The sequence below is a fragment of the Ipomoea nil genome, unplaced genomic scaffold, assembly GCF_001879475.1.
Source record: "Ipomoea nil cultivar Tokyo-kokei standard unplaced genomic scaffold, Asagao_1.1 scaffold2054, whole genome shotgun sequence".
NCBI lineage: Eukaryota > Viridiplantae > Streptophyta > Magnoliopsida > Solanales > Convolvulaceae > Ipomoea > Ipomoea nil.
Genome location: NW_017618482.1, coordinates 12,970 through 85,058, shown reverse-complemented (window position 1 = coordinate 85,058; position 72,089 = coordinate 12,970). Strand labels below are relative to the sequence as shown.

Genomic DNA, 72,089 nt, shown 5'->3' with positions numbered 1-72,089 from the left:
TTGCCTTTGCTTCAGTTTTATTATTATTATTTTTAGTTTATTATTATCTTTTATTATTATTATTATTTTCAGTTTATTATTATCTTTTATTATTATTATCTTTTTTCATTTTTCCTTTTCCTCATCCTTAAATGCTATATGGGATCATTGTATTTAATAAAATAAGAAAATTAGAAAAATGAAGAACTAGAGGAATAGGGAATATAAATTGAAAAATTGGAGAAATGAAAAACTGGAAGAATGGAGAAGGAAAACTAGAGAAATGGAGAAATGGAGAAATGGAAAATTGGGAATGGAAAAACAGAGAAACGAAGTAAACGACCCCATGATCTCTTGTTTTGGTGGCAATTTTAAAATTAGTTTCAAATTATTATTTTTGTAATTTAATAATTATTTATTTTTGAATATTTTTAGTTTTTCTCATGAATTTTCTTATTTTTAATAAAGTATTTTTGTCTTTTCATTTTTTTTTTTTTTGAAAAAAGGTACAAATAGGTCATTGAACTATTCGGAGGATAGCAATTAAGACACCGAACTCAACTAAGCTTCAAATTCATTCATGAACCCGAGAAAAAAAAACAATTAGCATTTTTAGCAGGTTAACAACCGGTGTGCGCTGAATGATATGCAATGTGAATATTTTATTTTATATTTATTATTATTATTATCCTACTAAGCATTTGACCATCTTCCTAGATGTTATGTTTTCCTGATTTTATTTCCTGACGTGGTTATTGTATTTAAATTTTAAAAATTATTTTTAAATATAATAAATCGATCAAATGCTTAGTAGGATAAAATAATAATAAAATACAAAATAAAATATACACGTGGCATCTCAATCCGCGCAAACTTGTTGAACCTGCTAAAAATGCTAATTACCCTATTTTTTTCCGGGTTCATGGATGAATTCGAAGGTTATTCGAGTTCGGTGGCTTAATTGTTATTCCCCAAATAGTTCAATGGCATATTTATACATTTCCCCCCCTTTTTCCCCGGTTTAATTGGTTTAGGATTTTATTAAAAATCGGTCAAAAAATATTGTTATTAAAAATCAAATGTTACCTAAAGTTCTAAACCAATTAAACCAGTTGAAACCGGAAAAATGACAAAAGAAATTATGAAAAAACAAAAATGTTCTTACTAAAAATAAGAAAAAGTCATGAGAATGACTATAACTATTAAAAAAAATATTCTAGGATTTAAATGACAAAAATTAATAGTTTAGAACTAAATTTGAAATTACTATCAAAGACAATGAACCTCTTGTGGAATTAACTCTATTTATATTTTAGTAATTGCAAATGACCAAAATTATGAAAAATTCTTAAATATTTTTTAATATTTTAAATGTAGTACTCACAAATGATTTAGAGATTGATCCTGATCACACAGAACATGTATAAATCTAAAATCACTAAATCATCTTTATATTTCAACAAGTTTCAATAATTTTTTTCTCCATGTCTTCAAGATAAAGAGAAAATTCAAAAAAAAAAACAAATAATGCTTTAAATGATGATTAGAACTAGAAAAATTAATAAATTGAAACAAAGTAGATAAATTATCCAAGGGCAATAATAGTTTGGGAGTAGAACAACTTGAGATGGAAAAGTGAAGGCAAACAATTAAGGAAGCATAGATAAAATAAAACTAGTAAGTAATAAAACTGTTGGTAGTATATATTGTAAGCACATAATCCACCCATGATTTAGGCAAGGGTAAATTATATTTTTAATGCTTTAATGTGCTTTAAAATCTTTAAAGGCATGGGTTGAAAAGTAATGGAAGAATGTAATAATATGCGTAATTTATCAAGATACTGGCTAAATTCACCAAAAGACACTATATCATGCATAATAGGCATTCAATTTACAACCTAAAAGGCTATAAATTCATCCTTAAATAATAGTCAAATAATTATTGCAATAAACATATAAAGCATGCTCATGCATAGTGTAACTCATACTCCACAATTAAATTGTAACACTTAATACAATTTAAACTGAAGATTTAATATTAAATTAAAATTCAAACAAATTTAAAACTTAATAATTTGTTCAAAAAATTGAATAATAATTTAATATTGACATTAGACAAAAATCAATTAGATAATTTATTAGAAGAAATTCAAATATAATAAAGAAAACAAAACTGAAGGAAACACAAACCAAACAGACTTTTTTTTTTTAAATAAAAACCCAGGTCGGGCTGAATTGGGCTAGACCCGACCCAGAATTTAAATCTTCATCATCTCTTCAATTCAACTAAACCTAGCAGCCAGCAATCATGGAGGACGAATAACAAAATGGTCGTCGACATCGAAGGAGAGGAAGGCAGCAATGACGTAACCGGGAAAACTTAGTTCCACCTCCGTCGCCCGCCCTCGACGCAATGCCGCCACCGATGTAACACCCCGAAATTTTGAAACTTTTTAAACTTATATAATAAAGGTAATTTTAGGGATGACAATTCAACCCGCCCCCGACGGGGAAAATCGATCCCCGCCCCGACGGGGGGCGGGTTCGGGAATTTATTTCGGGGAACGGGGGCGAGGATGGGGAAAATTTCCCAATCCCCGCCGGGGACGGGGAGGGCATTCCCCGCCCCGTCCCCGTCCCCGAATCCCCGTTTAATTATATAATATATAATATGTATAATATTAATAATAAAATTTTAAAAGTAAAATACTATTATATTTAGCATGCTGTTACTAGTATTCTACATCATATTTGGTTATTTTTCCCACTGTTTAAACTGTCCTATTTTTTTACTGTTAAAACTATCCAACTTAAACAGTGAACTACCCCATTTTTTTTCCGTTGCAATATGTCTAACTGTTATTATATTTTGCATGCTGTTAATATCATATTGTAACATAATAATATGTTGATAAAATTATATAATGTGGTTTGTTGATTAATTTTATATTTGATTAAGTAAACTATTTTGGATTTGGACTTTGTTTAAGGATTCGCTTAAAAATATGAATTTTTGATAAAATATTAGTCTACCTTTTTCATAGGTATAAATCAAAAAAACGGGACGGGGATTCCCCGTCCCCAAAAAATCCCTGCGGGGACGGGGATGGGGAATAATTCTCCATCCCCGCCGGGGAACGGGAACGGGGACGGGGACCCCATTCCCCGCCCCCGCCCTGCCCTGTTGCCATCCCTAGGTAATTTCTCATAAAATCCCAAACAGAGCATTACTAAACATAAGTGTGCGGGGTGCTATGCCACATCTGAGTTGGAGAACTCAGATGCACAGGCTAAACTAACTAAATATCCTCAATACAATGTCATGGCACGCAGGCCGAAAGGAGAAACTATCTATCTAATCCAAGTTCTTCTAGCGCGCTCCGGAAGCTAATCATCTGTGCCTGAAAGCCAAATATATCTGTTCAGCGAGAGATGCTGGTAACCCACTCCAACGTGTTGAAATACAATATAGGTATATATATATATATATATATATATATATATATATATATATATATATATATATATATATATATATATATATATATAGGGAAAACCATTTTGAAGCAGGAAGATATATACTTAAGGAACTCTAGTTTTAAAACCGGGAATAGACTCGACAAGTAGGGATAAGCACATTGATCAATGTTAATCAGTTACACGAAACAATATGAATCAGTCACAACACCCTACCTCATACCGCAGCATGAAGGGGTTGATCACAACCAACCGTACAGACCGCCGATAGTTCGGCGGCGGATCACAGCCCTACACACCGCTGACGCGCTCAGTCGGTGGACTGCGATCCTCTTTTGGGAACTACGACCCTACACATCGTTGACGAGCACAGTTGGTGGATCGTAGCGAATCAAGCCCTACACACCGCTGAGGATCTCAGTCGGTGGGCGATGATCCTCGGAGACTACGACCCTACACACCGCTGGCCCTTCACTCGGTGGATCGTAGCCGACCATAGCCCTACACACCGCCTGATCACTCATTCCGTGGGCTATGGCCTTCCTCAGGCTGGTGGCCCTACACACCGCTGGCGCGTCCAGTCGGTGGACCATCTGCACACGAGGCCCATGTGGGCTGTAGCCCAAGAAGTGAGTCACTGACGCAGCCAGGAAAATGAACCGCAGCTCATTAGTAACCAATTTGACCGCAGCCAACTTCTGAACCGCAGCTCAGGAACAACCAATTTGACCGCAGCCAACTTCTGAACCGCAGCTCAGGAACAACCAATTTGATCGCAACCAAATTGGGGAATCATGCCTCACATAACACATTGTAGCACATAATAGCACCTTGGGATGGGGGAGACACATAAATAAGCTTACGTGTGAATATTCACATACTAAGAATAGTCCTAAGGGGTTCATACAACTTCCACCTAGGTCAACGGGTTACCGATTCAACTAGCATGCAATTCCTAAGACTCTTCTACCCTACGAATGGTACCCGAAACATCAACCTAGACTCAAGCACGACAAACGGGGTCCGTTGGGACACACGGGGAATGGGGAACATCAAACGGGGAAGCCGAGGACCCGGGGTGGGTAACAGACCAGTGGGTAGCCAGTGGGTGGGGGTCACCCGCCGGCGATGATCTTCCGGGCAGCGGGTGGCCGGCGGGCAGGCGTCTGCCCGGCAGCTGCCCGCTGCCTGGCGGTGATTCTCGAGCAGCGGGTAGGTGGCGGGTTCCCCTACCCCCCACTGACTCTTTCATCAATAACGCGTCCCGGGATCCCTTGTGAAACCCAAAACCATGCTCAGACACTTTTAAACGCAAATAACGACACCACGTAGGCAATTAATGGATCAAAAGCAAGAATCCCGTAGAACTCATCCTATTATGACTTCTAAACATAATCAACACCCGAATATGCGAATTTCCACCCAAATATATATCAAGAACATCACAATACAAATTCCCAATCCAACCTAGGGCTCTAATCCCATTCAAATCATTAAAATCATATTTTATCTCTAATATCAAGAAAACATCAAGATTTATCAAGACTCATCACATCAATATCAAGAACCTCTTTTCAACATCAAGATCATCAAGATCATACATAAAATCATCTCATCAATCATCAAGATTATAACACAATTATCATAAAGGAATTCATCAAGACACAAACATATAGAAGGAGCCAAAGAAGGAGATTATAGCGAGGAAAATAGATTTTGTTGAGACATGGGTTACCTCTTAGCCTTAATTAATCCTCCCTTGGCTATTAAGGTTCTTCCCTAAGATTTCCATCCGTTTGATCTCCCTAGGCTTGGTGGTGGGGAGTCCCTTGGGAATTCTTGTGTGGTGATATCTATTGTGGTGTGACTTCTAGGTGCCTCCTATGTCCTTATATATATATATATATATATATATATATATATATATATATATATATATATATATATATATATATATATATATATATATATATATCTAGGAGTCCTAATTAGGGTCTGAATGATATGGGTTTACTAATTCTATTCCTTATAGGACTAAGGGCTTGGTTTAGGGATAAGGGTCCATGGTCCATGGTGGATCATATTAATTAATTAAAGGAAATCCTAACCAAATTAAATCCTTTTTAATTATTATTAACGGGATTAATTAAATAATTAATTCGGGATTAAAGGCCGTAACACGGGGTGTTACAACCGACATTTCCCTTCCTCAGCCCATCGCGAACTAGCCGACATCAATGGCCGCCGTCGCGAACCAATCGTCCTATCGTCTTCCGCCGTCAACTATGGTGGTCGGCGAACTGAACGGAAATCAGAGTCCAAATGGCGAACAGGTTGTAGGAAAAAATAGGTATTTGTCCAATTGAAAAAAAATTCATGCTTAATGCGAGAGGGGAAAAAAAATCAACAACCCACGCAAATACAATTGCAAAAAAAAAAAAAATTATTATTTATGCAATTAAAAGAAACCAAACAAAGATGAAACAAGCTCTGATACCAAATGTAAGCACATAGTCCACGTAATCACTTTAATACGTGGTAATGAATATAAAATCTACTAACCTATAGCTATAGCTACCGTTGTTGATGTTGAGTCCTTGTCTAGTGAACAAAAGTTCATCGGGGCTGTTGTGGAATCACCGTGAATAAATAAAAGAATTTTCACTCAGTACTCTGTATTAGGACTCTATTATCCATATTAGACTATGACTATATTATCCGTGTTAGACTAGGATTCTATCTAGCATCTCTATATATTCGCTCCATGTACTCTCAGACATTATCATGAATATATAAAATATATTCTCATCTGGTATCAGCTATGTTTTTCCATGGAAAATATCGGTGTTAATGACGGCTCTGTTCTTGGTTCCTCTGAACGGACTGTTACCGAGATTCCTACGATGCCTGCGAGTGGTAGCCTCTCATCGGCTCATCACTTTGTTTCGTTAAAGTTGACCTCCCGGAATTATCTATTCTGGCGGACTCATATATTTTCTGTATTCAATGATCAACCTGCCGTGCCCGTAGTCAGGTCTGACCAGCACGGTGGTCGCGGCGGTAGTCCGCAAAACCGAGGAGGTGGCAGCCGCGGAAAAGGGCGCGGTGGCCGTGGTCTGGGGCATTCCAACTCGGGCCCTCGGTGTCAACTTTGCAACAAGCAATGGCATATAGCTACGACATGTTGGCATCGTTTCACTCCAGATCCGGATCCTCAGGCGAATGTCGTCGTTTCTGGTGTTAAACGTTCTATGGATGACTCTCATCAGTGGTTTCCCGACACTAGGGCCACAAATCATGCCACTCCTGATCCCACCTTATTGACGTCCTCTACTATGTATGATGGTTCGGTTGAGCGTTACAAGGCTCGATTAGTTGCCAAGGGATTCAATCAGGTTGCCGGTGAGGATTTCTTTGAGCCTTTTAGTCCCGTGGTTAAACCGACTACGGTACGATTTCTTTTATCCTTAGCTATTTCTCGTGGATGGACTATTCGATAGTTAGACATTCACAATGCTTTCCTAAATGGCAATCTTGCTAAGACGGTTTATATGCGCCAGTCCCCTGACTATGAAGACAAAACGATGCCCGGGCACGTTTGTCTCCCTCACGTTCTTTGTATGGGCTTAAGCAAGCTCCCCGCGCCTGGTTCACGGGTTTGCGCCACCTTCTGCGCCCAAACTCTGGTGTGATAATCTGGGAGCTACTTATTATTATTATTTTTAGTTTATTATTATCTTTATTATTATTATTATTTTCAGTTTATTATTATCTTTTATTATTATTATCTTTTTTCATTTTTCCTTTTCCTCATCCTTAAATGCTATATGGGATCATTGTATTTAATAAAATAAGAAAATTAGAAAAATGAAGAACTAGAGGAATAGGGAATATAAATTGAAAAATTGGAGAAATGAAAAACTGGAAGAATGGAGAAGGAAAACTAGAGAAATGGAGAAATGGAGAAATGGAAAATTGGAATGGAAAAACAGAGAAACGAAGTAAACGACCCCATGATCTCTTGTTTTGGTGGCAATTTTAAAATTAGTTTCAAATTATTATTTTTGTAATTTAATAATTATTTATTTTTGAATATTTTTAGTTTTTCTCATGAATTTTCTTATTTTTAATAAAGTATTTTTGTCTTTTCATTTTTTTTTTTTTTGAAAAAAGGTACAAATAGGTCATTGAACTATTCGGAGGATAGCAATTAAGACACCGAACTCAACTAAGCTTCAAATTCATTCATGAACCCGAGAAAAAAAAACAATTAGCATTTTTAGCAGGTTAACAACCGGTGTGCGCTGAATGATATGCAATGTGAATATTTTATTTTATATTTATTATTATTATTATCCTACTAAGCATTTGACCATCTTCCTAGATGTTATGTTTTCCTGATTTTATTTCCTGACGTGGTTATTGTATTTAAATTTTAAAAATTATTTTTAAATATAATAAATCGATCAAATGCTTAGTAGGATAAAATAATAATAAAATACAAAATAAAATATACACGTGGCATCTCAATCCGCGCAAACTTGTTGAACCTGCTAAAAATGCTAATTACCCTATTTTTTTCCGGGTTCATGGATGAATTCGAAGGTTATTCGAGTTCGGTGGCTTAATTGTTATTCCCCAAATAGTTCAATGGCATATTTATACATTTCCCCCCCTTTTTCCCCGTTTAATTGGTTTAGGATTTTATTAAAAATCGGTCAAAAAATATTGTTATTAAAAATCAAATGTTACCTAAAGTTCTAAACCAATTAAACCAGTTGAAACCGGAAAAATGACAAAAAAATTATGAAAAAACAAAAATGTTCTTACTAAAAATAAGAAAAAGTCATGAGAATGACTATAACTATTAAAAAAAATATTCTAGGATTTAAATGACAAAAATTAATAGTTTAGAACTAAATTTGAAATTACTATCAAAGACAATGAACCTCTTGTGGAATTAACTCTATTTATATTTAGTAATTGCAAATGACCAAAATTATGAAAAATTCTTAAATATTTTTTAATATTTTAAATGTAGTACTCACAAATGATTTAGAGATTGATCCTGATCACACAGAACATGTATAAATCTAAAATCACTAAATCATCTTTATATTTCAACAAGTTTCAATAATTTTTTCTCCATGTCTTCAAGATAAAGAGAAAATTCAAAAAAAAAAACAAATAATGCTTTAAATTGATGATTAGAACTAGAAAAATTAATAAATTGAAACAAAGTAGATAAATTATCCAAGGGCAATAATAGTTTGGGAGTAGAACAACTTGAGATGGAAAAGTGAAGGCAAACAATTAAGGAAGCATAGATAAAATAAAACTAGTAAGTAATAAAACTGTTGGTAGTATATATTGTAAGCACATAAATCCACACCATGATTTAGGCAAGGGTAAATTATATTTTTAATGCTTTAATGTGCTTTAAAAATCTTTAAAGGCATGGGTTGAAAAGTAATGGAAGAATGTAATAATATGCGTAATTTATCAAGATACTGGCTAAATTCACCAAAAGACACTATATCATGCATAATAGGCATTCAATTTACAACCTAAAAGGCTATAAATTCATCCTTAAATAATAGTCAAATAATTATTGCAATAAACATATAAAGCATGCTCATGCATAGTGTAACTCATACTCCACAATTAAATTGTAACACTTAATACAATTTAAACTGAAGATTTAATATTAAATTAAAATTCAAACAAATTTAAAACTTAATAATTTGTTCAAAAAATTGAATAATAATTTAATATTGACATTAGACAAAAATCAATTAGATAATTTATTAGAAGAAATTCAAATATAATAAAGAAAACAAAACTGAAGGAAACACAAACCAAACAGACTTTTTTTTTTAAATAAAAACCCAGGTCGGGCTGAATTGGGCTAGACCCGACCCAGAATTTAAATCTTCATCATCTCTTCAATTCAACTAAACCTAGCAGCCAGCAATCATGGAGGACGAATAACAAAATGGTCGTCGACATCGAAGGAGAGGAAGGCAGCAATGACGTAACCGGGAAAACTTAGTTCCACCTCCGTCGCCCGCCCTCGACGCAATGCCGCCACCGATGTAAACACCCCGAAATTTTGAAACTTTTTAAACTTATATAATAAAGGTAATTTTAGGGATGACAATTCAACCCGCCCCCGACGGGGAAAATCGATCCCCGCCCCGACGGGGGCGGTTCGGGAATTTATTTCGGGGAACGGGGGCGAGGATGGGGAAAATTTCCCAATCCCCGCCGGGGACGGGAGGGCATTCCCCGCCCCGTCCCCGTCCCCGAATCCCCGTTTAATTATATAATATATAATATGTATAATATTAATAATAAAATTTTAAAAGTAAAATACTATTATATTTAGCATGCTGTTACTAGTATTCTACATCATATTTGGTTATTTTTCCCACTGTTTAAACTGTCCTATTTTTTTACTGTTAAAACTATCCAACTTAAACAGTGAACTACCCCATTTTTTTTCCGTTGCAATATGTCTAACTGTTATTATATTTTGCATGCTGTTAATATCATATTGTAACATAATAATATGTTGATAAAATTATATAATGTGGTTTGTTGATTAATTTTATATTTGATTAAGTAAACTATTTTGGATTTGGACTTTGTTTAAGGATTCGCTTAAAAATATGAATTTTTGATAAAATATTAGTCTACCTTTTTCATAGGTATAAATCAAAAAAACGGGACGGGGATTCCCCGTCCCCAAAAAAATCCCTGCGGGGACGGGGATGGGGAATAATTCTCCATCCCCGCCGGGGAACGGGAACGGGGACGGGGACCCCATTCCCCGCCCCCGCCCTGCCCTGTGCCATCCCTAGGTAATTTCTCATAAAATCCCAAACAGAGCATTACTAAACATAAGTGTGCGGGGTGCTATGCCACATCTGAGTTGGAGAACTCAGATGCACAGGCTAAACTAACTAAATATCCTCAATACAATGTCATGGCACGCAGGCCGAAAGGAGAAACTATCTATCTAATCCAAGTTCTTCTAGCGCGCTCCGGAAGCTAATCATCTGTGCCTGAAAGCCAAATATATCTGTTCAGCGAGAGATGCTGGTAACCACTCCAACGTGTTGAAATACAATATAGGTATATATATATATATATATATATATATATATATATATATATATATATATATATATATATATATATATATATATATAGGGAAAACCATTTTGAAGCAGGAAGATATATACTTAAGGAACTCTAGTTTTAAAACCGGGAATAGACTCGACAAGTAGGGATAAGCACATTGATCAATGTTAATCAGTTACACGAAACAATATGAATCAGTCACAACACCCTACCTCATACCGCAGCATGAAGGGGTTGATCACAACCAACCGTACAGACCGCCGATAGTTCGGCGGCGGATCACAGCCCTACACACCGCTGACGCGCTCAGTCGGTGGACTGCGATCCTCTTTTGGGAACTACGACCCTACACATCGTTGACGAGCACAGTTGGTGGATCGTAGCGAATCAAGCCCTACACACCGCTGAGGATCTCAGTCGGTGGGCGATGATCCTCGGAGACTACGACCCTACACACCGCTGGCCCTTCACTCGGTGGATCGTAGCCGACCATAGCCCTACACACCGCCTGATCACTCATTCCGTGGGCTATGGCCTTCCTCAGGCTGGTGGCCCTACACACCGCTGGCGCGTCCAGTCGGTGGACCATCTGCACACGAGGCCCATGTGGGCTGTAGCCCAAGAAGTGAGTCACTGACGCAGCCAGGAAAATGAACCGCAGCTCATTAGTAACCAATTTGACCGCAGCCAACTTCTGAACCGCAGCTCAGGAACAACCAATTTGACCGCAGCCAACTTCTGAACCGCAGCTCAGGAACAACCAATTTGATCGCAACCAAATTGGGGAATCATGCCTCACATAACACATTGTAGCACATAATAGCACCTTGGGATGGGGGAGACACATAAATAAGCTTACGTGTGAATATTCACATACTAAGAATAGTCCTAAGGGGTTCATACAACTTCCACCTAGGTCAACGGGTTACCGATTCAACTAGCATGCAATTCCTAAGACTCTTCTACCCTACGAATGGTACCCGAAACATCAACCTAGACTCAAGCACGACAAACGGGGTCCGTTGGGACACACGGGGAATGGGGAACATCAAACGGGGAAGCCGAGGACCCGGGGTGGGTAACAGACCAGTGGGTAGCCAGTGGGTGGGGGTCACCCGCCGGCGATGATCTTCCGGGCAGCGGGTGGCCGGCGGGCAGGCGTCTGCCGGCAGCTGCCCGCTGCCTGGCGGTGATTCTCGAGCAGCGGGTAGGTGGCGGGTTCCCCTACCCCCCACTGACTCTTTCATCAATAACGCGTCCCGGGATCCCTTGTGAAACCCAAAACCATGCTCAGACACTTTTAAACGCAAATAACGACACCACGTAGGCAATTAATGGATCAAAAGCAAGAATCCCGTAGAACTCATCCTATTATGACTTCTAAACATAATCAACACCCGAATATGCGAATTTCCACCCAAATATATATCAAGAACATCACAATACAAATTCCCAATCCAACCTAGGGCTCTAATCCCATTCAAATCATTAAAATCATATTTTATCTCTAATATCAAGAAAACATCAAGATTTATCAAGACTCATCACATCAATATCAAGAACCTCTTTTCAACATCAAGATCATCAAGATCATACATAAAATCATCTCATCAATCATCAAGATTATAACACAATTATCATAAAGGAATTCATCAAGACACAAACATATAGAAGGAGCCAAAGAAGGAGATTATAGCGAGGAAAATAGATTTTGTTGAGACATGGGTTACCTCTTAGCCTTAATTAATCCTCCCTTGGCTATTAAGGTTCTTCCCTAAGATTTCCATCCGTTTGATCTCCCTAGGCTTGGTGGTGGGGAGTCCCTTGGGAATTCTTGTGTGGTGATATCTATTGTGGTGTGACTTCTAGGTGCCTCCTATGTCCTTATATATATATATATATATATATATATATATATATATATATATATATATATATATATATATATATATATATATATATATATATATCTAGGAGTCCTAATTAGGGTCTGAATGATATGGGTTTACTAATTCTATTCCTTATAGGACTAAGGGCTTGGTTTAGGGATAAGGGTCCATGGTCCATGGTGGATCATATTAATTAATTAAAGGAAATCCTAACCAAATTAAATCCTTTTTAATTATTATTAACGGGATTAATTAAATAATTAATTCGGGATTAAAGGCCGTAACACGGGGTGTTACAACCGACATTTCCCTTCCTCAGCCCATCGCGAACTAGCCGACATCAATGGCCGCCGTCGCGAACCAATCGTCCTATCGTCTTCCGCCGTCAACTATGGTGGTCGGCGAACTGAACGGAAATCAGAGTCCAAATGGCGAACAGGTTGTAGGAAAAAATAGGTATTTGTCCAATTGAAAAAAAATTCATGCTTAATGCGAGAGGGGAAAAAAAATCAACAACCCACGCAAATACAATTGCAAAAAAAAAAAAAATTATTATTTATGCAATTAAAAGAAACCAAACAAAGATGAAACAAGCTCTGATACCAAATGTAAGCACATAGTCCACGTAATCACTTTAATACGTGGTAATGAATATAAAATCTACTAACCTATAGCTATAGCTACCGTTGTTGATGTTGAGTCCTTGTCTAGTGAACAAAAGTTCATCGGGGCTGTTGTGGAATCACCGTGAATAAATAAAAGAATTTTCACTCAGTACTCTGTATTAGGACTCTATTATCCATATTAGACTATGACTATATTATCCGTGTTAGACTAGGATTCTATCTAGCATCTCTATATATTCGCTCCATGTACTCTCAGACATTATCATGAATATATAAAATATATTCTCATCTGGTATCAGCTATGTTTTTCCATGGAAAATATCGGTGTTAATGACGGCTCTGTTCTTGGTTCCTCTGAACGGACTGTTACCGAGATTCCTACGATGCCTGCGAGTGGTAGCCTCTCATCGGCTCATCACTTTGTTTCGTTAAAGTTGACCTCCCGGAATTATCTATTCTGGCGGACTCATATATTTTCTGTATTCAATGATCAACCTGCCGTGCCCGTAGTCAGGTCTGACCAGCACGGTGGTCGCGGCGGTAGTCCGCAAAACCGAGGAGGTGGCAGCCGCGGAAAAGGGCGCGGTGGCCGTGGTCTGGGGCATTCCAACTCGGGCCCTCGGTGTCAACTTTGCAACAAGCAATGGCATATAGCTACGACATGTTGGCATCGTTTCACTCCAGATCCGGATCCTCAGGCGAATGTCGTCGTTTCTGGTGTTAAACGTTCTATGGATGACTCTCATCAGTGGTTTCCCGACACTAGGGCCACAAATCATGCCACTCCTGATCCCACCTTATTGACGTCCTCTACTATGTATGATGGTTCGGTTGAGCGTTACAAGGCTCGATTAGTTGCCAAGGGATTCAATCAGGTTGCCGGTGAGGATTTCTTTGAGCCTTTTAGTCCCGTGGTTAAACCGACTACGGTACGATTTCTTTTATCCTTAGCTATTTCTCGTGGATGGACTATTCGATAGTTAGACATTCACAATGCTTTCCTAAATGGCAATCTTGCTAAGACGGTTTATATGCGCCAGTCCCCTGACTATGAAGACAAAACGATGCCCGGGCACGTTTGTCTCCCTCACGTTCTTTGTATGGGCTTAAGCAAGCTCCCCGCGCCTGGTTCACGGGTTTGCGCCACCTTCTGCGCCCAAACTCTGGTGTGATAATCTGGGAGCTACTTATCTATGTGCTAATTCGGTGTTTCATGCTCGCACCAAGCACATCGAGATCGACTACCACTTTGTTCGTGATAAAGTAGCAAAGAAGGAATTACAAGTCAATTTCTACTAAAGATCATATAGCGGATATTTTTACTAAGTCTCTTTCGTCTGTACGTTTTAATTTACTCCGTTCCAAGCTCAATGTTTCGGCGGACCAAACTTGTGCTTGAGGGGGAGTATTAGGACTCTATTATCCATATTAGACTATGACTATATTATCCGTGTTAGACTAGGATTCTATTTAGCATCTCTATATATTTGCTCCCTGTACTCTCAGACATTATCATTGAATACAGAAAATATATTCTCATCTGGATGGTGTATTAGTTGAGTAACCAAGTAGTGAGAGGACTTAGGAACCTTTATACCCACATCTCATCAATGTAGGTAACTAATTACTTAATGCTGACAAAATACTCATGGGCTGTTTGATTCACGGAATAGGCTTGGAATGACATAACATTCCTAGTAATGGGCCTATTCCCCTGTTTGGTAACCACTTGTATTCCCAGGAACATTGTTCCTGGGAATGATCTATTCCCCTTGACAGGGGAATAGAGATTCCTGGCTCTCCATAAGTATTAGGCTATTCCTGAGTTCTCAGGAATAGCCTAAAATTATTTTTTCCAATTTTACCCCTCAATTGTTATTTCCTGTATATATATTTTGAAAGGAAAAGCTGGAATTCATTATAAAAGAAATTCAATACATGGCGGAATAGAAATTAACCAACAAAGAGGACTAGTTTGCGAATGAGTGGCTCGAACTAATACATGAGCGAACTTATCACCCAACAAGCCTCACTTGTTTCATGAAAAACTGCAACATCAACAAAGACTCGTACCACATCGTCACTAATCGTCGGCAAATTAGAAGCACCAGGTGCATGCAATCTGATGTCTGTATCATTCGTGAGTGCTCCCTGTCATTCCAAAAAGAGATTAGTGGCCTCTATTTTAATAGTAGTAGCCTGCCAACCTTCATTATTCAACACAACATTATTTCTACCCTTCCAATTAAATACACAAACAGTTTGCAATGCATTGTAACTTTACTTCAGTACTCACATGGGATAACCAAGTCGACATCCAGGATGCAGAATCATCATCATCATTCGATCTTCTTATAAAAAAAAATTGAAAAAATAAATAAATAATAAAAAAGAACAAAGGATTAGCACAGCGTGGAGGTAGTGAGGCAGTATATACAGTATATACTTTGGAAAACAGAGTCTACATTCTTGAATCAACCACTTAAACACGTAAATTATACTTTGGCGTTAGCTTTTAGATGCTTGCAACCTAAGTAATAAGTAGGCATACTTATTCAATAAACACTTATCACATTCTCATCTCATGAACAAACTAAACTTCTTATTTACTCAAATAAACCCATGCTTTCTCATATAACTCAAATAAACATTCATGAGCTATCATATACTTATCATGCATTCTCTTGCAAGACATATAACTCACAACAAGCTCATACTATCAATCACGCAATCTAGTGCAAGACGTATAACTTCTAAGCAACTCATGCTGTCAAATAACTCATAAGCAATCTTATGCTACTAATCATGCAATCTCGTGCAAGATATATAATAAACAAACTCATGTTACTAATCATGCAATCTCGTGCAAGGTATATAATAAGCAAACTCATGCTACTAATCATGCAATCTCGTGCAAGATATATAAGTATATGTACATATACATATACACTCTTTTGTAAAAAGAATACTTTTTCTATAGAGGTTTCTTAGAGCCAAAAATGACTCGCTTTGTTTCTTCCTTTCTTAAAGTCTCCAAGACTCGCTTTCTGAGAGTCGTGTTGACTCGCTTTCTTAGAGTCTCAATGACTCGCTTTCTCTTTACTCGTGGGCGAGCCGGGTTTCACCATAGTGTGAATGGACCCATTGGTCACGGCGTATAGCAGGCCAATCTCTCATCCCGCCCACAGAACCAATCTCGTGGTTCCAAAACTCAAACTCTGTGGAATCAGGTATCGAACTATCAGTGTGCACACCCCCTGACCAGGATTCCAAGCCTGGCGGGCAGTTTCCAACATTGTAACGTGGGAATACGCCGCGTTACATGAAATCGGACCGCAATGTCCATTGCTTTTTACTCCGAAAGGACATAGCCCAAACGGGTTCTCTAAAAAACAAGGTTTTCCTCACAATAGATATATATAAATATATCACTCATGCATCTCAAATACGCAGCACTTATCTTATGCAAAGAAATGAACATACTTCTCAACTCATTCTCAATAGACAAGATCAAGGTTTTCTACATGGAAATGAGATTTTTGAAAATAATACTTAGGCTCACATTGGCCACTTATGCACTTTTAAAACATGAAATGCTCAAATGCACTTTACTGTATCATATGCTTCTACTTTCTATTCACTGTGAAACTCAACAAATTTCATAAATCATGCTTGTAACTCATAACTTAGCAAAACTTCTCAATAAACACTTAGCAAGTAGTTGACATGCTATTGGAACTCAAAGACACTTTTAAAACAACACGCTCAATATTTAGAAACTTGGCAATGAACTTCAGCAATTTATAACAACCACTTTAGGCATGTTTTGCTAGCTAAAATCAACCATTTAGGCTCATGCTTCTCTATTCAACAATCATACTATGACATACTCAGCAAATAAAATAATCCAAGTCTGATAGTTCACAAACTTAAAAACAGAGATAATTTCCAAATACTTCTACAACATTTTCTTGTACAAAAATATTTATAAATAGCTCAAAACTTAACCAAACTTAACGAAATCAAAGCCAAAACGTGTGTCAATACGGCCCCGAGGTACCGAGCCACAAGGGCCCATGACACCCCGTCTGAAACGACACGTAGCTGAGCTACAAGGTCCCGGCCACTGCACTGGAGGCACTCAACGGGCCTTGGGGCGGGGCTCAACTAGGCCCGCCCCTCAGACCGCCTAGCCACTGGCTCTAGGCAACGACCCTCTCCTAGGGTCGTTCCCTAAGCCCGGTTGGCAACGGCCTTAGCCAACGGTCCCCTTGTTGGGCCGTTGGCTGGGACTGGTCAACCTACTGGTGCACACAGTCTGTGCACCAGATGGTTTCTTCTCATTTGCAAAAATAGCTCAGGCATTTCTAACTCATCCAAAACATCAACAACACATCATAGATAAGTAATAGATTATTTAATAGCTCAAATACAACATATATCAAGCATCTCTACTCATTTCTACTCATCAAAGATTTCACATAGTCTTGTAAAAAGTTTGGGAGTCCATGGGTTATACCTCTTGTTGCCTCTTCTTCTTGTTCTTCTTCCTTGTGTGAATCTCAGCCTCCATTCTACTCAAACACCACTTCCTTCACCTCTTAAACACCTCAAACCAACACAAACAACATATACACTGCCTAAGAAAAGATCTCAGAGATTGAAGGCTAGGATGGAAATCTTAAGGATAAAGAGATGAAGGGATGATATGAAATCTTACTGCCTTTGCTTTATTTCTTCTACAGAGCTCAGGAAATGGAGAGGCAAATGAAGTGGATCAGGAGAAACAAGATGAAATGGTTCTGTTTATATGTGTGCAAAACCTTAGGTAGATCACCAATGATTGGTGGAGGGCAAAAGAGTAACTTTAGCTTGGTTTCTAAAAGATAAGACAGAGCTTGGTGGTTCACCTTGTATCATGAACCAAGGTCTAAAATGATAGTTTAAATAGCTTGGGGGTCTAAATGCATTTTCCAAAAAAAATACTTTCTAGATAACCACTTAGTTTAGGCTTCTCAGATTTCTCCCAGTTCCACTCAGATTGACTTTTGGATCAAAAACTTGGTACGCAATATACCTGAGAATTTAGGATGTTGGATTTAAAGTCTTGATATTGAATTTATTTAAAAGTGGCTCAAAATCATTTATTTAACACCGATTTCATCGCAAAAATTTTTATGGAGTGAAAATTGGCTATTTTGGATTTTTTTAAAACCGGATTTATAAAATTAAATTTTGGGTTGTCACAGCCGGAGCTGAAGAAATTTCTGTCGACGTTGACTATTTGGTATGGCGGCACATCAAATTCCCACATTCGTGCTGTGAACCAAGAGGAAGAAATATAGGTAAAAAGACAGGTTTGCCCTCAGATTTAACTCCCATTTAACAGTAAAGTTAACGGAGGACTACGGGTGATTGTTTTTAAAAACTTGGAGGATGTCTCGTGGTCGTTTAAAAGTCGGATGACCACAGCTGGTATATGGCTAATACTCAGAGGACCATTGGAGGTATTAACTCTAATGAATAATAGAAAACGTTACATATATAACATGGATCGATGCTATATACTATTTTTTATTTAATATTGAGATCAATCAATTTATGAGCACTTAATAAATCAAAAAGTCACATTTAGAAATCGATATAGGGACATTAAAACCATTCCATAAAACTTTTACCCACTCACACTCTAAAAATATTGTATTAAGAGATGGATTTTGAACTTTTTTTTAGGAGATTCCTCTTAATAAAACTAAAGAACAACTATATATTTGTCTGTGGGTGGAGGGTATTAGGACACACTACAATCTCACTCTCATTAGGAGTATTATCATTTACCATTCATATCCTGAAAAGACTCTTTGTATTCTTATAAATACATATCTTCATTATGTACTTTCGATCATCGTGGATTGATCAATAATAATATCATTCCTAGAACTATTGTTTTATCCTCATCTAGTATCAGCAAACGTAAAAAATTCATGGCTGCCAACACTACCGCCACTGCCGATCGGTGACTTAGTGTTCTCTTCTCATACTCTCTCAAATATATCTTCCACCCTTCTACCATCCATAAATATCATACAGACAATCTAACAGTGTATCACGTTGTATGCATAAAACTTACATCCTTTAATTATTTATTCTGGAAGACCCAACTCATTCCGTTTCTTCAAGGGCAAAATCTCAGTAGTTGCATAGATGACACATTCCCGTGTCCAGTTTTTTTTTTTTTTTTTTTTTTTTTTTTTTTTTTTTTTTTTTTTGTTAAGGTTCTGCCGTTCTGGATGAGTACGTCAGGATGCATCTATTTTGCCTATGCTCATCTTGTCTCTATTCAATGAGATTATGTACGTTGTTGTTTTCATACCACATCCCGAGACCTGTCACCATTGATCAACTCAATGATTACCTCACTGCACATCAGTTTATCTATGTTGACGATGTCTCTTTAGTTGTTAATCCAGTCCAACCATTAGTATTTGTTGCACAACAAGGACCAACCATTGCCTCTCCACAGTAGCATAATTGTACTCATCATCATGCCCATAGGTGTGGCAATAAAGGAGGCTGTGGGCATGGACGTGGCCATGGTTATTGTTAGAACACTGGGAGAGAGAAGAATACATCTGGAGAGTCCTCCCTGTTTCTATACATCTTTAGGGTTAGTCAACCACCCCTTAAATACAAGCTGGATCTAAACTGATATGGTATGCTAATATTTTAGTTTCCTAAAATATAGGATACTCAATCACACAGAATATTCTATAACACCCCCCCTCAAGTTGGAGCAAAGATATTGATCATGCCCAACTTGTTACACAAATAACTGACTCGGGTTCCAGTAATGGCCTTCGTGAATAAGTCCCCGAGTTGTTCTCATGTCTTCACAAATCCTGTGGAGGTTAACCCTTGTTGTATCTTCTCACGTACAAAATGACAGTTAATCTCTATGTGCTTAGTTCATTCATGGAACACCGGGTTTTATGTAATATGAAGAGCAGCTTGGTTATCACACCATAGCTTTGCAGGAATTGGAGCTTTGAAACCAGACTCATACAAAAGGTTGTGTATCCACATTACTACACTCGTTGATTGTGCCATCGCTCTATATTAGACTCTGCACTCGAACGAGAGACTACATTATGCTTCTTACTCTTCCAGGAAACCAGATTACCTCCAAAGAAAACACAATATCCAGTTGTTTATCTACGATCCTCTTTGGAACCTGCCCAATCCGCATCATTAAAATACTCAATCCGAGTGTGACCGTGATTCTTATACAAGATTCTGTGTCCCGGGGCTCCCTTTAAGTAACTCAAGATGTGCTCTACAGCTGCCCAGTGATCAATAGTTGGAGATGACATGTACTGACTCAAAACGCTAACTGGGTATGCAATATCTGGACGGGTTACGGTCAAGTAGTTTAGCTTCCCAACCAATCTCCTATACCTCTCAGGATCTTCAAACAATTCCCCTTCCTTTGACAATTGCAAGTTCGGTATCATGGGAATATTGCATGGTTTAGTACCTAGTTTTCCCGTTTCAGAGAGTAAGTCAATAACATATTTTCGTTGGGAGAGTAATATACCTGTTTTGTTCCTCATAACTTCGATACCCAGGAAATACTTCAGTGGTCCCAAATCTTTTGTTTGGAATTGACTGTGAAGAAATGACTTGAGAGACAAAATCCCTTCGGTGTCGCTCCTTGTAATGACAATGTCATCTACGTAAACCACAAACCAGATGATACCTGTTTTGGCCCACTTTTAGAATATGGAATGATCCGATTTACCTTTCACCATCCCAAAATTTTCAACAACTTGACTAAATTTTCCAAACCATGCACGTGGACTTTGTTTTAGCCCATACAACGATCGTCGAAGACGACATACTTTCCCAGACTCCCCCTGAGCAACAAACCCAGGAGGTTGCTCCATGTACACCACTTCATGAAGATCCCCATGCAAAAAGGCGTTCTTGATATCAAGCTGATGCAAAGGCCAATCATGAATGGCAGCCATTGAGATGAGTAACGTGACAGAAGTAAGCTTAGCCACAGGAGAAAAAGTGTCAGAATAATCAACTCCATAAGTTTGGGCATATCCCTTAGCCACAAGACGAGCCACAGACCCATCAGAATTAACTTTGACAGTAAACATCCATTTACAACCAATAGATCTTTTACCCGCAGACATAGTGACCAACTCCCAAGTACCATTGTGATCCAAAGCGTTCATCTCCTCAATCATGGCATTTTGCCACCCAGGATGGGACAAGGCATCCCTAACAGTCTTAGGAATGGAAATAGAATCAAGGGAAGCAGTAAAAGAACACGAGGCAGGTGACAGCCTATCATACGATGCAACAGAAGATATAGGATAAATACAGGTACATTTACCTTTCTGGGTGGCAATCGGACGTTCATCAATTAAGACTGGATCTGATGACACAGAGGTGGTGTCAGGGCACGGAGTCGGTACCGAGTCTGGAATGGAAGGCGGTGCCGGTACGAGTGCGTCAGGTCGAGGTCGACGAGAATACACTTGTAAGACAGGAGGGGTAGGAACAGGGGAAGGAACAGACGACGTTACCGTATACATCAATATATCATCCTCCTCCACCTTACGGACAACATCTGGGGATGAAGGAAACAAAGGGACGTCCTCATGAAAGGCAACATCAATGGATACAAGGTACCTACCAAGCTCAGGAGAGTAACACCTATACCCTTTTTGCATACAGGAATATCCAAGAAACACACACTTCAAAGACTTGGGATCTAACTTGGTGACATGGGGACGAACATCCCGAACAAAGCACACGCAGCCAAATATACGTGGGTCAACATGGAACATAGGCTTTGAAGGATACAGAGTATGGAAAGGTGTTTTCCCACCCAAGACCGCAGAGGGCATCCGATTGATCAAGAAATAGGTTGTGGAAACGGCATCACCCCAAAACTGCTTGGGAACCCCCATTTGAAACATCAAGGCCCTTGCAGTTTCAAGCAGGTGCCGATTTTTGCGTTCAGCGACCCCATTCTGGGAAGGTGTATCAACACAAGAGGACTGATATAACATACCCTTCTTACGCATATAAGATGCAAAGGGGAACGAAAAATATTCTTTTGCATTGTCACTACGTAAAACTTTGACAGGAACACCAAATTGAGTCTCAATTTCAACACAGAATCCACAAAACACCTCAAAAAGTTCAGAATGAGACTTCATTAGATATAACCATGTTATTCGGGAAAAATCATCAACAAACGTAACAAAATACTTAAAACCAAGTTTAGAGGTCACAGAACATGGACCGCAAATATCATAATGCACTAACTCAAAAGGAGCAGACGCTCGTTTGTAAACTCTAAGACTCAAAGGCACACGATGGTGCTTGGACAACTGACATGACTCACAATGTAAAGAAAACAAACTTGAAAACTGCGGACACAATTTCTTCAACAAGGGAAGGGAAGGATGCCCCAAACGACAATGAGCTTCTACTGGAGTGGCAGCACCTGAACAAGCAATAAGTTGTGGTGTCAAGAACGTAGAGGCCCCCAGACTCGCGCCCCTTACCAATAACCCTCTTCGTCAAAAGATCCTGAAACAGACAATAATCATGGAAAAACGTAACAGAACAGTTTAAAGTACGGGTAAGCTGGCTGACTGAAATTAAGTTGAGTGAAAAGTTAGGTAGATGCAAGACAGAAGACAAGGGGAGCGAGGGGATGGGCATAATGGTATCGGACCCAAGAACATAGGAGGTAGAACCATCTGCTAAGGTGACGGGGGAACTATGTGGGTGAAAAGAAAGCGTGGAAAACAAACTAGAGTTACTTGTCAAATGATCAGTGGCACCCGAGTCTATAACCCACTTGGAGGAGGATGAGAGAAGGCACGTAGTTGCATTACCTGAGTCAGCAATAGCAGTGACTGAAGAGGAGGATGAACGCTTTAAAGATTCTCGATACTGTGAGAACTCGGAAAACTCATCAGCAGATACAATGACCATCTTGGAAGACGCCTCAGTTGTGGATGCAACATTAGCAGTCGGATTTCCTCGTTCCCCCAACCATCTCCGACAGTCCCTTTTTATGTGTCCAGGCTTACGGCAATAATGACACACAATACCACAAGAAGTGTATCCCCCTGAGAATTTTTTCCATTCCCACTGCGAGGATGACGGCCAACAAGAGCATTGTTTGATGGGATGGTAGCCTTAGGCATATTTGGTTGCGATTGCACCGATCGACTTAGACGTGGGAAAACATCAGCAAGAGAAGGGATTGCAGAGCTACTAAAAATTGCAGACCTCGTCGTGTCATACTCAGAAGGAAGACCTGCCAAAAAACTCAGAACAGCCAAATATTCATGTTGGTTTTGCTGCTCTTTAATGTTAGCGGTGAATGGCATAAACTGATTAAGTGCCTCATAAGTCTTCTTAAATTCCATAAAGTATGCAGGAAGTGACAAATCACGTTTTTCAGCACGGAAAAAAGACTTGCAAACATCATAAACACGACTGGCATTCCCCTTCCCAGCGTACAAGTATTCCAAATACTCCATCAACTCCTTAATAGAGGCACAATGACTAATGAACCCAACAATACCCTCATCAATGGAATTACGGATTTGTAAGAACAAACGGGCATCATCTCGTACCCAAGTAGCTTCTTGGTTAGCCAAAGGTTTGGACAGGTGGTCACTCTTATCCAAACTAGTAAGATAAAGTTTAATGACATGAATCCATTCCAAGTAATTAGAGTCATTAAGCTTACAATCCGTGATTTTAGAACTAACAGGAACTATATCAGTGACAACCACAGACTTATTCTCAGCCATACCCACAAATATTTGACCCCAAACAGATCACAAATCACGCAAAAAACTGAACCGAAGGGTTACGAAACAACCTGACCTTAGAACCGAAAATACCAACGCGAAACTGGTCCAAACTGAGCCCGGAACCGAGACCCCCGAACTCAGGCGACCCTGGGAAGACCGACCGGAAAGATTTCCGGTCGCCGGAGACGGCGCACGCGCCGGCACGTGAAGGCGGAAGCAGCGAACGGTGGTGGCGCGTGAGGCTCACGCGCAGGTTAGATCGCCGGAAAACTTTCTAGGCGAGGTCGCCGGACGACGTTGGTGTAACACCCCAGATTTTCAAGATATTTAAAACTTATAAAATAAAGGTGAAATCTCATTAAATCCCAAACAGAGTACGAGAGTACGGGGTGTTATGCCACACCTGAGCTAGAGAACTCGGGTGCACAGGCTAACTAACTAATGTCTTAATAGTGTAAATGCATAAACATCCACTAACCCGAGAATTTTGTCAAGGGTTCGGATCCATTCCTCCAGAATTACGGGATCCTCCTCTCCTGAGAACGTGGGTGGTCGGTGGTTAGAGACTTGTCGGGCGAAGTCAAGGAATCGTTTGTGGTATTCCATAACGGTAGTTGTCCCTTGTTTCAGATGGAGAAACTCCTCGTAAATGGATGCTCTCACGTGTGTTGGATAGAACCTCTCTCGTAGTCGCGTTTTGAGTTGTTCCCAGTTGAACCCCGGTTCTTGTTGGTAAGTGGGACCCTCGTGGATCCACCAGAGATCGACCTCGTGTCCGAAGTAGAACGAGGCTATCTCCACGCGGCGTTCTTCTGGGCATTCCACTAACCCGAGAATTTTGTCAAGGGTTCGGATCCATTCCTCCAGAATTACGGGATCCTCCTCTCCTGAGAACGTGGGTGGTCGGTGGTTAGAGACTTGTCGGGCGAAGTCGGTGTTCGCGTTCGACGGAGGTGGTGGGGGCCTGTCGCTGCGGAGAGCTACGTTGCTTAGTGCTTGGGCGACTTGTGTTAGTTGTTGTAGCGTTTGGGTTAGGGGGTCGTGTGCGGCGAGTTCTGGAGTCCTTGATTGTCTTCTGTTGGGTGCCATGATGTCGTCTTCCTGGGTCAATGTTTATAAGAACGTTAAATTGGGGCTTGGTGTCCTTCTTTGCGATAATGGGGGAAAGTTTTCTCCAGGTAAGGGAGGTTATGTGTAGGTTTCACAATCTCACCGCGTGTCCTAAGATTCCTGAATCCTATGTTCCTAAATACTTAGAGTTCGAGCCTATTGTCCTAAAGTCCGGTCTTAAGAGTCTTATCCTAGGGTCAAACTTAGGCTCTGATACCAACTGTAACACCCCAGATTTTCAAGATATTTAAAACTTATAAAATAAAGGTGAAATCTCATTAAATCCCAAACAGAGTATGAGAGTACGGGGTGTTATGCCACACCTGAGCTAGAGAACTCGGGTGCACAGGCTAACTAACTAATGTCTTAATAGTGTAAATGCATAAACATGGCACGCAGGCCGAAAGGGAAACTAACTACTTCTACGTTCCAAGCTCTAGCGCGCTCCAGTGACTTATTCTTCTGTGCCTGAAAGCCAAATATATCTGTTCAGCGAGAGATGCTGGTAACCCACTCCAACGCGTTGAAATACAATACATATATATACATATATACATAGTTATATGAAAAGTCATTTCGCAGCATGAAGATATATCTTACGAAACTCTAGCTTTCAAATCAGGGAACCGACTCGACAGATAGGGGTACACGCAATCAATAGTCATAATCAAGCATAAACAATTCTCACATAGGGAACAGTTATAGATAAGCACCACCAACGATCACAATTAAGCATTACTAGTAAGAGTCCTATGGTCACGTTTCCACAACAGTCACACCATCAATTCTTCTCATCTCATCACATAGCACACTTTGTTGGCGCCACAGGACCAATCGCATGCCCATACATGAGGGTCAGCGCATATAGCTCTGACACGGCCCCGCAGCACCCTGCCCCGTCTCACATTACGGAGGAGCCGATCGCAACCGACTAATGAACCGCAGTTCTATATAATATTTATATACCTGACCGGTCTTTACCAGCCTGATTAACAGTTGGGATGGTTCTCAGCCCATTCAACTGCCCGTATAGTGGACCTTTGTCCTATATAATACTTATATACCTGACCGGTCTTTACCAGCCTGGTTAACAGCCGGTATGGTTCTCAGCCCATCCGACTGCCCGTATAGTGGAACTTAGTCCTATATAATATTTATATACCTGACCGGTCTTTACCAGCCTGGTTAACAGCCGGTATGGTTCTCAGCCCATCCGACTGCCCGTATAGCCCGATTGATCTCAACCAATCGGGGTAACATGCACACATAACACATAGCAAGCACATGCAACCCATATTAACACATTGGGAAGGGGGAAAACGTATAACGAAACCTATGCGTGGTCATCCACAACTAGGAATACTCCTAAGGGGTTCATACTTCTTATACCTAGGTCAATGGGATACCAATTCAACTAGCATGCAATATATAAGACTCATACAACCTACGAACGGTACCCGAAATATCAAACTAGACACAGGCACGATAGACGGAGTCAGTTGGGACACCACGGGGGTCGGGGAAACATCAAACGGGGAAGCCGGAATCCCGAGGTAGGGTGTAAACCAGCGGGTAGCCGGTGGGTGAGGGTTCACCCGCCGGCGGCAACTGTTCCGGGTAGCGGGTGCCCGGCGGGCAGCTGCCCGCTGCCGGTGATGCCCAAATAGGCCGCGGGTATGTGGCGGGTCCCCTACCCCCACCTACCCCCCACTGACTCTTTTCATCACAAAACGCCCCGGGAACCTTCGTGGAACCCGGAACCATGCTTAGACACTTTCAAACGCAATTGATAACACACGTAGACAATTAACGGATCAACATCAAGAAACAAACGGCACATAACCTATCATGCTTTTCTAAACATAATAAACACCCAATCATGCGAAATCCCACCCGATATACCAAGAATAATACCATACAAATTCCATGATATAACCTAGGGTTCTAATTATTTTTAATCAACAAGAACACAATTCATCTTCCCGAATCAAGATTCGGTAGGAATATCACATAACTATCAAGAGCCTCATATAATCATTAAGAACATCAAGATCACCATGTAATTATCAAGAACGTCATTTTAATCATCAAGAACGCCATAAATATCAAGAACCCATCATCGTCAAGACCATCAAGAACATCAATGGAATCATAACACCAATTATCAATATAACGAATCATCAACATACAATAATATGGGGGATCCTAAGGGGGAATCATAACTATGAAAATAGGTTTTGTTGAGACATGGGTTACCTCTTAGCCTTAATTAATTCCTCGGCTATGAAGGGTCTTTCTTTAAGCTTTCTTGCTTTCTTGATTTCTTCTAGGGGGATTCTTGGAGCTCTTTGGGGTGGTGGGCGTTATTCTTGTGGTGGGGGGTTTCTAGGTGCCCCTTAAGTCCCCTATTTATATATTTAGGAGTCCTAGTTAGGAACTAATATTATGGGTTTGCTAATTCTATTTCTTTTGGGACTAAGGATTGGGTTTAGGGATAAGGGCCCGTGGACTATGGTGGGCCTTCCTAATTAATTATTGTGATTTAATTCTTTCTTTTGGGTAATTGATTAAATGATTTAATTGATCTTAGGGGTCGTAACACGGGGTGTTACAGTCGGGAAGCCCTAGACCGGCGGTGACGATAGGAGACGCCGGAAAAAAAATATCAACCTATTCTACTGGCTCGATACCATGTTAGAATACTGGGAGAGAGAAGAATACCTCTGGAGAGTCCTCCCTGTTTCTATACATCTTTAGGGTTAGTCAACCACCCCTTAAATACAAGCTGGATCTAAACTGATATGGTATGCTAATATTTTAGTTTCCTAAAATATAGGATACTCAATCACACAAAATATTCTATAATAGTTATGTTCCAAAGTGTTAGATCTGTAGCAATCTTGGCCATACTACTCGATAGTGTTACCAAAGATACTCAGGTGTTCCTATTCCTCAAGCAAATCTGATTTATGCAGATGTTCTAGCCACCATTCTTTTATCTCATAACTGAGTTCTTGACACCAAAGCTGCACATCATGCCACTCCAAACTCCTCTTCTCTGTAACAAGTGGAAAACTACACCGGCAACGACACTTTTCAAGTTGGTAATGATACAGATTTGAATATTTCTAGTATTGGAAACATTTCTATATCCTCTATCTCATGTTCCCTCTACTTATAAAATGTTTTATACTTTCCACAACTAACCAATTTTCTCATGTTTGTTAAGTGTTTTGCCATTAACAATAATGTCTTCTTTGAGTTTCGTACATCCTTTTTTTTTTTTTTTTTTGTGAATGACCTGTTATACTTAGAGGAGAGAGCTTAGGGGGACTATACAAACTTCCAGTACAAAAACCCATGGCTTCATCACATCCAAAGTGTCATCAGAAGTTTGGCACAACGCCTTGGCCACCCTCATTCTGGAGCCCTACTTCAAATTATACGCCATTGTTCAGTGTTAAAGTTGTCAAGTGTTACATGTGCCAAAAAAAAAAAAAAAAAAAAAAAAAAAACCCTCACTGTGGGATGGGCCGACCCGCATTGACACCTTGATAGTAATGACAATAACTCTGCAGGTTGTCCAAATACTGATGCCATAATGTCTCCAGTTTCATCAACAATTTCCACATCCATTTTGTACATGTTCATTTTCAAGTTCATATTTTTGAATTAGTATGAATGAGTGTAATACATGATTGTGTGTGTTTTAATTTTTTTTATTGAATTGATACTAACCTTAGAGTTAAATTGTTTATCACTTTGTGCATAAACCTTTTTAAACAGTGGCTACATCTTATATACCAAGTGTTTTTGTTGTCAAGGTTATTGTTGATTTTGCCTTTAATCTAAGCAAGTTGAGTCTAGTAGATGAAATGAATTATAAATTTATATTAGTTCTAATATAGTTAATGAATGCACAATGAGTATTTTACATACATGATCAATGAATGCAGCAACCGTGGTTATTTTAAAATTTCTTCATTTTCTAGATTTGTCAAATTGATTGCAGCATTGTTGATTATTTTTTATTTTTTCTATGGTATTAATAAAAAACTTGATAAATAAATATATAACATTATTTTGTATTGAAACTTTGATATTTAATTACAAGGTAGTGTAAAGAGAAGACAATGGACAATGTAGTAAATATAATCCATTAATGAATTTGAATGTAAAGAATCTTTGCATTAGAGAAAATAAAGACAATATAACTAATGAAATTATTTTTTCTTATTTAATTTATTGATAACGAATAATTTTTTTTGAATAAAGGGCAGTGTAGACTCCTAATTCTAAATTAATGAAATGTATATTTATTATTTTTGTTGTAGTTATTAATTTATTTAATTTAATAAGAGTAATAGAGTGGATATCTTACTTTTCATCAACAACAATAAAGTCATTGATTTTTTTTTTTAATTTCCATTCATTATTAAGACAAACTAGTATTTCACCCGTGCGATTACAATTAAAAAGAGTAAAGACTCAGATAATAGCAAATAAAATTAAAAATATTTTATAACATTGTACATAACTAAAGTTACATATTATTACAAATTTCTTTGTAAACAACATTTTTAGTAATGTTTAAAAAACCTCTACATTCATCACAAATTAAAACTTTAAGACCATCGGGATTACTAACTCTCAAAACTACTACGTACAATATAATTGTCCATGGTTAAATACAGGTTTTTTTAATAACAACCCGACATGAGATAATGTTTGTCGTCCTTGGCTTTTATTGATTGTCATGGCGTATTAATACATAATAGGAAATTGATTCTTTTGAAATTTAAAAGGAAGTCTTGGGTCTGAAGGAGTCAAACGTTGAATCAAAATATTTGTACCTACATGGTGTCCACAAAGAATTTGAGCTTCAATCACATGATTTTCTAATTTTGACACAATCAATCGTGTTCCATTACAAAGACTCAATGAGTAGTCTATATTCCAAATGAGTATAATGAGAAAAAAAATGAATTCATATTTTAAGAAATTAATTGTAAAAATGGTTGAACAAAATTACCATTGGTCAAATTAGCATAAGGTGTGCGCATTTCGTCTAAACCACATCAGACTTCATATTTTCCCCAATTCAACATTCTCTCTGTAACACCCCCGAATTCAACAACTTTTAAAAGCAAATTAAAGCTTAGGAAAGAGATGCAGTCTAAACATTAACATAAGTAAAGCGGAAGCTAACTACACAAATCTGGGAGATGTCATGCCACACCTATACATCTATAGGTGCATAGGCTAGTCTAAACACAAAACCAAGTCAATCTTATACAAAAATCATGGCTCACAGGCCAAAAGTCTAACAAAGACAATCATAAGGAGCTACATTATCTAACCAACTGCTAGCGCGCTCTCCAAAGTGCTACTCACAACCTGTAAGCAACAATAAGAAATGGGATGACGCCCGGTCAGCGAATAATGCTGGTAACCCATCAATACGCGTCAATAGCATATATAGATAATAGTATACAAAAATCATTTTCGAAACGGAATACAATATATATTAGTTTAAAATCGTAAAGAGAGAAGTCAACTGCAAGGACTCTATCACACTCTCAAAAGAACAAGGGAATCAACATCCCAAATCCATGTCAAGACAAGAACACAACAGAACAACTCAACACCGCTCAAGATGTAATCTACTGATCACAAAGCAGAAACATCACGGCAAATACCACAACAATACAAGTACAACTCGAGGTATATTCTACTGATCACAGAGTAGAATACCACTCGACATGCTCAATAGAAAAGGATAGACAATCACACATTGACAACCCGTGCCACCGTGACACTACATGTCACATATTTCAAGTACCATGTTCCACATTCCATCCTTATGCCCGGTTCCAACCTTATGGCTACCCCCAACCTTATAACTAGTTCCAACCTTTACCTCCAAGTATCACCCTGTACTTCCAAGTCCAACCTTATACCTCCGGGAACCGTCGTTCCCCCTCCGATATCCACCAAGTCAAAACCACCGATCTCACAGTACACGAGGGTACCGAACCTTTCAATCACATGAGCCTGAAGCCCAGATCATGAGCCTGAAGCCCAGTTTACAACTCCATAATATCATTTCATAGCCACCACGAGGACCACATCTGTACCTTGGTGATTAATGTCCCATACCATTAATCGTGTAATCCAGGTACAGCCAACTCACACATTCATCATAGGAATCAATCAATGGATCACAACAAATATATGAAACCATACTCAATCAAGGAAGGATTACAATTCGACACCAACGATGATCAACACAAGTTATCATCCACAATAGGAAAGAACAAACCACACACACTAGCATTTCAACATCAAACTAGAATGCTTATCAAACAGGTAAACCAAACATAGTTTCGAAGAACATACAAGACTCATCATGGTTCAACGAATCATAAGGTTGAACACTTAGCACGATTCAAGACACCAAATCCTACATGGATTCCTACCATCACGTTCTAGACATACGAAACATCAAGAAGACACTCAAATAGCCCAACAAAAGAACATCGGGAGGTCAAAACATCAATTACTGAGTCAAAAGAATCACGGGGAACAAATCCCCAAACAACTCCAAAAGTGTACCCCGCGGGTGGGGCCACGGGTGGACCTCCACCCGTGGTTCTGCCCGCGGGAACCTTCCCACACCACACACGTGCCCCGCGGGTGGGGCGGCGAGTGGTTCACTACCCGTCGTTCCGCCCGCGGGTACGTCCTGTACCAAAATTAATCCCTTCGGGGATTTTCAACAACAAGTCCAAATTCAAGTCCAAAACACCCAAAATCTCACAAAATACAACGATATGACTTGAATCAAAGGAATAGCCAAGCAATGGCATACAAGAATCCTAATAACAAGCTCTAGATATGCATTCTCACAAGACAATGCATCAAATCTCACATTTCATAGCAAAAATCACAAGTAGAAGTCGAGAAATCATCATATAGATAAGAAAATAGATTTTGTAGAGCATGGGTTACCTCTTGTAGCCTGAGCCTTTACTTATCACACCTTTACAAGCTTCTAACAAGGCTCTCCTTAAGTTCCAACTTCAAGAACACACCAAAAGACACAAAGATTCTAACTTTAGAAAAAGACACCTCAAAAGGTACTAAAAGCACTAAAGGACCAAAGTTCTTACCCTCCTATATGCTCAAGATTAAGAAAGGTTGAATCTTGGAGACCAACTTGAAGGATCTTGGAATGTCCAAACTTGGCTTGAAGAAGAAGATAGCTAATTTCTAGAGAGAATGAGGAGCTTTTGTCTTTTGAGTGTAAGGGAAATGAACGGAGTAAGGCTCTAGGTTAGCTTGTGCCACAAACATAAGGTGAAAAGTCTTCTTTACCCTTACTAAGGTGGAAAAGTGTTAGGAGACAAGGGAATAATTCTTTAAGCCTAGAGTACAACTCTTTGACTTTAGGTTGACTAGTCAATTACTAGTCATTGACTATTAAATTTTCAGGATTTTGGAAATAAATCATCAATTAAGCTAGGATTAATTATTTAATTAATCCTTAAATGGAATTTGGATTTACGGGTGTCACACTCTCTCTATCTCTCTATCGTTATGTCTCTCTATTACCATGGCGTGAATCTTACTTTCCGAACATCAAAACATCACAAAGCTTGATATGATACTAAACTAAAGCTAATCTAGAAGTGAAGACGAAGCATGGTAAGTATTTTTTGCTAGTTTTTATGTTCTTAGTCTATGTATCTGATTTGTAGATAATCTGTTCTAATTTCTGGAATTTCCAAATCAAGAGAATTTTATCTACTGATATCTTGAAAAATCTGTCCACTAAAATCACTCAATCCTATATCTAGAGTTTTTTTCTATAGACTATAAAATACATGTTTTGGTAATCTTAACTTGGTCAGGAAGCCTTTCTTGCTAGGTGATTATCGTCTGTTTAATATTGTAGATCTAGGGTTTTTTCTTTTATTTGTTGACCTACAACATTTCTAACTCTACTTTTTTTTTTTCTAACAGTTCCAGATTGAACAGCTATGAGCATACGTTTGAAGAAAGATAAATTTACTTCTTTTTATTTTCTGTAAGTGCATGCAAAGACTAATTTTTTGTGTTGAATGATACAAATTGTTCTTTTCCTTTGAATAAATAATTTGGCTTTGCAGTATACGTGCTCTCATAGAAAGTGTTGATTCTTCTTTTGATAAGCATAAATTCATGATAGAGCAAAAAAAAAATAAAATAAAATAAAAAAAAAAACAGCATTCATACATTTTTCTCAAAATTTGAGGATGTGAAAACTAGACCATTACTAAAGCTGAAGTGGAGCATGCTGTGAAGGTATGATTATCAATTTTACATAAAATTGGACATAGATTATATCTGTTTTTTCTGTGTTTCTAGTTTGTAATGTCTACCCATTTTTCTTTTTAGTCCCTCAATATTCTTAGGTTGTTCAAGCAGTTTTGAAGAAATTAGATGAAGGGCACAATATTGGGGATGCAATAGACATCTTTGAAACTAAGGTACTCAACAATATTTCCATACGGAAGGTTTATGCTTAAAATACATGAACCTACTTGCAGTTTGAGTTCAGATAGAAGTTTTGATGGTATCTAATGAGAAACATAATAATTACAAACACATTAGTTAGTGAACATTACACTTTTAGATACACATTACAGACTGTTTAATTCAATATGAATATTTCTTTTTAAAAAATGTTTCTTACTGTCTATCTTAACAATTGGCTAACATGAAATCAAATTTTGAAGTAGGTATTTTTGAATTTATAAAATCACAAAATAAAGACAGTAAACCAAAGAAATGTAATTTAACATGGATGAGGTGCTATGCTAAACTGATAGAAAATAATGAATAATCACCTATTGATCTTTATCTTTGCTTCAAATGTAAATGTAGTCTTTCCCGTCTCTTCAAATGTAAATATGGGTTTCATTACATAACATCTATATTGTGAGTATTCCAGCCTGCATCCTGTAACAAATCTTCAGAAGTAGCAAAGGAAGTAAAGGCTGCTGAAACAATAAAACTTACTTAAGTTCTCTCCAGCTCCAAGAATATATTCATATTTCCCAAATTACAGGGGTATAAAGCTCTATAAGAGATCTAAGATGATTTGGAAAGGAATGGTTAATCTTTTCCCTATTCCAGGCTTCCAACAATGATTATTCTGGCAATTCCAGCCTGATCAAAACATAAATGTAGTATTGGCTGTGGATGATGACTTATTTATAGTGTTGAAGTAGGTTTATGTATTGATTCTGAATTTTGAATTTATCTCTCAACAATTAATGTTAGTCTTGGAGATTGTAATAGTCATTTGTAATTTAAAAAAGATTTCTACAACTCCCAAAATTCTACTCCCTCATTTATACTCCCTGAGGTGGCAAATCAGGATTGGTTATTTTCATCATAGGGGTCCACAGAAAAATGTCCTACATCAAGAGCATGTGAGAGGGAGTACAAGTTGGGAGTTTAAAATGGGAGTACACGTATTTTCCTTTAAAAATGTGGGTATTGAAATTTGTAATAAATGCATTCATATTTTGTTAATGTCTTTTGCAGTAATATCTAACAAATCTCTATCTCTATCTATAAAAAAGAATGTGTCCATTGGGCGGGAAAATGCTAAGTTGTGATTGGCCAAGATTCTATGGCTTTATTATATAGAAGGATATAAGGATTATTTTGAGAGTTTGTCAATGACAATTTCTACAATTGTTGTCAATAGGGGATAATGATAAATAATTTGAAATATATGGTTACAAATTTACAATAGATATTGTTATAATGATATAATAAAAATTAACATAGAAATTTCTTTATAAGTTTTCATGCATTGATAAAATTTTGAAAATTCTGAGAATGATGTATAAACTTGTTCAATTAGAGCTAGTAGAGTGTCATCATTATCAATTGTTTGGACAATGGTCATAACGCTTAATGCAAAAGCATAATTAAAATATTGAGTCTTGTTCTAAATAATCAAAAGAAGATTAATTAAACAAAAAAAAAAGGAAAAAAAATATAACATAGATTTGTTTTTAAAAAATGCAAGAAAATAATTTTATAGATTTCTTATTTGTAATCTTTGATGCTCAATTTTGAATACTATGTAAATAGTTTGGCTAATTAATTGAGCAAAGTTCATAGTAAATTTTATATTGATATTTTTTTAATACACTCTAACATATTCATAGTATACGTTCAACAATTATGCCAACTTTGATTAGAATGAGATTATTCGAACCTAAGACATTTCTTATGAAAATCAATGAGTAAGTTAAAAATAATAAATAGTTAACGGTAAATTCCGTTACTAAAGTTTACACTAACAGAGTGCATGATATTTAGAAAAAGTAAATGATATAATAGAGAGTAAAGTATGCAAATAAAAAATACTAAAATCAAAATAATCAAAATCATTCAATTTATCAAATAATAAGACAAACATTTTCTAATTCTCATTATAGGCCTAATTGTATTGTCACTTATCAGTATAGTGTTTATATATATATATATAGAAGAGCGCTCATATGTGGTCATGTCATTAGGTGTGGTCGTGTGGTCGTATCTGTGTCGTTGAATCAGTTTAATCTAACAGCAGTGGTAAGTTTGAAGATTTTCGCGCATTTTGGTAAGTGGGGGTGTTATGGTAATTACAATGGTCATTTATAGCGGGCGGGTTCCAGAATACACCAACAGTGTTGACAACATACACCAATAGTGTAATAAAACACACCACAGTGAAACACACCAATGGTGTATTTCCGTGTTATGGTAATTACAGTGGCCATTTATAGCTGTCGGGTTCCAGAATACACCAACAGTGTTGACAACATGCACTAATAGTGTAATAAAATACATAACAATATGATTTTCCCTATTCCGGTGTTTTATGACGAGTTTACCCTTATTGTTCGCTGGGTAGGAGAATGTGCGCAAAAATACTGAAAAAATCTTGATTAATATGATTCATTGGATCTATCTGATATAATGGCCTATAATTGACCATATGACCACACCTAATAACATGGCCACATGTGATCACTCCTCTATAGAGGATCAAATGAGGTCATGTTTCTACATGAGGTTTGTGGTTGAATTCTCACCTTTGATTTTAGTTTGGTCTATGGCTCTTGTTTTTTGGGTTATTTTTGGGAGGATTTTTTCCATTATTGACGTGTCTTTAGTTTAGGGGTTTTATTGTCTTTGCATTTTTTTCCTTTTTTCTTTTCATTTTTTTTGGCTGATTTGCATATTTTTAGTTGACTTAAATATGATAATTAAGGATAGATTTGATTCACATGGTGATTAAGCGTGAAACCTTTTATATTCTTTACCTTTTTTTTGTTATTGATTTTACTATTGTTTCTTTTTATTTTGTAACTAGTTTAGTTGTTTAGTATAGCCAACGCGTTTACATTAGGTGAAGTAAGACTAAATCCATTTCTCCCAAAGAAAAAAAAAAAAACAGACTAAATCCATAACACACCGTCATCTATTGATTGATCTTACGGTCCTAAAATTTTCACATTTGTCAATTAATAAAAGAGAAATCTCCTTGACTGTGTACTTTCTTCTCTCTTTGCATTCTTTCCAAAAGGATTTCTTCCTCTTTTTTTTTTTTTTTTTTGTAAAAAAATTTCTTTTGTTATTTTCATTTTAGTCTTTTGGAATATCTATTACTTTAGTATTGCATTCATCAATTTCTTTTGTTAATCTTATTTATTGTCCTTCTTTTATTTTCGTTTTTAATTATGTATACTGTGTTTGGTATTTTTCTTTTAACATTCTGTTTCGTGTTGTGTTGTATGTGTGTTTATTTTTTATTTTTTCGTATTTATTTGTTATTTGTGGCTGGGGTGTTTTTTTGTAGTGTGCATGTATGGATGTTTTAATTATGCACACAGTCTATTGTACCTTTTTTTGTATGTTGTGCATGTTTTTTTTTAAATGTCCCCTCTTTTTTATTTACCTATGTATTTGTTGTTGATGTGTGTGCAGTTCAGTCGGAATCTCTACAGGCTTGTCTAATTGACGTTTCTCTGGGTGGGACTAAGTACTGGGATCCTTCATGTGATGAGGTTGATAGACTTTTGAGTGTCAGCATTTTCCTTCTCTTGGTCATAGTATTGATTTTTATCGGGATTATGCGTCTGTTGTTGGATTTGACGTACGTCGTAGTTCAGTGCGTAAGAATAGGGAGGGTGTTGTCGTAAAAAATCTTTTGGTTTGTTCTCGTGAGGGGTTCAAGCAGTCTGGCTGGGGATGTACCGTTGGTTGGGACATCTGCGTTTGATGAAGCGCTTGTGGCTCAAAAGTGTCGGCGTGTGTCTAATAGGTTTGCTTTGTTATTAAAATAATGGTTTGGAATTCGTCTTTCTAGTAATCATTATCCTCATTATTTCTTTTCCGTTTATTTTACTTATTGCGCAATGTATAATTTCTACGACGCACAATTATTTCATGTGTTAGTTTAACAGATTTGCACAATGTGATACTTTATGGTTGCACATCCAATTCCACTCTGAATTTCAAATTAACCAAATTCTAGTCCACTTAACTGTTGTTACGTTTTTTTTTTATATTAAAGTTGCATTTTTATAATCACTTAAGTTGCACAATTTGGTCATTCAAATTCGTTTTCATTTGCACATTTGATTAGTTAGCTTTTGCACAACTTCTTTAGGGTGGATAACCATTTAGCAAATCTTTGATCATTAACAACTACACTTAAAATTGCATTACCAAAAACATCATCCTTGCACATACCGGTTCTGAGTGGTATTTCATATTCGCACATTTTCTTACACCATCGTTGCATGATTGCTAAATCATGCAGTACCCATTTATCGAGACGCTAACAAATTTTGAATGCTGGCAAATTGAATTTGTATTAAGCCTCAAACATTAGCCAGTAGCATATTTGTGTGCGTAGTTTTGTCACTTTCTTTCAATAACAGTAATGACACAACTTTTAAACTAAAATAAATTATTGCACATAAAATTGAATAAATAGAAACCACTACGTTGCACAAGTCTCTACTGGAAATTTTTTATCCATTGTCATGCTCTTTCTTGTCATCTAGGAACGTACCCAACGTATCAGGGGAGATTCGTGTGCAAATTAAGGAATGAGTGTGTGCCACTCGTAGATCATTTCATTAATCACTTGTGTGTATTCCAACATAAGATTGAATGCTAAAAAACCTAAAATAAATAATACCAGCATCCAAAATATACAAGTCCCAAAAAATATTTATAAACAACGGATAGTAGTGTATTTTAACATCTTTAAACATTGTATGTCATCATCAGCGGTTGTTGAGTTCATTTTGAAATTTCACTGCACGTTCGATGTTACAGGCTTTGTGTACATTACTGTCACTCATTAGTCATTAGGATCTCCCGCATGAAACTTACACAGAGGGCTTGAAGGCCGTCGGTATCTCCCTTTGGTAGGCCACACTCCCAAGACGTTGCAACCTGCCCACATAATTTATGTAAGTCATTCTGTTGGTGGATCCATTAACACGTTAGTCTCGTCTCGATTAATTTTTGGTAATCATAATGTGTTTTTCTATCCCAATATATGTAGTTTACTTACCAATTCTTGCTTCTTACTCATGTTGTTCTCTGCTTTTTGGATGCACAATAATCATACATGTAAGTGACAAATTCACTCAATATCCAACGCCACATGCTTGAACCATTTTTGAACACGCATAATTACTCCACCTCAAACAAATGCACAATTAAACATGTATACATATGCACACAAACACCAACAGTAGCAGAAGCTAGAGATGCACATAATATTCTTATGTATTACTACATACTTCCCAGGTACTAGTCCTCTACTATTAGAAATAACACTAGTTTTCTAATATATGTAAAAATTTCAGTCTGCATATAAATCACACCCACCCTACGCAAAGTTTGCACACACATGCTTATTCCAAATCTGTCAAATGCACCACCTACCGGCCGAAATCCTAGCCTCACCCATACCGATTACTGCCACTTTGTTTTGCCGCGACACCATTAAAACCCACGCCAAACCCTTTTTAGTTACTATCAACATCTTAATTGATGGGTTCCACACCTTAACGCCAACCATCACCCACTCTATGCAACCAAAAAAAAAAAAAAAAAAAAACAATGAGCTTTGAGCGTACCTCTGTTTCCCGCCGCTCTCGTCTGTGCTCAGCTTGTTCTATGCTTCTGGGTTCCGTCTGCTATATATTATTCCTCATAGCATGCACAAGGTGACAGTTCATTATCTTCCTCTGGTTGAAGCTTAGGCTGTCCTTATCCCTGCAAATACTCCCACTCTCAAAAATGGGTCCCACTTCCACATCATCCCATTTGCAAATCATCTACTATTCACACCACATCTCTGCAAATCTAATCTATTTTGAAAAGTGGACCCCAAATAATAAAATAAATAAAGAAAACAAACAAAAAGTACATATATAAAATAAAAAATTAAAAAAAAAGGTATAAAGCTGCTGCCGCTGCTGCTGTGGCAGCAGCTTTGTACGATGCAAATGGTTTGCCAATTTGCATTACTTGCAAATTGGCAATCCAAGTAAGCAATAAAAATAAAATATAAATAGCATATTATTCCATCTCATTTTACCACATCACTTTGCCAATGGGTTTTTTACAGGGATGTGGTTAGCCTTACCTAATATGACACAAGGAATGAAAGTAATTAATGAGATTAGAATTGATGGCCTTACCTTTTTTTTTTCCACCACGGTGCACAAATAATTACTCAAATGCCCCCTTACCTTTTACGATTCAAGACTTGCCTATTTTTCCACCCAATTAATCACAAATAATCTTTAATCTCTACTGTTGATCTCATATAATGTAAGGCTTGGATTTGTCCACAATCCTCATAGGAGGTAGTGTTCTCACTAGAACCTCTATATATATATATATATATATATATATATATATATTGAAAAGATTAGTATTCAGCCACGAATAATTGCATTTTGCTATTTTAAGAGTTATCAACCCAAATGGTTTGAGGATTTTGATTTATGATATTGAGAGTACCCAAATGAATTTCACATCAAACATTGTACATAAGGATGTTTATCCAAAATTTGTAAAACTTTAATATACTATTTAATTATAATTCTGTTGACACACTACTATAATGATTTTTCATTTTTATAATTTCTCCTTAATTCACTATATTATAATTGTTTTCATGCATCGCACTCTATTACAATGCAATATATGTTCATAACTACTTTCTCAACCGATGTTCATAACTACTTTCTCAACCGATTGAAGCACAAAGAGTCTTAGACTCAATCCCACAACCTCCCACTTGAGAGAGTAACTTGGTGCCTTTGAACCACAAGGTCCTTGGTGATATCAGTTTATTATTTAAATGAAAGGATATGATAATATAGAAACTCCTATTTTGTCATTGACTAGCTTACCTATTTGGACAGAAGTTTAGAATTTTGTTTGTGTGAGACCGTCTCACGTAAGATGTATAATACATTTTAGTTAAAATGCACTACATTTAATTTCTATGCACTCGTAATATTTTTAGTATAAATTTTTACTTTTAAATTAATCTATGCACTACATCAAGAATAAGTTTTGTTTGAGACTGTCTTAGTATGAGACATTATTTAATACGTTTTAGTTAAAAAATAATACTTTGATGGGTGCAAAAAAAAGTGTTACATTTTAATTAAAAAGTATTATATGTCGCACGTGAGACGATCGCACACAAGACTTACTCAATATGTATTATGGCTTGTGTGATAAGTAGTTGTTTCTTTCTAAAAATAATAATAATAATTTTTTTTTTTGTAGTGAATATATCATTTACATTTTGGTACATGAATTTTAGAATACAGTGATGTTTAAGCATTTGAAAATGCTTATTGGTGAAAACAAATCAAACTTTTATATTTTGTAAGAATTCTAGCCAAAAAAATTTAAAACTAGTAATTTAATACCAACATTTGAAATATTAGTTCACTTTCAGTCAATTTGTTAATATGATTAATTTATATATATATATATATATATATATATATATATATATATATATATATATATATATATATATATGTTTGTCCTAATGTCTTATCTTACATAATAGAGAATGATATATATTTTTTAGATTGTCCTAATGTCCTGATCAATTTATGGGTGTGTTTGGTTCACACAAGGGAGTCAGAATCCGAATGAAAATCAAATACTTGGTAATGATAATGAGTTTTGATGAATGTATTTTGCATGTTTGGCAGTATGATGAAATTTGAATGATTACTCAATATTGATGTTTAGTTATGTATATATAACTCTATAATGGGAATAATTTTATTTTATTTTTTTTGAGAAGAAAATATGTCATATATTAAGTAGCATCAAAGTTCAAAACATAAACAAGAGAAGGAAACGAGACTAAAGAATAGTCCAAACGGTCAGACTTAAACAAGGCATCCCGAGCTAGAAAGTGGGTGACCTTGTTCGCAGACCATTTAACAAGCAAAAAGCTGAGGTTGGAAAAATCCCTAGCTAGTTTCCTAATATCATTTATAATAATATCAAAAGGTGACATGAGATCCGAATGATGAACGTTGGCCACCTTTAAAGAGTCAATCTCCACCTGAATGAAATCTTCATTACATTCCTTCATCCATTTCAAAGCTTCACGAACTCCCATTGCCTCTGCTTCATCTGGTTTGAATACACCCGGGCAAGGAAAAATAATGACAATTGATCACTAATTCAAACTTAAAAATCATATTACCATAAGACTCTATAATGACATTCAAAGCATCAATATGAACAAAATAATCAAAATAAAAATCTAAAATCACTAATTCAAACTAAAAAATCATATTACCATAAGATAAAATGCTACCCGTTTTTAATTAAAGAATAAAGTTTCTAATTGAAGGAGTAATCAAAACCCATAGTTTGTTTTAAAATATTGTGAACCAAACATTAACTATGATTTTGATTCCTATTATTACTGTGTAAATCCATGAACAAACACACCCTATATACATATATATACATACATATATATATATATATATATATATATATATATATATATATATATATATATATATATATATATATATATATATATCTACTATAATAATAAGAGCCCAAGAGAGTTAGGCCTATAATTGGTAGAAAAAATGGCGGTCACAGATTTTAATCAAATGAATGGCTCAGATTGATTAAAAGATTGATCATATTTAAATTTTACACTAAATTTCCTAAAATCCCCACACACCGTTACTAATTCCGTTAAAATTTTAAGAATTGCCGTTAGTTCACTATTAACTTACTCATTGATTTCAATCAAAAAAAAAAAAAAAAAGGGTCTTAGGTTCGAACCTCATCCCAATCAAAGTTGGCATAATTAGTACTCTATTTTACTCTTATTAAATTATATAAATAATAATTTAGTAGTTACAACAAAAAATAATACATATGCATTTCTTTAATTTAGAATTATGTGTCCACATTGCCTTTATTCAAAAAAAAAAAAATTCATTATCAATAAATTAAATAAGATCTACTATACTAATAAGAGCCCAAGAGAGTTAGGCCTATAATTGGTAGAAAAAATGGCGGTCACAGATTTTAATCAAATGAATGGCTCAGATTGATTAAAAGATTGATCAGATTTAAATTTTACACTAAATTTCCTAAAATACCCACACACCGTTACTAATTCCGTTAAAATTTTAAGAATTGCCGTTAGTTCACCGTTAACTTACTCATTGATTTCAATAAAAAAAAAAAAAAGGTCTTAGGTTCGAACCTCATCCCAATCAAAGTTGGCATAATTAGTACTCTATTTTACTCTTATTAAATTATATAAATAATAATTTAGTAGTTACAACAAAAAATAATACATATGCATTTCTTTAATTTAGAATTACGTGTCCACAATGCCTTTATTCAAAAAAAAAAATATTCATTATCAATAAATTAAATAAGAGAAATAATTTTATTAGTTATATTGTCTTTATTTTTCTTCAATATAAAAATTCTTTATATTCAAATTTATTAATTGATTATATTCGCTACATTGTCCTTACAATGTCTTTATTCAGTGAAAAAAATTATTAATTATCAATAAATTAATTAAAAGAAATATTTTCATTAGTTAAATTGTCTTTATTTTTCTCAAATGTAAAAATTTTTACATTCAAATTCATCAATTGATTATATTCACTAAATTATCTATTATGTTTTTTATGCACTATTTTTCTAATTAAATATCAAATTTATAATACAAAATAATGCTATATATTTATTTACCAAGTATTTTATTAATACCATGAAAAAATTAAAAAATATATAATTAATAAAGCCAACCATATTAACTACTTTGAGAGATTTTGTGACAAAGAGAGTATTCAAATCACACAACAAATTGAAGTGAGAACTACCTCGCAATGTCCTTGTTTGACAATCAGCAGTTAGCGGATTTGACCAGCAAATTTATTTAATTATTAACATTGGGTAGAAAAAAATGACCGCCAAATTATTAAATCAAATGAATGGTTCATATTGTTCAGGTTATAATTTTTTTCTTTTAAGATTTTCTAATTTATCCTTAATTATATGATTATCCATTTAACTTTTCCGTTAATTCACCGTTAGTCTAATTCTAATATTAAAGTCTAATATAGAATTATAACTACACCATTAATCTAATTCTAATATTAAAGTATTAATAGAACTTAACCACAAATCCTAATGTCGGAATCTCCTCAAACAATATTAGTATATATTTAATATTTTATGCCCTAATTTTTATGTGTTCTCCCTTATGTCCCGTATTTGGTTTCAACTATACCTATACAATTATTTTATTGACAATTATAATCAATCTTGATTATATTATCTTGCATTTGTAAATTGAGAATTACCTATTTAACCCGCACGGGCTTAGCTCAATGGTTTAGTGGGTAGTATTTGGGAGAAGAGACCAACGTTTGAACCTCGGCGGCGGCAGTGCGAGAATTATGTCCAAAGTGGGCAGATTCCTTGTGCGTATCAGCATTTGGCCCTGTCTACTGAACCATTGAGTCACCGTGATTTACAACTTCCCACAATGCTCTGTCGGGCCGGAGTGTGGGGGGCCCTTGGGGTTGAGGACTCAACCTTTGGGAGAAGAATTACCTATTTAAATACGCAAATTCAACCTTCAATTATCTATGCATGAACAATTTCAATATAATCCTGCCTTAATATACTTTAAAGTACTTATTTAAAAAAAAAAAAAAAAAGCATTGGGCGTTATCCCAATCGCGCAATGCGCGTAAAAAACTATATATATATATATATATATATATATATATATATATATATATATATATATATATATATATATATATATATATATATATATATATATATATATATATATATATATATATATATATATATATATATATATATATGAGCCCAAGAGAGTTAGGCCTATAATGGGTAGAAAAAATGGCGGTCAAATTTTTTAATCAAATGAATGGTTTGGATTGACCAGATTTTAATTTTTCCTTATGATTTCCTAATTTATCCTTAATGAATATGATTATCCGTTAACTTTTCCGTTAAATATTTGCTTTACCGTTAATTTCTGTTAATTTACCGTTAACTTACTCATTGATTTCAATAAGAAAGGTCTTAGGTTCGAACTTCATCCCAATCAAAGTTGTCATAATTAGTACTCTATTTTACTCTTATTAAATTAAATATATAATAATTCAGTAGATACAAAAAAAAAATAATACATATGCATTTCTTTAATTTAGAATTATGTCTCTACAATATTTTTATTCAAAAAAATTTATTCATTATCAATAAATTAAATAAGAGAAATAATTTCATTAGTTATATTGTCTTTATTTTTTTTCAATATAAAAATTATTTATATTCAAATTCATCAATTGATTATATTCGTTATATTGTCACTACAATGTCTTTATTAAAAAAAAAAATTATTCATTATCAATAAATTAATTAAGAGAAATAATTTTATTAGTTATATTGTCTTTATTTTTTTTCAATGTAAAAATTCTTTACATTCAAATTCATCAATTGATTATATTCAATACATTGTCTATTATTTATTTGTGCACTATTTTTTTTTTTAAATTAAATATCAAAGTTATAATACAAAATAATGCTATATATTTATTTACCAAGTATTTTATTAATACCATGAAAAAATAAAAAATAAATATAATCAATAAAGCCAATCATATTAACTATTTGAGGAATTTATTGACAAAGAGAGTATTCAAATCACACAACAAATTGAAGTGAGAACTATCTCGTAATGTCCTTGTTTGAAAATCAGCAGTTAGCGGTTAGCGTTAGCGGATTTGACCAGCGAATTATATCAATGGTTGGTAAAAAGATATTTGAAAAATTAGCTGTTTAGATTAACATGTAAAATGACCTAAGGTTATAATAATAATAATAATAATAATAATTTTTTTTTTTTGTGAACAACAACAACAACAACAACAACAACAACAACAACAACAATAATAATAATAATAATAATAATAATTGTTTTTAAAAAAATTTTAAAAAAAATTAAACCAATCATATTAACTACTTGGTGGATTTATTGACAAAAAAAGAGTATTCAAATCACACAACAAATTGAAGTGGAAAACTACCTCGCAATGTCCTTGTTTGGCAATCAATAGCTAGCTCTTCAATATTAGTATATATTTAATATTTGCCCTAATTTTTATTTGCTATCCCTTATGTCCCATATTTGGTTTCAACCATACCTATACAATTATTTTATTGACAATTATAATCAATCTTGACTATATTATCTTGCATTTGTAAATTTAGAATTACCTATTTAAATACGCAAATTCAACATTCAATTATCAATGCATGAACAATTCCAATATAAATCTGCCTTGATATACATTTAAAGTACTTATTTAAAAAAAAAACATTGAGCATTATCTCAATCGCGCAATGCGCGTAAAAAATTAGTATATATATATATATATATATGTGTGTGTGTGTGTGTGTGTGTGTGTGTGTTTTAAACACACCCTATTAAGGCACATAAATTTAATTTGTTTCATAAATAAGCCTTAAGAAAACAATATTTAGGTTAAAGCCTCAAAGATTGTTAAGAAAAATAAAAATCTATAACCTATTATTCTATTAATGATTTAAAGGGATTAAAAAAGAATATTCTCAAATATTAACTATGATTTTGATTCCTATTATTACTGTGTAAATTCATGAACAAACACACCCTCTATATATATATATATATATATATATATATATATATATAGTTTTAAACACACCCTATTAAGGCACAAAAATTTAATTTGTTTCATAAATAAGCCTTAAGAAAACAATATTTAGGTTAAAGCCTCAAAGATTGTTAAGAAAAATTAAAATCTCTAACCTATTATTCTATTAATGATTTAAAGGGGTTAAAAAAGAATATTCTCAAACCTCAAGGGCTTTAGTGATAAATCCCACTTGGTCTCGGACAGCGAGTCATTATATATGCATCACCGTAGTCCCGCTCTCTTATTGTAGACCCAAAATCCCCTGAGAATTTTTTGCACTTTTTTCCCATTCAAACCCCACAGCTCGTCGCCGGTGAAATCTTCTCATTCTACGGTCGCCGGTGAAAAGAAATTTCAATTTTTTGGGGGGTTTCTTTCCTCTGATAAGTTCTGTGTCTTCTTCGTGTATATGCATATACCGAGAAATTTTCAATTATTCAGTTGAACATTTGGCTTCTCCTAAATTACAAGTTTGAACTCCATGCGGATGCAAGGAGCATTTGATTCGTGAAGTTTTTTCATAGCTTTAATGTTGCACCATGAATGCCCCAATCATAGGTAAAAGAAAAGAGATTTCTTTTTGCAGATACATTTATGCTAAAGTTGTATTCTTTGCTTTCGTTTTTTGTAATTTGGGTATTTTGTGGGCTTTGAGTGGTTTTTATGCTGTTTCCTTCAATTATTTTGCATTGATGTTTTTTCTTGGTTTTGAAGATCCATTGCAGGGGGATTTTCCGGAGGTGATAGAAGAGTATTTGGAGCATGGGGTTATGAAATGCATTGCCTTTAATCGTCGGGGAACTCTTCTTGCTGGTATAGTTCATAAACATAGGTTTTCTATTTCTTTTGGATTGTGTCCTTTGATATGTGGATCATTTTAGTGTTTGGAGCAAAATGTACTTCTTCAATGTAGTTAAGTAATTTGTATCATATACGGAGTATCTTGTATTGGATAAGAAGGAGATAGAACTTGATGATTTCTTGTTTTTTAATCTCTATTGTGGGGGAGTAGAGCCATGCAGGCAGAGATTTTGGATTTTAAAGGGAAATATTGAATTAAAATGGAAAAATTTAACTGAATTATGTGCATGCTCACTGTTCCATCTCTTTTCTGTATGGTTTCTTCATTGTGGTTTTTTTGTTTGTTTGTTTTCACACTATTCTTAGTGTTAGGGCGTCTTCTTTTGTTTTAAAATTCAGTAATTATACCTTTTTTTCCTAACAAAGAAATGAATGATAAAATTGGTCAACTAGGCAGCCTGTCAGCTTTGCTTATTCAACAATTTCTTGTCACAATGTCATGCAGAAAATAATTGAATTTGTTTCTTTCTTTCTCCTTGGGCTATATTTTGTGGAAAGAGGAGAAAATATTACTAGATACACTAAGATGCTTCCATTTTAGTACTGTTCTGTTATCTGCTGTTAGCTTAATTGCTTGTTCTACTGAGATACTTCTAAGTCCTAATATTATTGATTTACAAAAGCAAAAGTCATAGTGAAATATAATATCCTTGCAAGTGTTCTGCTCTTGGTTTGTGCTATAAGTTCTTGTGCTTTTTCAGCTGGATGCTCTGATGGAAGCTGCATTATCTGGGATTTTGAGACCAGAGGAATCTCTAAAGAATTGAGAGATAAGGACTGTGTTGCTGCCATCACTAGTGTATGTTGGTCAAAGTATGGTCACCGCATACTTGTATCTGCCGCAGATAAATCTTTAACACTTTGGGATGTTGTCAATGGAGAGAAAATAACACACATGACCCTTCAACAGACCCCATTGCAAGCTCGTCTACATCCTGGTTCCTCCACTCCAACTACTTGCTTGGTGTGCCCTTTGTCATCTGCTCCAATGATTGTTGACTTGAACACTGGAAGCACTACTGTGCTTCCTGTTTCACCTCCTGATGGAGGTAATGGATTGGCACAGCCTTCACGCAATAAATTTTCAGATGGATCTGCACCTTTTACTCCTACGGCAGCATGCTTTAACAAGTATGGAGATCTGGTTTATGTTGGAAATTCCAAAGGGGAAATACTTATAATTGACCATGAAACTGTCCAAGTGCTTGGTATTGTTCCCATTCAAGGGAGTGCTGTGGTAAAGAATATTGTATTCAGCAGGAATGGACAGTATCTTTTGACAAACTCTAGCGATCGCACAATCAGGATTTATGAGAACCTACTTCCATTGAAAGATGGACTGAAAATCCTATATGATGCAACTAATGAATTAAATGAGCTAGAAGGGGTAGAGAAATTGAAAGCTGTAGGGTCGAAGTCTTTAACTTTATTTCGGGAGTTTCAGGATTCCATCACCAAAGTGCACTGGAAGGCACCATGTTTTAGTGGTGATGGCGAGTGGGTTGTTGGTGGTTCTGCTAGCAAAGGAGAGCACAAGATCTACATATGGGACATGGCTGGACATCTTGTTAAAATACTTGAAGGGCCAAAAGAAGCATTAATAGATTTAGCATGGCATCCTGTCCACCCTATTGTTGTTTCTGTTTCTCTGACTGGCTTGGCCTATATATGGGCAAAGGATTATACTGAGAATTGGAGTGCATTTGCTCCAGATTTTAAAGAACTCGAGGAGAATGAAGAGTATGTAGAAAGGGAAGATGAATTTGATCTGGTGCCTGAAACTGAAAAGGTAATAGAGGAAACTTATGGAATAAAATTCTTTTTCCTATTTTTTCTCCTGTTTCTAACTTATTGTTGCTCCAGGCAAAAGAACCTGATGTCAATGAAGATGAAGAAGTTGATATTGTCACAGTGGAGAAAGATACAACGTTCAGTGATTCTGAAATGTCGCAGGAAGAAATTCTCTTCTTGCCTGTTGATCCAATTCCGGATCATCTTGAGCAGCAAGACAAGTGTGTTGGTAGTACTTCAAAACTTGGGGACAGCAACCAGTCGGGATCCCCTCATTCAGAAGAGGCTGAACAGAATGGGCAAACCACTAATCATGAATCCAGTCCTGTTGAAGGTGATATATACTTCCAATATTGATCTTAGTAATTTAAACTGTTATGAATTGCATATTTCACTAATCAAATGTAGAGCCCAGGTTTCCTAATAAATTTTCGAAGATCTTTTAGTTTTCGAAATCAATGTTTAAAGATCTATCCCTATGTTAGCTTTTGAATTTGCCATTTAAAATTTTTTTAAGGTTCCAATTCAGCAAGCTCTTAGTTTTGTGCTTATAAAGTTCCAATTCAGAAAAATCAATGGGGAAGTGACCTAATTTAAGCATGATGAGAATTATATTAGTACTATGGCTTAGGTTAAAAATGGACTTTATGATTTTTTGTCATTCCACAAGTTTGTATTGTCTGTTATCAAATCATTTCGTTTTTGGTCCCTTGAGCATACTGGCACTTCCACTTAAAAGTGCACAAGAGTGATACTTCAAGATTTTTAAAATGGATGGCAGCAATCCTTCTGTCAGGACCTTATAACATAACCTAATTTAAGTACCATGTCTATTTTTTATTTTGGGTGGGCGAGGGTGGAGTTTCTATCCAAATTTCCAATACAGTTGTAGTACCTCAACTATTGGAAGTTGGAATTTAACAGTCCTTCCTTTAGGGTGCACCCTTAATAGAAGGACTAACAGTGTCCATTTTTTTACCTAAAAAAAGAAGAAAATTCTGTCCATTTTGAAAACTTGAGGGATCACTACTCTGCATTTTAAGTTGAGTGGACTGGTTAAAGCAGAAGTGTTATTATACTTGAGGGGCCAAAAATGGATTTAATGTGTTATTCCATTAAAACAATGATGCCTTATTTGACTATTATTTTTTCTTTCATGGACCCTCCTTTCTGAATATCATGCCTGTTCTGAAGTTATTTTCTCTATGGATGATATCTGTTGTTCATAAGTTGGCTAGCAATTCTGTTTTGAGCATCATACATATTCTAAGCTTTTTACAGATGGTATCTGTTATTAGATGCTCATGCTGGCTTCACTGATGTTTTGTTTTTATGCAGCAATAGATAATTCTGCTGCTGAAGATACAAGTGCAAAACGGTTGAGAAGGAAAAGGAAGCCTTCTGAGAAGGTATTGGAGCTGCAGGCTGAAAAGGTTAAAAAACCACCTCAGAAGAAAACATCTGGTAAACGTCGAAACTAGAAGTAATGCATAGTTGAAGACGAAATGAGTTTTGAAAAGTTTGTGGTAGAAACCATACATTTATTTCTGTTTTATCATTACTTAATCCCCACCTAGGACAATTTTACTCTGTTTTGAGATGCACAGAAGTTTTTATCCTGTAGTAGTGCCTTTTTGCCAATGACTACTGTCTGTCATTTTTATTTTTTAATGATATTCTAGAACATTGCAGTCTCAAATTATTTGGCTGCCAGCAAGTTTTGAAGATGAACATTGAGTAGACTTTTGATCGTATCTCTTCTTTTTCAGTTAATATTATTGGCAATATAATTCAGAAGTCATTGATGAACTTAAAAAGATGACAGTTTCTTGCCTTTTAAATGCAGCAAATGTTGGAAACACCGACAACGTTCACTTTGTGTAAAATAAGCCTAAAATCTTTTAGATAAAATGTTTTTAATTTATGCTCACTTGACAAAATAGTGTGTAAACAGTTTTCCTGAAACCTATTATGCATAAAACCTTTACATTATTATTATTTTTATTATTATTTTTATTATTATTTTTATTTTTATCTTACTAACTAAACACTAGAAAATCTTCTTCCTGAATAATATTTTCCTTGTCTATTTTTTTTTTTTTTTTTTAATGTGAAGTGAACATGTCATGAAAGAACAATAATTAAATTCTCATAATAAGGTGTGGCTACCAAAGAAGCAATTATTAAGTGTTCACAATAGGACATAATAATGGAAACTTAACAAAGTGAATGCACTTATATACACTATTATTATGAGATTGGTATAGCAAATTTCTCCAAACTTGAGTATATTCCACGCAAGGGAAAACAGAAGCCTTAAATAATGGAAGTCAATCTTAGAAGTAATCTCTGTACATTTTCCTTACAATTTTACATGATTTCTCACATTTTCTACAAGACACCTAAAATTTACATGTAAAGATTCTATGTTTAGTTGCTTGATACGCTTGACCTGCAATTGCACTTGTCAAAATGATACTCCTGTTAATTAATTAATAATCAATGTATTTGTTGGGAAGCTATAATGTTCAAGGATGGGTTTTGTTGGGCATCATGACAGTCTTATGAAAGTGGAGAAGAATGTTATCAGGAGTCAGAAATTTGGGTTTTTTTTGGGTGTTTTTCTTTCAATTCTGAAGATGAAGGGGCTAGAAGATTGGTCATGGGTATGGAGAGGAGATGAGGCCAAAAAAAAAGAAGAAGCTCTGTATCAGCTTTCATGAGTTCTTGTTCATCCTCTGTAAGGGTCTAGGTTTAGCAAATTTGGGTTCTGGCCTTCTCATACTTTGTACCTGAGTTGGAATAATTTGTGCATTTATTAAATTTGACTTGTAAATACAGGAGTTCCTCTGTTTAACAATTATTTCTAGGAATATGACATCAGTATTTCAGTATGCAGTTGTGGAAGTATGGCATACTGAAGTCAAAGTGTGAGCTTCTTTTTCTGGTTTTTAGAGTTGCTTCTCATTTTAGTATCTTTTATAACTTTTCTTTTTGGGGTACAAGTAGTGTCATTTATAATTACTGTACATGATTTGTACTTTGGTACAGGTTTATTCATTCCTGTACCTAACAGGATTGACTGCTAGCATTTGAGTTCACCAATCGAGTGGATATTATTAAATGGTACCCTATAACAAGTTTTCCTCTTTATTTAGTTGTTTTATAAGGGGTAAGAGAGGTCATACTTTTGCTGCATTAATGTGCGCTATTCCATTTTTGAGATATGATGGATCTACAAAAGAAACATTGAATCAGACAAAAGAAATCCATGAATGTCCTAGTGTAGAGGGAATTCATCATGAAAAAAGAGTTATGGATGGAGGCCATTTGAAATATTTGACCTTTGGGAGAATCTTCATTGTGTAATCTTGTGAAATTCAGAGGTTCTCATAATCTTTCTACAAATAATTCTTCTAATAGTCAGCAGTATTCTTCAAAACAGAGATAAGGTTGTCTTGCTTTTCTATGCCCTTCATGATGTAATTGGTCTGTGACCTTATTCACTAACATTGTTCATTTTTGTTGCACCTGATTGAAGTGGTTTAGTTGTGTAAGAAACAAAAAGTAAAGAGGAAATGTAGTATTTGGTCAAGGGTAATCTTGTCCCATAAAACACAATGATGAGCAAGGATAATTAACATCATTTCAAATACTTTTTATGTTCTGTCTACAAGGATAATTAATGTTCTATTTAACTCTTCCTTCTCATTATTTATTGAGAACTGAGTGAATGTTCTACAGGTCAGTGGATCATCTAGGCACGACTCAAGACAAGGGCTTTATATCATCAGAGAAAATATTCTGTGTACAAGCACAATGGAATGATGTGCAGTGGAAACTGGAATGTAGCTAGTGATGTCTTTACAGGAGGCTTAGACATCAAATTTAATGTGTTGTAATTTCACAGCAAATTGATTTACTGTAGCATAGTTTGTATTATTTATTTGGGAGTTGGGCAGCTAGCAGCCTTTTGCATATCTCTCATGACAACCCTTTTTCCTTATATAATTAGAAGACTTACTACGTGTATTTGAGTAGCTGAATTCATGTTATATGTTGGTAATCAGCTTAGGTAGTCTCTGTACTGCAGGGAGATATAAGCCCCAAGTGCTACACTAACAAGCACAGCCGCTCCAGCACTCATGAGGAGCTGCCTCTTTGCATACGGCCCGGTAAGCCTTTTAACTGCTTGCATGTAGATCCTTGCACTTCTTGTAATTTGTCCGCCACCTTGCTCTCCCTGCTTGGCATTATCATCATAGTTATCATCTCTTTCTTTTGATTCGGAATGCATTGGTGAGGTGAACTTTGGAGGGGAATCATGTTGAACTAATGGCTTCTGTTGGGCTGGTTTCTGGTGGCCCTCAATCATGTTTTCTGATGTTATGTCATGTTGTGAAGTTGCGGGAGGGGCGACATGTTGACTTTTTTGAGAGGGGTAGGGGTCTTTTGGGTTTCTTTCACTTCATGTGGAACAAGTTTCTTGGTAGGCATTGTTATGGTGAGGATTCCATTTTCAAACCTTGCACTGATTCTTGTTATGTCACAGTTTTCTGGAGCCAGGAAATCCTCTTGGAATCGATTCCATTTGTTACCAGCAACTAGGTGCTCCCTGTGAATCCTTACCATGTTCTTGCCCTTGGTGCTAACCCTAATGTTCTCCTTTGGGAATCCTTTAAAAAAAACACAAGACATGTTTATGAATCATAATGTAATAAATGTCATAAGCACGGTGTTATGTTTGTAGTAATGAATGTTTTCTCCTCCAAGGAAAGTAAAAAATGTAAAAGAGGAAGCTGAGTTGCAGACCAGGAAGATAAACAAGAAACTTCTCAGCTTCCTCTTTGCATTGCTGCTCAAAAGCTGGCCTGAAATCTTCATAGACAGGGTGGACCACCATTTGGGGTGGGCGGCTCTGCCACTCTTTGGCTTCATTGACATATATGACAACTTTGTGATACACGATGTTTTCTACTCTGATATAGTGTATGTATAGCTGATTTTTTTTTTTTAGTATTATATATTTTGATAATGTTTCCTGTGGATGTCATCAAAAGGGTTCCATTTATATACATGCAATTACATGTGCATTATGTAAGACATTGAGAGAAGTTGTCTTTAGATTTTCTTAAAAATGTTTTCTTATTGAGGAGACTATTCTAATTTCCTTGCTTCTTCATTCTGCTTTGTGGGGCTTATGTTATTGCTTGGGGATTTTGGAGCTGAGTATTTCTTTCAGAAGAAGGCAAAGCAATATTCTTGCCAGCAATTTTATTTTTTATTTTTAATTTTCAAATATAAAGCATGCCAGCCAGATCAGATATCATAACATTGCATGAAAGAACAAACAATAATTAAATTCTTATAATAAGGCATGGCAATCAAAGAAGCAACTATTGAGTGTTGAAGATAGGACTTATAACTAAAACTTGACAAACTGAATGCACTTATAAATGCATTTACTAAGAAATGAATTTAGCAAATCTCTCAAAACTTGAATATATTTCATGCAAGCAAAAACAGAAGCCTTAACTTGTGGGAGTTAGTCTTCGTAGTCATCTCTATACAATTTCCCTACAATTTTAAATGATATCCCACATTTCTTTCTCCTTTTGTTAGCCTTGAATATTGCATTTTCCATAAGACATATGACACACAAAATTTACATGTAATGATTCTATGTTTAGTTGCTTGATACACTTGATTTGCAATTGGATCACTTGTCAAAATGATTGTCCATAGTCTTGTCAAGTAATCAATAATCATTGTATTTATTGGAAACTGTAATGTTCAAGAACGCATTTTGGAGGGCATCATAACAGTCTTATGAGAGTGGAGAAGACTGTTATCAGTTATTGAAAATTTGGGGTTTCTTGTCGGTTTTCTTTCAGTACTGAACTACTGAAGATGAAAGAACTCTGTATGTTTCAGCTTTCATGAGTTCTTGTTCATCCTCTGTAGACATAGAGGTCTATGTTTAGCAAATTTGGGTTCTGGTCTTCTCATACTTTATACCTGACTACCTGAGTTGAAATACTTTGACTTGTCAATACAGGACTTCCTCGTTTAACAATTATTTCTAGGAATATGGCATCAGTATGCAGTTGTGGAGGTATGGCATTCTGAAGTCGAAGTGTGAACACTTGGAAGGCTATTCCTTGTATTGCTGAATGAGCTGCTGTTTCTATTTTAAAGTTGTTTCTCATTGTAGTCTCTTTTTTTGGTACAAGTAGTGTCGTTTATAATGATTGTACATGATTTATACTTCGGTACAGGTTTATTCATTGTTTTCTTTACCTAACAGGATTGACTGCTAGCTTTGGGCTTTATCAATTGAGTGGATATTATTAAGTGGTACCCTATAACAAGTTTTCCTCTTTATTTAGTTGTTTTATAAGGTGTTTGAGTGATCATGCTTTTGTTGCATTAATGTGCACTTTTTCCATTTTTGAGATACGATGGATCTACAAAAGAAACATTGAATATAGCAAAGAAAGCCATGAATGGCCTAGTGTAGAGGGAGTTCATCATGAAAGAAGTGCAAGTTATGGATGGGGGCATTAGAAATATTTGACCTTTGGGTGAATCTTCATTATGTAATCTTGTGATGTATAGAGGTTCTCGTTATTATTTTACAAATAATTCGTTTAATAGTTGGTGATATTCTTAAAAACAGAGGTAAGATTGTCTTTGTTAGAAGTGAATAAAGTAGGGATATGAAGGGCCAAGGCATATGAAAAGCCAAAGGGATGTGAAGGGCCATGGATAGTAAAGTAGGGATGTGAAGGGTCTTTTACATTGTGTTTAGCATGTATATATATCGTAGTGTGTAGTTTGGGAAGAAGTAAGAGAAATATATAGAGTGTTTTATTTATTAACGTGGTATTAGAGCCCAGTGGGCATTGATTGGCGCAAGGAGGCGACGTCGCCGGAGGAAGCGGAGCGACCAACGTAGCCGCCATGCGCCGCCGCTGACCACGCGCTGGCGCGTGAGGCCTTTTCCTGCGACCTTTTTCGATGGCGACTCCACCGGGAGTTTCGCCGTGAAGAGGAGAGTCGACCTAGGTGAAGAGTGAGAGGTTTTGGTGTTCTCCAGGTCTGTGACAGTTGTGCTGCTGTTGTTTCTGCTGTCAAACTGCTACTTGTGCAGGCTACTGCTTCTGCTACCACCACTGCATACAAAGGAGGAGGCGGTGGTTTGGCTTTTGGAGAAGAGGAGAAAGAATAATTGGGTAGTAGGGTTTATGTTATTTTGTGTTGTTTTTTATAATTTGTGGCCTTATTAAGTTTAGTTTATATGTTGTTTGGGCTATGGGTCATAGGATTAGTCTCATATTTTGGTATGAGTTGAGTCAGTGCAGCTTGTTCAATGTGAATCAGTCCGGGGTGCTGCAGTGATGGGCAGCACGGATGCCAGGAGGGATGCGGACCTGGCATATGCCACGGCAGTTATGGGAGGCCGATGGTTGAAGAAGAATTGGTTCGGGATGAACCAATTTGTGTGCACCAAAAAACAGGAAAACACTGGTGTTGGGCAGCGCTAATAATGGTTTGTGGTGCGAGAGGTAGGATCACTGTGGTGTTAGGCAGTGTTGATAACGGTGTGGGGTGTGAGTGGCAGGTGCGCTCTGGTGTTTGGCTTCGTGGAAGCTTTGTTGTTGCAACAGGTTGAGCTGTGGACTGATTTGGCATAGCGTGGTTTGAAGATTGATCAAGTGGTTCGAGACATGGGTGTTGATCTCGAAGGTTATGACTCTAGATGTGAAGTCCTATGGCTCATGTGATATATTTGTAACAAGCTGGGCATGATTGATATCTATGCTCCAGCTTGAGGGGGAGTGTTAGAAGTGAATGAAGTAGGGATATGAAGGGCCAAGACATATGAAAAGCCAAAGGGATGTGAAGGGCCATGGATAGTGAAGTAGGGATGTGAAGGGTCTTCTACATTGTGTTTAGCATGTATATATATGGCAGTGTGTGTAGTTTGGGAAGAAGTAAGAGAAATATATAGAGAGTTTTATTATTAACAGGCTTCCTTTGTCATTTTTTATTGTGAACTGAGTGAATGTTCTACAGGTCATTGGATCACATCTGGCATGACTTGATACAAGGGCTTTACATCAATGGAGAAAATAGTGTACAAACGCAATGCAATGACATGTGCAGTGGAAACCAGAAAGCAGCTGGTTATGTCTTTACAAGAGGCTTATGAGAGATTTCATGTTTTAATTGCTCATCAATCTGATTTACTTGGCATAGTTTGCATTATTTATTTGGAAGCTGGATGGCTAGCAGCCCTTTGCATATCTCAAATGACACTTTTTTCCTTAAATAATTAGTAAACCCACTGTATGTATTTGAGTAGCTAAATTCAGGATAGATGTGATCAGCTTAGGGAGTCTCTGTACTGCAGGGAGATATAAGCCGTCCCGAGTGCTACAATAGCAAGCACAGCTGCACCAGCACTCATGAGCAATTGCCTCTTTTCATACGGCTCGGTAAGGCTTTTAACTGCTTTCATGTAATTCCCTGCACTGCTTGTTGTTTGTCCTTCATCCTTCTCTTTGTGCTTAGCCTTGTCTTCGTAGTTATCTTTTTCTTCTGATTCGGAATGCATTGGTGAGTTGAACTTTGGAGGGGAATCTTGTTCAACTGGCGGCTTGTGTAGGTCTGGTTTCTCGTGTCCCTCACTCGTGTTTTGTGAAGTTATGGGAGGGGCTTGACTCTCCTCAGGAGGGCGTCGAGTCTCTTCGGGAGGGGTAGTAGGGGTCTTTTGGGTTTCTTTCACTTCACGTGGAACAAGTTTCTTGGTTGGCATTGTTATGGTGAGGATTCCACTTTGGAACCATGCCCTGATTTTTGTCATGTCACAGTCTTCTGGAGCCGGGAAATCCTCTTGGAAGCGATTACATATGTTACCAACAACTAGGTTCTCCCCGCGAATCCTCAATGTGTTCTTGCCTTCGATGCTAACCTTAATGTTCTCCTTTTGGAAATCTGAAAAGAAAAAACACGAGAAGTGTTTACAAATCACAAGATAAATGTACAATAAATATGTCAAAAAAACAGCGGATGTTTATAGTAATGAATGTTTTCTCCCCCAAGGAACGGAAATGTAGAAGAGAAAGTTGAGTAGCAGACCAGGAAGATAAACAAGAAGCTTCTCAACATCCTCTTCACATTTCCGCTCAAAAGCTGGCCTGAAATCTTCATAGACAGGGCGGGCTGCCACTTGTGGCGGAGGACTCGGCCCAGCACTGCCACTCTTTGGCTTCATTGACATATGACAACTTTGAGATACAAGATGTTTTTCTCTCTGATATAATATGTATGTATAGCTGAGTTTTGAAATTTTTGATGATGTTAGTTTGGATGTCATGTGAAGGGTTCCATTTATATACACATGCATGATGCAAGACTTTGAGAGGGAAAAGTTTTCTTTAGATTTAAAAAAAAATGTTTTCTTATTGAGGAGACTATTCCAATTTCCTTGCTTCTTCCTTGTGCTTTGTTGGGCTTATGTTGGAGCTGAGTATTTCTTTTTGAAGAAGGCAAAGCTATATTCTTGGCAGAAAATTTTCATTTTTTTTAATCTTCAAATATAAAGCATGTCCATCCAGATATCTTTGGAAGAATAATGAAGTTATTCTTAGTAGTAAAAATCCTACTTGACTTGGTGTACTGTGATTGGTTGGTTGTTGTTTAGAGTCTCACATTGAAAATATAAGAGAGAACATATGGGTTTATAAGACCATGAGTTAGACTAGCTAATTGATTGGATTCAATCTTTTAGTGTGGTTTGGCCCATGTCGACCTTAGCCCAATCTTAGAGATTGTAACATGATATCCGAGCGTGTTCAGCCCACTTTGTGTTCACCTGTTTGACAAACTAAATGCACTTATAAACACTATTATGTATAGAAGCCTTAAGTAGTTAAGTCATGGAAGTGAGTCTTAGCTTAGTAGTCATCTCTATACAATTTCCTTAACATTTTACATGATTTCCCACATTTCTTTCTCCTTTTGTTAGCCTTGAATTTTGCATGATTTTCCGTAAGACGTAAGGCGTGTGGAATTTACATGTAATGATTCTGTGTTTTGTTGCTTGAATACACCTGCTTTGCAATTGGATCACTTGTCAAAATGACAGTCCCGTTAAGTAATCAATAATCAATGTATTTTTTGGAAGCTATAGTGTTCAAGCATCATGACAGTCTTATGACAGTGTAGAAAAGTGTTATCAAGAGTTGAAAATTGGTGGTTTTCTTTTAGTGTTCTGAAGTAGGGCTAGAAGATTGATCATGGACGTGGAGAGGTGATGAGGCGAAAGTAAAAAAGAAAAGCTCTGTATGTTTCAGGTTTCATGAATTCTCGATCATCCTCTAGGTTTAACAAATTTGGGTTCTGGCCTTCTCATACTACTTTATACCTGAGTTGGAATAATTTGTTGCTTTTATTAAATTTGACTCGTCAATACAGGAGTTCCTCATTGAAAAGTTGCTTCTCTAGTAGTGTCTTGATAATGATTGTACATGATTTGTAATACTTTTTCGCAAATAATTCTTATTCTTAAAAACACTTGATGTTAGATGTTGGTAATTGGCCTAATTGGTCTCTCTGTACTGCAGGGAGATATAAGCGGCCCCGAGTGCTGCTACAGTAAGGAGCACAGCTGCGCCAGCACTCATGAGCAGCTGCCTCTTTTCGTATGGCTCGGTAAGGCTTTTAATGGCTTCCATGTAATTCCATGCGCTGCTGCTGCATGTGATTTCTCCTTCGTCTTTCTCTTTCTGCTTTGCCTTATCTTCGTAGTAGTAGTAGTTATCGTCTTTTTCTTGTGATTCCGACTGCATTGGTGATGAGGTGAAGTTTGGAGGGGGGGAATCTTGTTGAACTGATGGCGGTTTCTGTAGGTCTGCTTTCTCGTGTCCCTCGCCTGTGTTTTGTGAAGTTATGGGAGGAGGGGTTTCTTTCAATTCGTATTCGTGTGGAGCAAGTTTCTTGGTTGGCATGGTTATGGTGAGGAGTCCATTTTCGAACCTCGCCCTGATTTTTTTCATGTCGCAGCCTTCTGGAGCCGCGAAATCTTCTTGGAAGCGGTTCCATACGTTACTGCCAACTAAGTGCTCCCCGCGAATCCTCACCGTGTTCTTGCCCTCGGTGCTAACCCTTATGTTCTCCTTTGGGAAACCTGAAAAGGTAAAAACAGAAGCCTTAATTTACAATTTTACATATCATAATGTAAACCTTAGCTTGAATAAATATGTCTGCGAGTCTGTCGCATGTTTATACTAATGAATGTTTTCCTTAAAAACGAGAAAAATGTAAGAGATCTGATGAGAGAAAGACCGGGAAGATAAACAAGAAGCTTCTCAGCTTCTTCTTCATGTTGCCGCTCAAAAGTCGGCCTGAAATCTTCATAGACGGGGTGGCTCGGCCCGCCTCTGCCGCTCTTTGGATTCATTGACGACATATATATGTGACAACTTTGAGGTAAAAGATGGTTTCTTCTCTGATATAATGTATGTATGTATAGCTGTATGTGTTTTGAAAATTGTGATGATGTTTTGTTTAGTGTGGCTGTGTGGTTTCCATTTATATACATGCAATTACGTGTGCATGAATGCAACTATGAAAGACTTTGAGAAAGACAAGTTTTCTTTAGATTTTTTTTTTTTTTTTTTTTTTTTTAAATTGAAAATGTTTTCTTATTGAGGAGATTATTCCAATTTCCTTGCCTCTTCATTGTGCTTATATATGGAGTTGCTTGGGGATGTAGGGAGTTGAGTATTTCTTTTTGATGAAGGCAAATCAAGAACTTTTTTTTTTTTTAAATTTTATTTTTAAATGTAAGGCATCCCAAGTGCCAACCAGATATCATTGAAAAATGATAAAATTAGTTTTTTATAGTAAAATGATAAAGTTACTCATTTATACTCGTATAATGTAGTGTATCTTTCATACCTGCTTTCTCAACCTTTTCTTAACCTATTTGAAGAACAAAGAGTCAATTTTTCAACCTATTGAAGAACAAAGAGTCAATACCGCAACGGGAGTTTGAACCTATGACTTTCTATTTGAGAGAGCCAAAGAGGTGTCATTGAGCTACAAGCCACTTAACACGCGGTGTATTATGTAAGCTACAGAGCATTTGAGATTATGTAAATCACGATGACTTGATGGTTCAGCAGACAAGGCCAAATGTCGGTGCGCACAAGGGATCCGCCCACTTTGGGCATAATTCCCACACTGTCGTTATTGAGGTCCAAACTCCAAACTTTGGTTTCTTCTCCCAAATACTGCATACTGAACCAGTGAGCTCAACCCGTGCGTGTGTATAAATTTTAATAAATCTATTCAATCTACTCTAGGGTAAAGGTGTAAACGAATTGAATTGAGTCAAATATCTTACTATTTAATTATTTTGAGAACTATTCGTATTCGATAAATATTTGAACCTAAAATTTTATTCATATTCGATTAAGTTACATTATTCGAATATATTCGATTTGACTTGAAATGCCTAACTTAATTTTTTTTTTTTTCAAGTTCTCCAATAAATTAAGATAAAATGTAATAAAAATTTAAATTTAAATAGCATAAAATTTTATATTGATATACTATTATACTAATATATTCTATTAGTATACTAATTTTCTTTGTCGAAGAAGTAGCTAGACTCGCGTCCTGTTGCTATCGAAGTTGTTGAGTATTACCTTGACGTCCTCCACCGCCGGAAGCTTAGAAAGAAAACAAATCGAAGAAGCCGTCGCGGTCGTCGTGCTGCTAGCCAGAAGAAGCCATCACCGTCGTCGACTTGTTGTGCTGCTACCGTAGTTATATGTACGTGAAGTCCATTGTCACTGTCGTCGTTGTAGATCTGGAGTGGAGTGGCAAGACGAAGCTTCTATGGAATGGCGAGTGACGACTGCGTGAGGGGAAGAAGAAGCTTTAGCTATGACTTTAGAGTTTTGCGTGAGGGGAAGAAGACGACTGACGAGAAGGGTGAGCAGGCAATAAGGCGTTTAGAGTTTGGGTGGACTTAATTGATTACTGATTAGGTCTTTACCTTTTATTATTATTATTATTAGGAATAAGGGTCAAATAGGCCATTGAACTGCACACAATAATGCAATTAGGTCACTTAACCTTAAAAAACAACAATTAGGCCATTAAACTAACAAATTTCATTCAATTAGTCTAATTTATAGGTTGAGAAAGTATATGAACAGATACTACAATGTAATAGAGCTAGTAGCATTCAAAAAAAAGTCTAATTTATAGGTTTTGTAGGTTAGTAACAGGTCACCCAAAATATTTAAAATACTTTTTTAAAAAAGTATTATTTAAAAATAATAAATTAAAATTAAAAAAAAAAAACGTTTCTTCGCTCTGCCGGAGAAGAAGAAAGTTTCTTCGTCTCCGGCCAGAGACGAAGAACCTTCTTCGTCTCCATGGCCGGAGACGGAGAGTCTCTTCGTCTCTGGCGGAGACAGTTAAACTTTTTTTTTTTAAATTAATTTTAAATTATTATTTTTAATAATAATTAAAAAAATATATTTTAAAATTTGGGTGACCTGTTACTAACTTCTAAAACCTGTAAATTGGCTTAATTGCATGAAAATGGTTAGTTTAGGGACCCAATTGTTGTTTTTTTAGGTTCAGTGACCTAATCGCATTATTGTGTGCAGTTCGATGGCCTATTTGACCCTTATTCCTTATTATTATTATTATTATTATTATTATTATTATTATTATTATTATTTTTATTTATTTAGAGTTTGGGTGGACTGATTACTGATTAGGTCTTTAGCTTTTATTATTATTATATTAATTTTTTATTATTTTTTATGTGTGTGTGTGTATGAATATTGATCGATTCAAATATATTATGATTTGTATTCGAATTCGAATCGAAATATATATTCGAATTCGGATTTGTATTCAATTTGTTTACATCCCTACTCTAAGGTCTCCATTGTCATTTAAGCATGTTTAGGAGTAGATTGTGTACAATCACACTTGTTTGCACGTTCTCACATAAGGAAATGTATTTATATATAATGAGGAGTGATCACATGTGGCCATGTTGTTAGGTGTGGTCATATGGTCAATTATAGACCATTAGATTAGATAGATCTAATGAATCATATTAATCAAGATTTTTTCAGTATTTTCGCGCACATTCTCCTACCCAGCGAACTGTAAGGGTAAACTTGTCATAAAACACCGGAATAAGGAAAATCACATTGTTGTGTGTTTTATTACACTATTGGTGCATGTTGTCAACACTGTTGGTGTATTCTGGAACTCGACCGCTATAAATGGCCACTGTAATTACCATAACACGGGAATACACCATTGGTGTATTTCACTGTGGTGTGTTTTATTACACTATTGGTGTATGTTGTCAACACTGTTGGTGTATTCTGGAACCCGCCCGTTATAAATGGTCACTGTAATTACCATAACACCCCCACTTACTAAAACGCGCGAAAATCCTCATAATTACCACAGCCTTTAGATTAAACTGATTCAACGACACAAATACGACCACACGACCACACCTAATGACATGACCACATATGAGCGTTTTTCTATATATAATTGTATAAAAATAATTCAAGATATGAAAAAAATTTGAAAAACAATTTAACTTAATCTAACCACAAATATTAGATATTTTAACTTAATTTGATTTTAAACTTTTATTATTATTATTATTGTTATTATTATTATTATTATTATTATTATTATTATTATTATTATTATTATTATTATTGTTGTTGTTGTTGTTGTTATTTTTTTATTTCTTTATTTATTTTGCTACAAACAATATGTTCGAAGTTGAAAATTTTGTTGCTACAAATAGGTTGTTGTTTGTAGCAAAAAATAAAAAATAAAAATACAAGTATATATGAACATGAAAACAAAAAATAAAAAATATATGAATATTTATAAAAGTTATGAAATGCATCATAAAATTTAGTGAGAATATATGGAATGTTTGTCCGACCCCCTTGGTCAAAGTATACAAAACCCAAATATTGCGGAGGCCGCAGTTTGGGAAGGCAAATTATATTGTGCACCGCGGTGCATAATCGATTATGTATCACGCATTAAAACGACGTCGTTTTGTTTAATGAAAAGAAACGGTATTCATTTCTCGCCGTTTCGCACCCCTCCGCAAAAAGTAACTCTGTTATTCAGTTTTATTTTGTATACACTACAGTTTCAGTTCAACACAATTACAGTTTCATTTCGATATAACTACAATTTCATTCGATATTTATAGACTCAAATATGTGAAAATGTTATTTAATTTTATTTTATATACATTATAGTTTTATTAAAACACAACTACATGATTATTTTGATATAATTACAGCTTCATAGTACAATATACACTCAAATATGTGAAATGTTATTCAGTTTCATTTCACCACAACTACAGTATCATTTTGATATAACTGTAGTTTCATTTGATAATATAAAAATAATACGTGAGGCAGTGCCAATTTAGATATACTGTAGTGTCAGTTGATAATTAACATACAAAAAAATGCGCGCTCCGTCAATACTAACGGCGCGCCGTTTTGACCGCAGTGCACGTGCACCGCGGTCCACGATATAACAACCCATTTGGAAAGCTCTCTCATGGATTAAGAGTCGAGGTTTCACCAATTTTTGTGTTGAATCAGATTGCTTAAATTTATGTTTCAAGCTTGTAATTAATTCCTTAGACCGGTTCTATGTTGGTTCGATTGTCCATGCATGTAAACTTCTTATTAGTTCTATTGGTGATTACAAGATTTGTTACATTCGTAAAGATAGAAATCATGTGACATATTCGCTTGCCAAAGCTGATGGCACATAGTTGACCCACTTTGTGCGGTTTGATGTTCTTCCGACCTTTTTGAATGATTTGCTATCTTAATATATTTGTCCGATTGCTTTAAAAATGAAAAGTTTGTTTGATTTAGGTAAAGAAAAAAAGTTTGTAAAGAAAGTCGAGGAGTTAGGGGCTAGAAGATTTAGATTTTAACTACTTATTATATTTGAGAAAAAAAAAGTTACATAAATCTTTTTTGAAAATAAAGTTGTCATATATTAATGAATGAAAGCAACAATAGAGTCATGAGGGATAAAGTCGTAATACAGCGAGTTAGTCTGAGCAAAAGCTGCTGAAGCAAGAGTACGAGCATGTAAATCTTAATTTAATAGAACTTTTAAAAGTTAAAAGTTTATAAGTTTTTAATTACCAACAAAAAATTAAAAACGGTAAAGTTATCTACGGAAAAGAAAGAAAAAAATAGATAGATAGATAATGTTGATGAAGAAAAGAAATTGAATGACAACAATAAAGAGGGAGATGAAATTACATATTCTCCCTGTCTCATTTTATGTGTTCTACTTATTATTCACTGGTCAAAGTAACTCTTTCTTCATTGTTTATTTTCTTTATTAATTTTTAAATATAAAATTTTAATGTCTAATAATACTTTTAATTTATTTTCTAAATATATAAATTTTGTATACTAATACTAAATTTACTATTATTAAATTTGAATTAAAAATAACTTTAGTCAAATTTCGTTAACCAAACTAGAGAAACAAAATGCAGGAAGGGAGTAATTGATTTCACATTTAAAATTTTTTAATAAGATAAAAATTAATAGATATCCATACCAGGTGACTAATATTTATGGAGTAACGATTTTGTTAAGAATTATATAAAATTGTCCCGGGATTTAGCATAATGATTCGTCGCTTAACTTGATGTCACAATTGAATGCGACAATGTGACGGTTCGGATTCCACTGAAAATACTAATGTGAAAAAGGTCCAATTAAAGTGTAAATTAAATTCTTTGTACACATAAACACTAAAATCTATCCATATGTTGATTGCACGAGTGCACGACTCCATAATTACTCTAGGGGTGGACTGGTGGAGTATTTGAGCTTAGAATTCTCTAGTAATAAAAAAAAAAAAAAAAGGAAAAGGGTCAAATAGACCCTTGAACATTACTCAAGGAGTCAATTAGGCCCTTGAACTTTCAAAATGTGCAATTAAGCGCTTAAACATATTATTTTAGAGCAATTGGACCCTAAAACCGGTTGGTTACCTACAATTACAGGTCAAAACGATTCCGGCGAACTTCCGGCGAACCTCCGACAACATTCCGGCCAAAAAACCAGCGAACGTCGCGTTATTTGCTGCCATCTCCGGCGAAGGAAAAGGCGTCTGCCTTCTCCGGCAACTGGAGAAGGCAACCAACTCGTTGCCTTCTCCGGCAACTGGAGAAGGCGAGCAGATGGGTCGCCTTCTCCAGTCGCTGGAGAAGGGGTTGCCTTCTCCCGTGAAGGAGAAGGCAACCCAGTCCTTCGCCGGATCTGTTCGCCTTCTCCTTCGCGAACCAGATCCGGCGAAGGAGAAGGTCTCCTTCGCCGGATCTGGTTCGCGAAGGAGAAGGCGAACCAGATCCGGCGAAGGAGAAGGCAACCCTGCCTTCTCTTTCACGGCTCCTTCTCTAGCTGCCGGAGAAGGGTTGGGTTGCCTTCTCCGGCGAAGGAGTTCGCCGGAGATGGCAGCAAATGACGCCGGCGAACTATTCGCCGGTTTTTTTGGCCGGAATATTGTCGGAGGTTCGCCGGAATCATTTTGACCGGTAATTGTAGGTAACCAACCGGTTTTAGGGCCCAATTGCTCTAAAATAATATGTTTAAGGGCTTAATTGCACATTTTGAAAGTTCAAGGGCCTAATTGACTCTTTGAGTAATGTTCAGGGTCTATTTGACCCTTTTCCCAAAAAAAAAAAAAAAAGAATTAAGTGAAATTAACAACTTCGAATAATTAAGGGGAAAATTTGGGGAAATACACTATACACTGTATCACTAATCACTATCCCCTCATCTGTCGTCATGTTTTAGTCCTGAAAAATTCCAGTTGTTGACTTCCGCTGCTCCGATCATCTTCACCGCAGCAACGTTATGGCCGGAAATTGGCTGCCGCCGGCACAAATCACCGGAAGTGGCCGACCAGTGCTACACCCCGGTGAAGTTGAGTGCTCACTCCTCTCCATGGTAGACCTCCTATCGGAAGAAAATCCCAGCTTCCCCCACCTCAGGTCTGGCCTTCTCATTCTCACCACCCACCGCCTACTCTGGCTTCCTGATTCCACCATTCCCGCCTCCACTGGTGCCGCCGTCTTCATCCCCCTTGCTTCCGTCACACACATATTCTCTGCGAAAAAATCCATCAAGGCTATGTTTGCTAGTCCTAGAATTCGTTTCCAGGCTTCAGCCGGCCCGCAAGGTCGAATCGAGGAGAGTGGTTCGAAATCGGTGGTGATAACTCTGATCATTCGGGGCAAGTCGGATGTGGATTCGTTTTTGGAGAAGTTTTGTGAGGCCTGGAGAGGGAGGGCTTGGGAGGAAGCTGCAAAATCAAAATCCGGATCGGATGGTCCAAGTAGTTCTGGCTCAGTGTCCAGTTCGGGCGGGGGCAGCCTAGCTGTGAGGATGCCGGTAGTTGGCGTAGCTGGGATACTGAGGAAAGAGCAGGAAATGTGGGAAAACACTGATAAGAGCTTGCAAGATGCTTTTCAGGATTTGAATGCCCTCATGGTAAGCAAGTTTTGTTTTGTGCTTATGTATGTGTATGCATTCATATATGAGCTTATATATATGTACAATGCGAATAATTTGTGTATGTGTCTAATTCTACAAGGTAAATGAAAAATGCATTTACTAGTTGTCATTAGATTTGGAGAGAGGGGGAGAAAGTTAAGTAAAATCCATTTACTCTTCAGTTATTTTCAAATGTAAAAAGAATTATGCTTTTGTTTTAAAAGTCTATTTACTTATAAGTAAGCACAATGCCATTGAGGTTATTTAGATGTTCAAATGTGCTGATGCCCACCTTTGTTTGTTCTAAAGTCCGGCCAATGCCCTTGATTCTCTGTCTTATTCAAGGATATGGTAACCAAATATACCTTTTATGCTTGTCATAATATAAACCTTGTCACCCATTTCCATTTTCTACGGCTATTTATTGACTCACCCTTCGGGATCATTATCTTCTCCATTTCTTGTTCAAGGGTATGGTAGCCAAATATACCTTTTATGCTGGTCATAATATTAAACCTTTTCCACCCATTTCCATTTTCTACGACTATTTATTGGCTCACCCACACTCTGCTTCACATCCTAGATGATCATCTCACCTTTCCTTCAGTTGTACAATCTTTGGGCTTCTCACTACTGAGGAGTTATTGTCCCTGCATTAAGTTATCTTTGCCAATATAATTGAGGTGTTTTTGCACTTTTTCTAAAAAAAAATATTTTTTAGTAGGTGAAAATATTTCTTTACTATCATTGAATCCTAGGCAGGTAGTTTAATCAGAGTTTCTCTGAGTCGATGCTTGAGGAATCTGAGTAAAAAATAACTACAGTTGTGTAGTTCCGAATATTAGCAGGCTATAATTTGACTTTTCTGGATTATTTTGTTAATGGTACTTGGTTGACTTTAGATCTACTTATTTACTGGTTATCTAAAAGGTTCGGCAATAATAATATTAAAGGTACATTTATTTGTAAGAGAACTGTGATTATCTAAGTACTCAGGTAAGGCTAAATAACAATTATGAATTGTTTCACAGAGTAAGGCTAAAGAGATGGTGATGCTAGCTGAGAAGATGAGATTGAAACTTCTTTCCAGTTCGAGCTCTCACACAGGCACAAATGATGAGGATTTGGGTACAAAGGAGGAGATGCAAGATTGGTTACTAAGTGTTGGTATAGCATCTCCAGTTACCAAAGAGTCTGCAGGTGCCTTGTATCATCAACAATTATCTCGACAGGTATCTCCTCTTGCCGTTGTCTATGCTATTATTTGGTGCAATTGTAATTGCAGGTGATTAAGATAGAGATATTGTATAATCTTGAAATGGAGTTTGATGGTTGTAGAAGAAATCAAGTTGTGAATAACTTGTATTGGTAACTTGAATTTGCTACATTTGAAAAATTAGTTAATGGGTAGTGTCATATTTTTAGGAAAGTAAAATTTTTTTAAACACAGACCAAATCCTGGATGCTTTACTATTGGCTTCATCAAGAGCAAATGTGTTATTTTTCCTTTTCTCTTCTCCTTTTTTGTGTGTGGTGATCAGGATATAGATTTAAGGATTGATGTTGCACAATGTGGAATATTTTAATAATTTAATTTCCATTGCTTTATCTTTCTGTTATCAAATGTTTGCTCGGTTTTAGTTGGCAGATTTTATCAGGACTCCCCTTGACAGGGCAGGAGGAATGATTAATCTCATTGATGCTTATTGCCTATTCAATCGCGCTCGTGGAACAGGTAATCTCTGTGTGCACATGCGCAAAACATATATCCACCATTATCATGAACCTTCTTTATAGAAGTATATTGTTTTCACTTTTTTATTTTTATTTTTTAAAAAAGTTTTTCAAGTTTCATGTTGAAATGTTGAACCCTTTCTCAATTTTAAAATTATTTTTATAATTGTTCTATCTTTTTACAGAATTGATATCCCCTGTCCCCTGATGACTTGATGCATTTTGTATAATTGTTCCCTCTTTTTCAATTATTATTATTTTTTTAAAACTTTGCAGAATTAATATCCCCTGATGACTTGATGCGTGCATGTTCTCTATGGGAGAAGTTTGATGTGTAGGTCTTACATTTTCTTCAAAACTACATGTGTTTCTCACTTTCTCTTCTCTTGTATATTTTATTTTCTGCATATGTGAATCTTTCATTTAACAAAATTAACATAAGAGAAAAGTAAAAGTATATATTTCTTCTTTGTGACAGTCCTGTGATGCTTCGCAAGTTTGATAGTGGTGTTGTGGTCATCCAAAACAAGAGCCACAGTGACAATGAGGTAATTTCTATTATACCACAAATGATGTTATGTTGATGCTACCCTATCTGGTGAAAGTACTGTGCGAATAAGGCTCCCTTTATTTCAGATATAATTTGTCATCATAGTATCTTCTTTTCTATACAAATCACTTTAACCATCATTTAACTTCAGTTTCTTAATATGAATAGACAAGTAGGGTCTTCAATCCATGAGTGCTAGGCGTATTTCATGTTATAACATTTATGATGCAAGACATGCAACTGGACACATAGTCAAGACAACTTGATGCTAGATGGATGAATGTTTGCTAGGACAGCATGCCAAGACATTGAATTTTCACTACTGTTTTACTTCCTGGAACCCTAGTTATGTTTGATTCCAAAAAAAAAAAAAAAACAAAATTAATTTCTATGTTCTCAAATTTTGGAAAAATATGGAAATTATGAAATAGCGCATCATTGAATTAAAGAAGTAAAAATCTTTTGTGAAATCTACCCCATACTGGGGACAATTTTGCAATTGCCTGGATGATGTTTGAATGTTTCCTCCAATTCTGCCCAACTCAAAGCTCTGCTGTTGTTCATTAGGTCTTCGGCAGAGCAAAATATCCACAGAAGAACTAAATAATCTAAAACTAGGCTGAAAGAAGTTCATTGTTAACATTTTCACTGCGATGGGAAACTGCCGAGGACACAAAATGCACAATGTTGCTCAACTGTTCAGTTTTTTGTTCTTTCACTACTATTTTCCCTTTTCAGTGGGAATGTAGGTACAAGCCCATGGTTGAGTAAGCTAGGGCAAAAATATGTGTTGCATTCTTGAATGATGAGATGTGTTTTAAGTGTAACAAGCTTGATCTTTTCCTAGAAGGCTTTGGCATTCTAGCATGATTGATTAATGATGTTCGCATGGTTTGGAAAGTAATTGAATTTTTTCAATTGCTTGAAACCTATGATTTACTTGCTTTCTTTATCAATCAATTTGTACTACTACATCCAGGTATTTGCTAGGATTAAATCCTTGGTGACTAAAGCTTATGCTTTACGAGCTGGGATCAGTGCTAGTGATGCTGCAATGACTCTTGGGGTTGCTCCAGCTATGGCCAAGGAGCATCTTCTTGCTGCTGAGGGGAAAGGTATTTCTTTGCCAATTCATTTGCAAAGTCAATGCTGTGCATAATGTGTTATTAGTCATTGATGGATTGTTATCAGGCTACAATGCCTTTAAGATATTGTAGTTAATTTTTACCAATGAGCATGTATTTTTTTTTTTTTTTAAATATATATTTCTAATGTTCCAAGACTTCCAAATAATATTGCTCATGCATTTTTATTCTGTAAGCTTTACAAGGAATTTGCTAAGAATACATTTTATTTACCGTCCTTCCTTTGCTGTATCAAAAGAAAAACAATAAGAGAACAAATGCTTTTAATCGGCAAGATTAGTTATTTTTTTTATGGAAACACAATCAAAGTCCAAAAATCAGTTTATATACACAGGCAATTAACAGTGCAACTTTATACTTCTTTTCAGGATTGTTATGCAGAGATGTAAGCCCTGATGGATTTAGGTTCTTTATCAATCTGTTTCAAGACATTGATGCTGATGATATATTCTTGTAAGTAACAAAAATACACTTCAGCAAATCAAACTATCTTTCTTCTTTATTTTTAGTATGATGGTATTCACACTTTTGTTGCATTTTTATGGGGCACCGATAAACTTCCTCAAGTTATTTCCTTTATAAATATGTTGAAGTTTTTGGGGGATGTCCATTCATGAATTTTCTTTTTAAGGACAACAAGAAAATAGGCTTCTTAGTGAAATTTAAGAGTACCATTTTGAATTAGCTTTCTTGCTTGAGGTGGTCTTATGCATGTTATTTGTTATATGGTGAATAAATAGTGCAGATGCTGCCCACTAACTGTGAACTTTTAAGATCTTGAAGAAGTTTGGATTCAGTAAAAGTCAACAGATGCAAAGAAAATGCACAAGACAACATGCTATTTGCTATTGTTATGTCATTTTCTCTTTGATAGGAAATGCTAATTTGCTATTTTTCGC

At 36.1% G+C, this 72,089-nt stretch overlaps 3 protein-coding genes and 1 long non-coding RNA gene across 8 annotated transcripts in view; 2 read left to right on the top strand and 2 right to left on the bottom strand.

Moving 5' to 3' along the window:
* Positions 1–38,244: 38,244 nt before the first annotated feature.
* On the bottom strand, positions 38,245–39,432 carry LOC109148376. Its single transcript, XR_002048782.1, has 2 exons — positions 39,296–39,432; positions 38,245–38,603 (listed from the first exon to the last, which is right to left on the bottom strand). It is a non-coding gene; the product is annotated as an uncharacterized LOC109148376 (long non-coding RNA).
* A 7,285-nt stretch (positions 39,433–46,717) lies between these two features.
* Positions 46,718–53,158, top strand: LOC109148377 (protein RBL). The gene is made up of 6 exons (XM_019296183.1): positions 46,718–47,032; positions 47,189–47,287; positions 48,037–49,124; positions 49,199–49,460; positions 50,465–50,590; positions 52,871–53,158. Exons 1-6 carry the CDS (start codon positions 47,014–47,016, stop codon positions 52,885–52,887), a joined length of 1,611 nt encoding a protein of 536 aa, XP_019151728.1. The 5' UTR covers positions 46,718–47,013; the 3' UTR covers positions 52,888–53,158.
* On the bottom strand, positions 51,170–60,839 carry LOC109148379 (inactive protein RESTRICTED TEV MOVEMENT 2-like). Of its 3 annotated transcripts, XM_019296190.1 has the most exons (3): positions 60,479–60,839; positions 59,707–60,320; positions 51,170–52,587 (listed from the first exon to the last, which is right to left on the bottom strand). In XM_019296190.1, the coding sequence occupies exons 1-2, from the start codon at positions 60,732–60,734 to the stop codon at positions 59,734–59,736; spliced, it is 843 nt and encodes a 280-aa protein (XP_019151735.1). In that variant the 5' UTR covers positions 60,735–60,839; the 3' UTR covers positions 51,170–52,587; positions 59,707–59,733. The 3 variants fall into 3 exon arrangements, with proteins under 3 accessions (XP_019151735.1, XP_019151732.1, XP_019151733.1); XM_019296187.1 differs by lacking the exons at positions 51,170–52,587; positions 59,707–60,320; positions 60,479–60,839 and adding exons at positions 57,231–58,126; positions 58,271–58,752; XM_019296188.1 differs by lacking the exon at positions 51,170–52,587 and having other exon boundaries at positions 59,564–60,320; positions 60,479–60,838.
* Positions 60,840–66,990: 6,151 nt separating this feature from the next.
* LOC109148378 (vacuolar protein sorting-associated protein 36) overlaps positions 66,991–72,089 on the top strand; it is a 7,196-nt gene continuing 2,097 nt past the window's right edge. Inside the window, exons 1-7 of one of the 3 annotated variants that reach the window (XM_019296186.1) lie at positions 66,991–67,758; positions 68,793–68,993; positions 69,403–69,496; positions 69,772–69,829; positions 69,974–70,043; positions 71,025–71,160; positions 71,559–71,643. In XM_019296186.1, the coding sequence (XP_019151731.1) occupies positions 67,123–67,758; positions 68,793–68,993; positions 69,403–69,496; positions 69,772–69,829; positions 69,974–70,043; positions 71,025–71,160; positions 71,559–71,643 (1,280 nt within the window). In that variant the 5' untranslated portion in view covers positions 66,991–67,122. The remainder of the gene's footprint in view (positions 67,759–68,792; positions 68,994–69,402; positions 69,497–69,771; positions 69,830–69,973; positions 70,044–71,024; positions 71,161–71,558; positions 71,644–72,089) is intronic. The other 2 variants (XM_019296185.1, XM_019296184.1) reach the window with 2 other exon arrangements.

What these genes read in the sequence shown, in the direction of transcription:
- LOC109148377 (XM_019296183.1), top strand. An exon ending in TCGGGGAACTCTTCTTGCTG is followed by an intron (nt 47,288 to 48,036) that starts GTATAGTTCATA and finishes GTGCTTTTTCAG; the next exon opens with CTGGATGCTCTGATGGAAGC. An exon ending in TGAATCCAGTCCTGTTGAAG is followed by an intron (nt 49,461 to 50,464) that starts GTGATATATACT and finishes GTTTTTATGCAG; the next exon opens with CAATAGATAATTCTGCTGCT.
- LOC109148379 (XM_019296187.1), bottom strand. Translation starts at nt 58,538, where the DNA reads ATGCATGTGTATATAAATGGAACCCTTCACATGACATCCAAACTAACA. An exon ending in GCTTCTTGTTTATCTTCCTG is followed by an intron (nt 58,127 to 58,270) that starts GTCTGCTACTCA and finishes TTTTCTTTTCAG; the next exon opens with ATTTCCAAAAGGAGAACATT.